Source organism: Nelumbo nucifera, chromosome 7, assembly GCF_055504915.1.
Source record: "Nelumbo nucifera cultivar China Antique chromosome 7, China Antique-T2T, whole genome shotgun sequence".
Taxonomy (NCBI): domain Eukaryota; kingdom Viridiplantae; phylum Streptophyta; class Magnoliopsida; order Proteales; family Nelumbonaceae; genus Nelumbo; species Nelumbo nucifera.
In genome coordinates this window covers 16,467,823-16,537,119 of record NC_142655.1, presented here as the reverse complement: position 1 = coordinate 16,537,119, position 69,297 = coordinate 16,467,823, and the positions used below count along the sequence as shown (strand labels likewise).

The following is a 69,297-nucleotide window of genomic DNA, read 5'->3' as shown; positions in this document are numbered from 1 at the left end:
TCTGTTGGATGCGTAAAAAAAGTAATGATTATCTGAGCAAAAATGCATTTTCCGACACTTTTATACTCTAAAAAGAGAACATTACTATACCTATTTTTTGGATACAATTTTGTGCTTTTTTGATAATTAACTTTTTGACCAAAGTGAAGGCATTAAAGCATATGATATTTAGAGCATTTAATGATGGGCCCACACTTTTAAACCGATTTCAAATAAACAAGATGAATGCAAAAACGGTTTAAAATATGAACTGTATTTACATTCATGGATCGAAAAATGGGTAAATATGTAGTATACATATATGCGTTTGCATTCCAACCAAACACAGCCTTACGTTCAAGTACCAATACATCCCTTCTGCCGATCAGACTATATCAATATTTTGAACCTTGAGTGTAGTCCCCACTTCAGATTTGTACATGCTTTGTTTATTAAGTTATTATTATAATTTATACCTTTATTTGATGCAAAGAATTGTCTTTAGTTGCAAATTTATATTTTAAAAAACTGATGTAAAATTTGCGCCACCTTCATTGCTTTTCTCTTATTCACAATCTTCATTCTCTTTCTTATAGAATGGAGATCTTATGATCATTTTACTCCATTCCCTTGACCATATCATTTTACTTCTAATCTTACTTTTTGAAAACAAACTAGGGAGAATGATAAATCAGCCCAGATCAGAATTTTATAGCCCCATAGCATAGGGGGAATGCATCTGACCGTGAATTAATGCCAAATTCACGGGTAGGATGTGGTTTATAAGAAGAGAGGGCTAATAGTAGGGGAGGAGCTGGAATTCAGAATTCTGCAACCGGTGTTTCCGTACTTCTCCAAACAAACTATTAGTAAATCATTATTTTTCCTCTGCAAAAATTGGTCAATGGAATTCTAAATCACCGTCAATAAATAAATCCTTGATATCACATTTTTTCTTTTTCTTTTTTGCACTTCTACATGACTTGGTCGAAAATGATTTCATGTCTGTCCAATGTCTAAATTCTTCACATCAATCCAACAACACATCCCAGTTGCACATCAGGAACATCTTATGTTGTTATTCATGAAAAGATGTTTATGAATACACAGTGGGATATGCTGTGAAGTCGGTGTGGGATGCGCTTTGTGAGGAGCAAATTCCCAACAGCAACCTCCTTCGCGAGTTGGTGCTTACTTTCATATGATTTCAGCAGCTCACTGATCATTCATATCTATAGCAGGTCAAGGCTAAGGCTATATTATACAAAACCTGTTTGTAAAAAGTGCTGAAACAAACAAGTCGGAACTTGTCATGGGCGTCATGGCTGGGTCTAAAGCAACATCTTAAAAAAAGCCAACCAACCATACTTGATAGCATTTTATTATAATTATACTCAGGCCCAATTATGTGCCCCAGCAAATAGTAAACACTTTGTCCGAATGGATCTCTCTAATGTTTGATGTTACAAAACCAGGAGCAGCCAGAAATCCTTGATACGTCTCCCAACTTCCAAACACGTTACCGTGTCTTTGGTATTGAATTTGTATTAAAAAAAAGAAGAATAAGAAGACTGTGGGAACGAACTCGACAGAACTAGTTTTCAGCTTCTCAAAATGAGTTGATTGGGCAGATGGACATGATTCTTGGTTTTGCTTGTCTTTCATATGGTTTAGTTTAGGATGAGAAACCCTACTCTTTACCTTATGTTGTTGGTGGTTGGGGAACAGCAATCTATGCTTCTAAAAGACTAAAAACAGTAAAATCCTCTTTTACAACATAATTAATTTGCTTCTGTATTCCATTCAACTTAGTTAATATATTTTATTAATTTTTTTTTTTAAATAAGTCGGATCCGAAGATCAGACTTACCGATTGGATTTGAATTCAAATCGAATACTTCTATATCCGATCAAATCATCAAATCAGATCGGATTCAACTATGTCATAAACCATACGGTTGGGGGCTAAGGGGATGGAGGATGAATTTACATTTACCCCATAAAACACGCCCCACAGGATCCCCACATGCACATCTCAGCGTGCATGAGAAACATTTTCCGTACTTATTCTCAATATATGGTTGAATTAGCGTTTCTAAAACTAAATTGGACCAGACGGTCAAACCGGAAAATCGAAAATTGATCATTTAACTGATTCCATTTTACCTTAAAACCATTTTTTACCCAAAAACAATTAATTTGATCAATAAACCGCTGATCCCAATAATTGAATTATCAATTCAGACAACAATTTTTTGGCCATTTTATGTTTTTTTTTTTTTAATTTTTATTAGAGCGGATCATCCATTCTAACCGGATGATAGGACCATTCGATCCAGGAATCGGACCCAAAACGGTTTCTATCCAATGGCGATTTTAAAGACCTTGATTGGGATGCGAATGTGATCTCATGGTGGATGGTGCAGACTGCAGGAAGAGAGAGAGAGTACCAACCTCCCAATTCACACCTTCCATGTTAGATTCCAGAGTTCATAACATAATACACTCGCATATCTTTGGGTAAAAGTAGTCTGAAAAAAAATAACCACCGACAGAAAACTATATTTTACACGATCCAAATAAAAAATGCATTATCCTTTTTTCTTGAAAAAAAAAGAAAAGAAAAAGCTGCTGATACATATATTCTAAATACCGCCTGCTGCTGATTTCTGAAATCTGAATCCGAAATGACGTCCTCCCGGTTCTTTTGCTGATGCCCGGAGTCCCCGGACCAGCTCTGACGAATGCCCTCCCAGATACAAGCGCAAAATCCAAGCATTTGGTTTGCATGGTGGGTCCCATCTAGATCTTCTGAATCTCAGCCATCCAATCCACACCCCCACACCTTCCCACAAAAAATTTTGGGTTCCCTATAATCTATAGGTTATATCCCCTACAATAGGCACTACGACGACTACGACAATTGGTATTTGGTACAGATCTGTTCGGATACAGTTATAATCCATGTGTTTTTGTTGAATGAGACTTATCGGTCGGTTGCGATTGTCTCACCAATTTGATCCCTTGGTAACAGGACCACCGGCACCAGCAACGCCTACTTGCCATCTAGATCTATCTAGCCTGGTTGGTAGGTGACAGTTGTACAGAACTCAAGTACGTACAAGGAGTGTTTTATACGTTGATTACAATGATAATTCATCACATTAATGATGAAATCTGACGTCTGAGAAGGCGCGAAACACGAAAGAAACATGAAGCCTTGTTTCACGGGATCATGCCGGGATTCTCCCTTCCAACTTGAGAACGACAAACCGAAGATCTCACTGAGTCACTCACCACAACCAAGTTCCCACTTCCCAGTGCCCCACGAATTGGGATATGCTCCTCACAACGATGTTACAGGCACATTCTACTGTGCATTAGAAACATCTCCCGTAAATGTTAATACATAAAGAAAGGAGATGTTCTCAATGTATGGTGAAATATAATTGTGACATCCGTGTGAGACGCCATTTGTGAGAAATAGATACGGTCTCGTGTCCCATCTCCACCCTTGCCCAAAATTCCTCCCCCAAGTCGTCGTACCTTAGAATCTATGCGCCTTCTAAATTTGACCCACCATCCTTCCTACCCACCCTCTATTAAGACCGGTACAGACCCGACGGTCAAAGCAATGGTTTCTGTTTTTTTTTTTTTTTGTCGTATGTTTTTATTTGTTTCTTCCTGATACAAGAAGATTGGCAAATGGACATGAGATAAGAACAGCAATATTGTCTTTACCTTTTTCAACTCTGCAAATAAGTCGCATTGGATCCGAATATTTGACCCGTTTAATTAATTGGTTGAATTCGAATATACCCTAATCCAATTTATTAGTTATAAAATATTATTATATTATATAAATCTTATGTTATATTATTTATATTATATCATTACTTTTTATTACAATTCTATGATAAGATGTTTGAATTAGAATTATACTTCTGAAAACTCAACGAATTCCTATATATGACTTAAAATGTCAATACACCCTTACAGAGAAATGTATCGATACTTTAAATCTTAGACAGGAACAAGTTTGCTTCCATGAAGGAAGAGGGAAATGTTTACATCCATAATATCAAATGAAATTTTCTTCATATTTCGAAATGTTTCTACCTAATGCCTGTAAAACCAAACCGAAATGCAATATAGCACTGACCCGGGGTTTACATCGCTAACAAAATCGGCCTCATGGGTTCAACGAAAATTTTACCGGCCAAACCACCAAAACATCAGTCAGAGTTTTCAGGCCATTCTTGGACAAAGGCCACAAAGGCTTCCATAGCCCACGGGCCAACTTTTTATGTGGCTTGTTTGCATGAAACTATATATTATTAATATTAAGAAAAAAAATAATAGTGCTATAAATCCAAATGACGATCTCAAATTTCGTCGGAACAAGAGCTGCAGAGATAATTCAATCCTGACTCAGAGTCCATTAATGGAATCTGTAGTTGTAGTCCAGGCTGTCGAGCCCAGCACAGCCCGTGGGTTAAGCCCAAGCATCACCCCCAGGCTCGCTCCAAATTCCAAACTTGTGAAAAAGAAGAAGAGACAGTATCTTCCGAATTTGCAACCCCAAGTCAATCAGGATAGCATTTCTTGACATATGGACTTTAGGCTGTGTTTGGTTTGAAGGAAAAAGTAGGGAAGGAATAAGGGAAAGATAAGAAAATTTTTAGACTCCGTTTGGTTTGTGGGATGGGAATGAGAAAAAGGGAATATTTCGAAAATATTTCTTTTTCTCATATTTACTTTGAGGAAAAGAAGGGGATGAGATGAAAAAAAAGTGGGATGTGAGATTTCAAAATCATCGATTCAGGGTCGCACTCGCACCCTGGTGGGAAAACCCGAGAAAATTCGAGTTTCGATCACCCTCCTCCCTCCTCCCATAAATGACCATGCCGAAGGTTTCGTGTGCATTAACAGCAAAGTTTCTGTTGTATTCTCTTTCTCTTTCTGATCTTGCCTTCTTCCATTTCACTCGGTCAATCCCACTCACTACCTCTTCTTCTTCTATCCGTGTCTCTATGTCATGGGGAACTACATCTCTTGCACGCTTGCCAACCCAGCAGGAAGACAGACAAAGGCGCAAGGTGATCCTACCAAGCGGTGAAATCTGGCAACTCAACGACCATGTCAAGGCAGCGGAACTCATGTTCAAGAACTGGGGTAGTGCGAACAGGACAGGACTGCCAACCAGGCTTCAAGTAATGGGGCAGTGCACATCATGTCCGAGGCCGACAACGGGAATGCGCAGGTCATGCCGGTGCTGGCTGCTGACGGTTTGAGGAAAGGCCAAACACCATTGCAAAGACTGAAGTTAGATGAGGTGGAAGAATTTTCGACCCCCAAGTTTAAGGATAGGTTGTCGATATGTAGGTCAAGGAAACAAAGAGGTTGAAACGAGAAGAAGAAGAAGAAGAAGAAGAAGAGAGGAGAAAGAGAGTGGGAGAGGTGAAAGCCTTCATCTCGGTCCCCTTTTACACTTTCCAATCCCACCCAAATCTTCCCACAAATCAAAGGGAGCCTTACAAATCTTGTATAGGTTCTCTTGCCTTTCCCTTCCTTTCCCTATCATTTCCTTCAAACCAAACATAGCTTAAATGCTTCTTTTGTTATGAATTAAGGAATGACCCGTACAAACCACAGGCTTAGTATTCTCTCTCTCCACATGGCCACCTTTGAACAGTAGCGCAAAGAAGATAATAAATCCATTCAATATGGTAATAAATCCATAACAATATAGATCTTAGGGTCCGTTTGGTTTACAGTCGAAATAGGAATCAGAATTGGAATGGTGTTCTCATAGTCTATTTGGTCCAGACATGAATTAAAATCAATTGAAATGTAATTTCATTCCCAAGGGAGGGGGAGGGAATGGCCATTCACACAAATGGGGGAATGTCATTCCATCAGAAATGGGAATAGGATTCCAATTCCGCCCAACAAAACAGTTGGAATTGGAATGGCCCATTCCAATTCCAATTCCAAACATTATTCCTATGAGCCAAACAAGCCCTCAGTTCCAAGTGATGAGGCAATCTGAAGCCATAACAAACAATATCCAACCTCTCAAAAATGGAAGACATATATCACGCTTCTCAAAGTCATATATTAGAGAAAATACCATTCTTTGAAGGTGACAACTATAGAAAGTCCATCCCCTCTCGACCAAGAGTCCATTATGAGAACCCAATTTCAAAAAAGAAGAAGAAGAAACCAAGCATTTGAAATGTTTAGGCCAAAAACATTCTTAAAACACGGTTAACATCAAATTCTGAAGTTGGGATAATTGTGAAGAAACTTGATGTATTGAATTGTTATAGTCCCTACTATACATAGCCTTGTTCCTTTTATATTCTTTGTTTTCTGCTTTTCAACCCCTGCAAGGGCTCTTTTGTATTTTCCTTTTTTATCTTTTAGTCCACCACTGCTCTATAATTATTAATATTATTTAACATTAACATATATGGCTCTTTGGAGGTGGGGGTCGAATAAGTGTTCAAATTCTTCCTTCTCTTTGAACTAGTTTGTGACATGGTATCTGATGGAGCGCGATCTGACTACTCCTAGCTGGAGGGCAATTTGGTTTCCAATCGAGCAGTGAGCTAGATCTATCTACAAAACAATCTATTAGAGAACCCGGGGTGGCTAACTTAGCGAGGTCGCTATGATGCTTAAGTTAGTATGCTTGTAAATGCGAGCAAAGTGCTTGAAAGCTTGAGAGCTTGAATGCTAGAGAGTAGAGTAATCATGCGTACCTTTGCCTTGAGGTTCCCGTTTTTATATACTGGAGTAGTCGTGGGTCTCACGAAAGCGCTCCGAGATCTCCAGGGTGTGGAGATAGGATTCACTCCGCATCCGAAAGAGCAGTATGTAGATAAGGCTTATCGTTTCACTTCTGAATCTACCGTAGCTGGGATGAGTTCTCATCGTGATCTCGGAAAAAGTCGGGATCTGTTACCTCATCAGGATCTTGAGAGATTCGGGATCTGTTAGCTCATCGTGATCTCGAGAGATTCGGGATCTGTTGGAGAGACCTCTGGAGTCGGTTACGTGGCGATTCGGGTTGTTAGGCCCAAGTTGATACTTCGATTCTTTAGTTCTGAACTAGATTGGATATCGAGGTGTCTTGACGCCAAGGTGAGTTTTGGGCCGAGGTGGCTGAATACCCGAGCTCAAATGTTGCGAACTAGGCTTGCCGGGCTGAGCTGTCATCCCTTAATTAGGTCGCATCTACGTGTACCCTTTTCACTTGGTTGGTCAAAATCACCCTTCATCAGTATCAGAGCAGGTCCATTTGACCTGCGTTTGATCCTTGGCATTCAAATGGAGATTTAAGGACTTTAAATCGACTACTATGTACTTCTTTGCGAGTCTTTTTGGAGTTGTATTGATTAGTACGAAGCTTCACCTTTTTTCTTTGAAAGTTGTAGGTCTAAATTGTTTTTTCTCTTTCTCACATTTGGATCGTTGGATATGGCTAGAAATCTAGATTTTATGTCGCCCTAGCCTTCTCTTTTTGACTATCAGATATGGTTTTGCTTTTAGTCAAATTTTGTAGGGTTTTGATCCCTCTCTTTTCTATTAATAGTGCAAAAAGTTGCCTTTTTTTTGGACTATTACTTATTATTTCTTAATTGCTCTAAGATTTCTATAGTATAAGACTTTTTCTTTGGTGAAAAGGCTACTTCAATTGACAATTTTGACTTTATCTGATTCTAGTTGGGTGAATTTCATTAGTTTCCTTCCCTTTAGCATTGATTCTAGTGCTGTGATATTTTTTTGGACTGTGGTTGTAATCTAGAATGGCTGTGAAGGCTAATATTATTCCTGTAAACTCTGACGAAACTAACTATACCATGTGGAAGTTCCACTTTGGTTACTCCATTGAGGGAAAAGGCCTAGAGGGATACTTGAATGAATAGGTCGCTATGTCGAATGAGACAGATGCGAAAGCCTATTCATAGTGGAAGCTTGATAATGGGAAAAATGTTTCTTGGATACTTAGTTCGAAAGTGTCTCGCATTGCAGTACCCATGAGGAGAATGCATATTGCCTATGAGATGCATGCATATTTGGAGAGGGTATATTATCAATCCAATATGTCAAGGCAATATCAGATTGAGGCTGAATTTTTTGCATATTGTCGGGGAGATAGGAAGATTTAAGAATATTATACTAGTCATATTGATTTGTGGGTTGAATACGAACTTGCCCACATAGAACCCATAGACATAGCAGAAAATGTCAAGTATCTCCAAAAACATTTTGAGAAGAGGGAGGTGAACCATTTCTTATGAGATTGAGACATGAATATGAAATAATTAGGTCTAACATATTGAGTAGAGAAACTCTTCCAGATTTAGATTCAATGAAGGGTGAATTGTTAAGTGAAGAGACTAGACTTCTTACTTCCGCAAGTATTGGTGGGAAATCAATGAACTCTGGAGTTGACACTACTTTTGTTGTTCAAGGGAGCAAGAAATATATTGTAAAAGACTTATTGAAGACTCAATGTTATGAATGTAAGGGATTTGGACACATTACCTCTCACTCCAAGAAGAGGATCGTGTGTACTTATTGTAAACAGCATAGACACATAATTCCAAATTGTCTAGTTAGGCCAGATAAGGATACTTAGAAAAAGAATCAACCATGTGCATATCAAATATCCGAGGGACAAACCACTGAATTTCTTCTACTAAGGGTGATTATTCTGCTGAGAGTGAACTGTCTGCTTCCATGGATGAGGAAAAAATTTGATAACTGGTATCTTTTGCTATTTCCTCTACCTTTTTTGCTATTGGCCTATCTAGTGAGTTTTCCGGTTATTGTTCTTCTTAGTTCCATATTTGGATCATTGATTGAAGGGCAACTAATCATATGATCGGTGTTTACCCCGAACCCCCAAAGAACACTTCTGAGACTAACCCTAAACATATCATTACGGTCAATGGTGAAAAACTGAATATCTTTTTATAATGACCAATTTATTAAGCTTTCACCTTATGCCTTTTTTCCCTTTCCAAAACCCTTTTTGTTCCAAACCTTATTGCTAATCTGATTTCTATTGGCCAACTTGTTGATGAAGGTCATATATTACATTTTCTCATGATGGTTGTTTGATCCAAGACCGATACACTGGGGTGGTGAAAGGGAAGGGTGTAGGTTGGGCTGCCTTTTTGCTTTGGAATTTGAGAATCCTTAAGCATCAACATCTTTTGCTTACCTTAGTTCATCTTCTTCTTGTTCTTTTGTTTGACAAAGAAATAATAGTTAGGATTTATGGCACAAACAATTGGAACACCTTGTTTCTGAAAAACTAAAGTTTTTATTTGATCATGATTCTATTAAAAATAATGTTCTCTTTTGCATACTTTTGATGTTTCTTGTTGTCTAAGAGTCACACTTTACCCATCTGACCATGCCACCTCACATTTTGATATCACATATAGTGATGTTTGGACTTCATTTGTAGTTTCTCAGCTTGGATATAAGTACTTTGTTTTTTTATTGATGATTGTACCAAATACACATGGATTTATTTTCTTTGACATAAATCTGAGGTCTACCCTACATTTTGACTTTTTCGTACAATGGTACGAGTCCGATTTCAGTCCCATGTTTACATTCTCCGCTCAGACTTAGGGGAAGAATACACTGATGGGACTTTCTATCTTATCTAAAGAATCATGGTATATAAGTTCAATAGAATTGCCTAGATACACCTCAGCAAAATGGAGTGACTGAATATAAGAATGTTCATGTGCTCAGTGTTGTGAGGACTATACTTCAAGAATCCCATGCCCCCTTTTTTCTTTTTGGGTAGAGGCTGCTAGTACGACTGTTTTCTTAAATAACTATGTTCCTTCCACTATCATTGCTAATATTTCTCTCTTCCATAAACTTTTTTGTCATCCTCCCAACTTATCTTCTCTCCTTGTTTTTGAGTGTCTTTGCTTTGTCCATTTTCCATCTCGTGAATGTTTCAAATTGTCTACACAATCTATCATAAGTGCCTTTATGGGTTATAGTCTAGACCACAAAGTGTTTCTTTGTTATGATCCTTCTACAACTCTGCTCGTCGGATTCGTATATCTCGGAATATTATTTCTTGAATATATTCCATTTTTTTGTTGTTGTTTCTAGATTATTTGAACCTTCCATCTCTATTTTGCAAAATTTTGATTCAAAATATGTCTCTCCTCAACCTGGTGTCGTCTTCTCTCACAAAAGGCTACATGCCCCAAATCCTATGCCCATGACCTCAACTCTAACCATTTCAGCTCACCACTCTTCTGATCCTTTTATAACTGATGTTCCTCCAGATTCTTTTCCATTCCTATTATACCTCCTTGTCATTCTTGTCATATTTCTAGACCTCCTCATAGCTATGGTTTTCCATCAAACCATAGCTCCTTGTATGATGTGTTATTTACCATAGAGGTTGGAGATTACTACTTCTCATTGGAAAGAAACTATGGATGCAAAAATTTATGCCTTGCATGAGAATGACACTTGGGATCTAGTGGTTTCCCTTTCAAATGCTTCTGTTGTTGGAGTTGTTGGGTCTACACTGTTGAACTAAAATCTGATGGTTCATTAGACTAGTACAAGGCTCGCCTTGTTGCTTAGGGTTTTATCCAGGAATATGGCATTTACTATGAAGAGGCATTCACTCTACTTTCCAAGATTATTATTGTCCATGTTCTCTTGGCTCTTTCTACTGTACATTCATGGTGGTCTATTTATTAGCTAGACATGAAGGATGCCTTTCTTCATCACGAAGTAAAGGAGATAGCGTACATGAAACCTCCACCTGGATACAACTGTGGTCCTTCCTTTGTCTGTCGGTTGAAGAAGTCCCTATATGGACTCAAATGGTCTCCTTAGGTATGGTTTGAGAAATTTTAGGATGTTATCATTGGTATAAGATATAAATAGAGTACTTCAGACCACTCTTTCTTTGTCTACCAAAGGCCTTAAGGAATCACAATTCTTTTGTTCTATGTCAATCATAAGTTATTGACTTGAAATGATGATGATGGAATTCAGGAACTCAAATCTCTTCTTCATAATTCCTTTCATATGAAAGACATGGGTTTCCTTACTTATTTCTTGGGATTGTAGGTGCGACATTGTGATCGAGGTTACTTTGTTTGTCAACAGAAATATGCTTCTGATCTTGTCAAACTTGCTGGTATTACGAACTCCAAACAAGTTGATGCTCCTCTAATGCTCAATATTAAGTTGTCTAAGACAGAGGATAACTTGCTTCCTAATGCTACTCAATTTCGACAACTTGTTGGTTCTCTCATTTATCTCACCATGACCCGTCCAGACATCTCTCATGCAGTTAAGGTTGTGAGCCAATTTGTCTCAGCTCCTCATTAACCCCACATGACTATTGTACATTGGATTATTCGTTATGTTTGTGTTACTTTATCTCAGGAACATTTATTTTCTTCCTCTTCACCTATTTGGTTGAGGGACTATGCTGACGCAGATTGGGCAGGTTGCCCTAACTCTAAGCGATCTACTTCGGGGTGGTGTGTTTTTATGGGAGACTTCGACATTTCTTGGAAAAGCAAGAAACAACAGGAAATTTCAAAGTCATCTATAGAGGCTGAATATATGGCTATGTATTCTATGTGCATGAGATAGTTTGGTTGTCGTCTCTCTTTACTGATCTTGGTGTTCATCTTTCCACTCATATTCCTCTCTATGTTGATAACACTAGTTCCATTAAGATTGCATCCAATCCAGTGTTCCATGAGAGGACTAAACATATTGAAGTGGACTGTCATGTCATTAGAGACTATGTAGCTTCAAACTTGCAAATCATGGATATATTTACGAAGCTCATGACAAGATCTAGACATGTGTCTTGTGGGCAAGCTGATGCTTATGTTCCATCATCAGTTTGAGTGGGAGTGTGAAGAAACTTGATGTATTGTATTGCTATAGTCCCTATTGTACTTAGTCTTGTTCTTTTTATATTCTTTGTTTTTTGCTTTTCAGCCCCTCCAAGGGCTCTTTTGTATTTTTCCTTTTTATCTTTTAATCCTCCAAGGACTGCTCTGTAATTACTAATATTATTTAATATATATGGCTCTTTGGGGATGGGGATCAGGTAAGTGTTCAAACACCCCTAAACCTCTTCCTCTTCTCTTTGAACAGGTTTGTGACAATAATGACCAATGAAATTCTAATCAAGGTTCAAAATATCGATATAGTCTGATGCGTTGGTAGGGGTGTATCGGGTTGTACCGACCCTTGCTACTCTTAGTTTTTTCTTTGTGAACTAGGTTCGGAGGGGTCGGTCTAAGTCCCTTCTATCCCTTAAACTAGGTTTAACCCTAAAACACCCCTTATAGGGGCATTTCGGGAGGCTTGCAATACGATACATATTGGCCGATATGATCTGACATATATCAAAATTTTGAACCTTGATTCTAATGTCTATGGATGTGGGCCCTCCAAAATTGAACATGTCTATAGCTTGGGCCATGAATGGATAGAAGAATGAACAATCCCAAAGATTCTAAGTACATATTATGTATTAGATGTTTCGTCCTCTCTCTCTTTCTCTCTCGTTCAATCAAGTAGGTAAACAATGTTTGAAGATGAAGCTTTTGCTTGAAAGTGGGAGTAACCATTCTTGAGACATTTTTTCTTGCAAAAAATAAGATGACACTTGTTTGTAAGGGTGTTCATAAAAATCCAAAAGAAAAACTTAAAAAACAAATTGAATGGATAAAATCAAATAAAAGAATCCGATTAACCAAGACTGATTACTTTGGTATCAGTTCATTGTTTTGAAAAACTGATGGTTAACTGAACCGACCAATATATATTCATATATTCTATATTCTATATATTTATAATATATAATATATTATTTTTTAATATAATATGCTACATATATTTATCGTATTTATACTATATAATTATGTATTCATCTTTAAAAAATCTAAGAAACAAATTGGTCAAAAATCGGACCAATCAATTGATTAATTGATTATTTTTTGTTCAATTTCAATTTTGAGTTTTTCAAAAAACAGAACAATCGATTTGATTGGGAAAAAAAGGCCCACGGTTTGATACTAAATTGTAAACACCCACACTTGTATGAGGGAGAAGTTCTCTTAAGGCTTCCCCACGCTAAGGTTGTATTTTGTACCATTTCAGTTTCTTAAGGAAATGTTTTGGGGTTGATCAATAGAAATTGATGAGAAAGATAGTTTCACTCACATAAGGGAGTCACTTTCAAATGAAAAAAAAAAACTGGAAAAGTACAAGCAGACCCAATGCAGATTTCTGAATTCCATTGCAGATCTATAAACATTCAAAATGTCAAATACTCCCACTCTATACACCAATACCCGTCTATGAATTGGCATCAATTCCGAGCTGGCACCTATCCCAACTGTACTTTGGGCCTAAAGATTTTGACCCTGGGCTGAACCGTCATTTTCCCAAAAATATGTATATGGAAACTTATCATTGATGTTTCAAGTAACAACCACAAATTATGTACGTGTTTGGTAGAGCTTTGTTTATTAACTAAGCGTTTGCACTTGATTTATCTTCAAAACCGAGAAAAGTAATAATGTTAACCTTTTTATGACAAATAGGCTCCATTAGGTGCCATAAGACTCCACATCAGCAGAATAATGAATAAACGGCTAAGTATTGGAGAAGCATTAAAATGAAGCTTCCCCCAACAATAGACAAGTATATAAATCAAAGCCAACTTTCATAAGTATCTATGTGTATGGATCATCATAATGAACTAAGTATTGATTTGTTGATCACATGACAATATTTTGATAAACACATATCATGAAATGCCCATGAAAAAAAGCACACTAAACGTTTCTCATATTTTAACACTAATTTATATTGATACCAAATACCACACACCAAATTACCGACAAAGAGAAAGAAAGGATGTATTTGGATAACTGTGTGAAAATGGAATCCAGTGACTACTGACAAAGGAGGAATTGATTTCAAAATTCTCAAAATATTACATTTGACCATGTATGTTGGATTGACCACTGACCCGTCAACCAATCTGGGTTCAGTTCACTCCCACCCAAAGTTGAAAGTGTCCACCAATTTGACCTGTAAAAACGAGTCACACCAAAACCCACTCCACTTAGGCACTTACCAAATAGATTTGGTGATGCTCTGCTTCCCAAGAGCATATATGGTCGGTTCGGTTGAGATAAAGATGGATTTGATATCTTAAAGCATTTGTTTGGCAACTAGGTATACATTCATTGTTCATAGTCACAGCAAGGTTTGAAAACCCATCAAACGGAATCCGTGGCATTTTTAAATTTAAAAATAATTAATTAAAAAATAACTCATAAAATCAAAATTCCGGTCGAACGGTTTAATGGATCAACTGTTCTGATTAACATTCAACCGTTTGTATTCAAAACTGTATATGTCACCGGTTTCTGGGTTGAATGGTTTTACCGGCATGTCAATGACTGTTTTAGAACCATAAGTTTCTAATGTGCCGAAACCGTTAAAAAGGCCCATTTTCGTCTGAACTCAGATTGCGATCTAATTAGCGGGACCAATCCCAATATGTAGGGATGTCAATGAATGGAGTTAAATGGTAAATTTCGCTTGACCAGAGTTAGGTTAGAATTTAGGTATATTAGACTTTAGGGTTGGGTTAGGGTTTTGATTCGTTGAGTCAAGTTGGGTTGAATTTTGACTGGCTATTCTGGCTGAATCATGATATCCTACATATTTATAAAGCATGATTTTTAAAAACAAACCGGAAACAGAACCGGTCAGGGGACCGGTTTCCGGTTAAGCGGTTCAATCATTTGGGTCGAATAGTACAATCTGTCATGCCATAAACAATTTAAAAATAAAAATAATATAATAATAATAAAAAATAGCATAAAATTAAATAAAAAACAGAAAATTATAGAAAATAAAACTATCTAAATAAAAAATAATACAGTACAAAATACATAGAAAATATAAAAATAAAATACAGAAAAAACACAAAGAAAATTCAAAAAATACAGAAAAAAAATTAGAATGTTAAATCCTAAAATGCAAAAATCCTTAACCTAAAATCAAGATTCATAGAGATAGATTCATTCCCCTGGCACCAAAATAAAAGGGGAGAAATAGGAGCATTCACTCTAGAATATTGGATTGCTATGCAACCAAGATTGATCTATAAAAACTTCAATATGCATTAATTTTACCTAATTGATCAAAAAAATTACATTAATTTGTACCAAAGCACCATGCCAAATGCTGCTCCCTAAGCTTCAACCAAGCAAAAACTTCAAAACTCTGTTTTTTCTTCAATTTCTTAGAATTTCTTTAAAACTTTTTCTAGGTGTCAAAAACACTCATAATCAATCTCCAAATCTTTAGAACTGCCCACTACTGCAAAGTCGCTTGTCGCAAAGCCTAGAAGTGTTACAAATTGCAAAAAACACTAGCCACCACTGTAAACTCACCGTCGCCGATCGCCATTAATCGCGATCGGTCCATGTGTGTCACCGTCGAACACCGAAGGTGTTGGCCGCCACAGGTGACTGGTTGGGTGTGAGGGATGGCCGCCACTACAAACTTACGTACCGCAAAGCCTGAAAGTATTGCAGATTGCGAAAAACGTTGGCCACCGCTACAAACCCGTCATCGCCAGTTGCCGTTAATCGCCGTCGAACGCTGGAGGTGCTGGCTAACACAGGTGGTCGGTTGGGTTTGAGGGCTGAGAGGAGGGAAGAACGAAAATGGGGTTCTAACCCTACATTCAATTAATTGATTTGGGATGGGGATATTAAAGTATTTTTATTTTTTGTTTTTTTATTTATTTAAAACAGTGAAAATTAAAAAGGGAGTTTGCAAACTGCTGCCCGGGTCAAACGGTTTAGCAGTTTGATCGCCCGAGTCAACGGTTTTTTACCTTTTCAATATTTTTTAGAGATTTCCGGTTTTTAGTATAACCATACCCCAGAGCCTGACCAGTTACCAGTTTCTCTAATCCGACCATCTAGTCCATTTCGATTTTGAAAACCATGATATAAAATATTCTTACAATTTTTTCAACTTTTAATTTTATATTTTAAAGTTTATGATTTATCTACATATTGATTTTTTTTTCTAAAGGAAAAAAAAAGTAATATGTTAGAATCTATAAAACAGTTTCCTAACTTAAAATAATGGATTGTAGGTTTTCAAAATGTGTTAATGTGAAATGCTATAGTTTGAATCGAATCAGACCCTATTGGGTCAGGTTGGGTTTGGAAAACATATGTTTTTAAGCGAGTCGGGTCAAGTTGGGAGAGTGGAGGGTCAAGTTAAGGTTGAGGCAAACATGTGTCAAACTCGACCCCATTGAATTCTTCAAACTAACATTTTCAATCCACTGCTGGCCTTAGCCACTTGAATTCATCAAACCATTACCCAGCTAAGATTCTATATTTGGTTTTGTTAAAATCTGGTAAATGTTGATTAGGTCATGAGTCGAAATTGAGTCTAATAAAGTTCAACTCGAATAGCTACATATATAATAATAGTAATAATAATAATAATAATATAGAATTATAGAAAATAATATATATAATAATAACTAATTATTATAATTTTTAAATTTTTAAATATTAAATAAAAATATTATATATATATATATATATATATATATATATTTATAAAACATTTTTTCTCAAATCAAGCTCAAACCAAGCTGAACTTGATCTCGAGACTTATACTACCTTGACAAGCCAAACTTGAAAAGCTAACTATTCGGCTCGGCTGTGCTCAAATACACCCTTATACTCTAGGTAATTGTACTGTTAATCTATTCATCCCGATCACCGGATCAAGGGTTGCATACTAAATATACATGCAAATTTCCATAGGCCATAATTTATACTCTGATAATTGATTGGAATGATATTTTTATTTTGGGTAATTTTTTAAAATTTATGCATCCCTATTATTTTTGTGAAAAAACTCCTTTTTTATCTCAACTTATAAATTTTAATATATTTTTATAAATAAAAATTAAAAATTAAATTCTAATTATATATTATATATTATATGTAGACACGGCGGCATGGCCACCGTCGGCAGCTCTCCACTAATTGGCCACAGTCCATTAGTTCAGCCCGGCCCATTAAGATCCATGATATGATGATAAATCGATAACATGAAACGCAAACATAATCTTATCGGAATAAAAGCATATTCGAGCACAAGATCTCAGCCCGTGGATGGATGGGTCCACAGTCCACAGACAATCAGATTCACCCTGATCGATTTCCATTTGATTTTTTTCTTTTTAAATAATTTAAAAACATATCGCGAGAATATTACGAGTTTCGAGTTATCACGAGTAATCTAGAAAAGGGAGGAGAAGGAGAAGAATAACCAGAAGCTTAGAAAAGATAAACAAAAATAAAAAATAAAAGGCGGACAAGGGAATTTGGAGGCGTGCCGAATTCCCGCAAACCATCTTCTAAGCATTTATGTGAAAGCGACTTGCGATGGAAACAATATTTCTTGATTTCTTTTTTACAGGCCCAAGGCCCAAGGCGCAAGAGAGATTTAATTAAGAAAGAAATCCTGGCAGGCTTCAGTTTCCGTGGCGCCGGACAAAATATTCTCAGACGTCACTTTGATGCAACGCGAATATGGACGCGATCGAAACCAAACGCCCCTACTTTTTCCCAAAAATTTACGGGTGCCACTCCCGAGCACCTTTACTGCCCAAATTACCCCTGTTTTGTTTTGTACGGGAGCGATATGTGTAAGGGCATTTATGTAATTGGGTTACAGAGACAAGTTTGTCATTTAAAATGCACTGTCTGTTGTTTTCTTATTAGTGGTAAAACTAGTATTGAAGGACGGTGTCACGGTGACCGTTTTTGATGAAAAAGTAAAAGCAATTTTGTTCTGCGGTGCCGAATGATGTGTTTCTGATTTTGCTTTTTTCGATTTTGACAAGAGAAAGCCGATTCCGTTTTAGCTTTTTTAAGGGATCGCACAGCACATCGGCCCTTTTGGAAGCGGCGCCGCCTGAAACGGTAGTACAAAAGAAAATTACTTAATAAATTAATTAAAAAGTAGAAACAGATAGTTCTATTTTTATACTGTTTTATAAAGAGTAATGGATTGGAAAATGGAAAGAGGGGGGAAAAGTGAGAAATTTAGGGCATGCGTGAGAGACATGGATTCCTGGACAAATGCCTCGTACTGGGGGGGGGGGGGTGTTCCAGTTTCCTTTCCCGGTTTTAGGGTTTCGGAGGTTTTGACATATAAATCAACCAAGAGATTGGGAACAAAATTGATTTTTTTCGTGATTTTTGAGGATTATTTATTGAGTATTAATCGATTAATTGAGTAACAGCTATCCAAACGGGTTCCCTCGAAATCTGCTAGGGCTATCCAAACAATCTGCTAGAGGAGGAGGTGAGCTAGGTGGCCGACGGCCATAGCCCTTTAGGGATAGTGGACCCTTGGATTAAGGACTGAATGTTCCTTGGCCGTCCAAGTTTTCAACTTTCGAGGGTCACCGGAGGCTGCACTTGTGAATCACTTTCCCACTAACACAGCATTTTGATATGGGATGTTCGGTGGTCAACTGGTCATTATGTGAAAAATTAATGCACTCTAGATTTCCAAAATCGAGATGGAGAATTAGAGTTGCCACGTGTCTAATGCTTTAGTGAATTTATCTCACACTTTGGTTAAAATTGCACGGCATGAAAGGAGTTCACATCTCCGTGAGGCCGCCCCACAGCACATTCCCACGGTGCATTGGGAACTTCTAGTGAATAGTATCACTTTTAATGATGTCATTATCGGGAGATGTTTCCAATATATGGCGGGGATGTGCTGTGGAGTGATCTTTGCAGGGCGGAGATGTGATGTCGCATGAAACTGTAAATAAAAAAAATGGAAAATCTAGTTTAATTTTATTTTTGGTTTTACTGATTGGGGTCTTATTTTATTTTATTTTATTTGTATTATAACCAAACAAAATAAGATAAAATTTGAAACTAAAATAAATCAACATTTGCACTTATATCATTTTTACTATCATAAGTTATGGTGCTTGGTTGCAATGCAAATAAATTTGTACTGATACAAAATTTTGATGGTGCAAATTATTTTCGTGTAAATTCTTACTTATTTTTGTGTCACATTTTAGCATATTTTATTTGATTGTAATATAAATGAAGTAAATTAAGACATAAAGCAGAATAAAATGGAACCCAAAACAAAATGAAATGAGAATTTGTATTTTTTTCATTTGCACTTCAGTGCATTTATACTAGTGCAAATAAAATGGTGCTGCAACGAAAGATAACTTACAAAAAAATGAAAGTTTGAACTTAATTAACCAAGTAAGATAGAAAATATGGGCCCGCTTGGTGCATCTTTTCGTGCGGTCTTTCGGCTATTTATAAGCCAGGCAGACCGATTTTCGGTTTATTCTCATTTGGTTTGTGGAAGATCTAGCCACCAAAAGCCGGAATGCCGAAAAGATGTGAAAAGCCCATTTTGAACTGATTTCGGGGAGGTTTCAAATGAAATTTTTTGGTCTTCTGCATTATATTCTTGCACGAAAAGACACAGAAAGACGTGAAAAGACATGCATCTCCCAAACTAGTTTCAGACTGTCCAGATTTTCATGCAAAAACTCAATACATCTTTTACTTGTCAAACTATCACAAGATCCAAAAAGACTTTCCAAACGGGCCCTAATTTGTTATTAGCTAAAGCTTTTAGTTTTTCGGATATGGACTGGCGAGCATAATTATTCGTGACACGTTAACCCTTTCTTACGCTGTGCGATTTGCAGGATTTTTCTGATTAAAAACCTGTCAATAAATACCTGAATAATCAGTATTTTATAACAGAAACAAACGCATGCCAAAGGAAACTAAAATGACAAAAAGCTCCCTATACCTCCCACTGAGATCTATATTTGAATCAAACCGCATTGGGCATTGGATGGGTATCAATATCATCCTTTACGGGGCTGATACGTGGGCCGTGGGGACCCAAGAAGTATGACAGTGGACTCTGTCAGGAGAGGACAAAGTAAGGGTATTATATTAATAGAAGAAGCAGCCAAGAAACAAACAGAGACAGTGGAGGAAAAGCTCAGAATGCTGGAATGATAGCGGCATCGAAGGGAATCAGAAACACTCATGCGTATGTCTGATACGTGTCATGCGTTACACTAATCATTTCCCTAACAGTGGAAGCTGGAAAAGAGGAATTCGTTTTCAACCCAACATCATAACAGAGTGGGATGTAAATATAATAATAATAATTTAATTAGTTAATAATCAATAAAATAAAAGTAGGGGAAAATACTAACATCTACGATTGCACTATGACCCATGGGCTTGGTCCAAAACAGGCCAGAGATGGACTTAATTTATAACCAAAATCACGACAGAGTTAAGGGTCCGTTTTGTTCACATTCGAATCGGATTGGAATCGAAATAGAAATCTGTTGGAATCGGAATAGGAATGGTCTATTCTTATATTTTGTTTGGTTTAGACACAAATCAGAATGAGAATTGAAATTAGTTGGAATGGAATTTCCTTTTTAAGAGAGGGGATGGAATGGTCATCTATACTACCTTAAAAAGCACTAATAGCCTGAAGAATATTTCTGTAATTTTATGAGAACAAAATTTATCCCTTCATATTTAATTTTATTGATAAAAAATGAGGATAATAGGGTAATTGGTTATTGATATTAAATGAGTTGAAAAGAGATAATTTTAAAAAATATATTTTAAATATTTAAAAATATTATTTTGTTGATAAAAACATTAAAAATTTAAAAATTAAGTAAAATAATTAATATTTTATTGAAAAAATATAAAAGTGTGAAATAGACAATAGGGTTTCAGCTATGGGTGAATTCGAGCCAAGCCAAGCCGAATAGTATGAGGCTCGAGCTCGGTTCGAGCAAGAACCTAGAGCTCAAGCTCGATTTTGAGAAAAAAAATATTTTATAAAAATAAAAATTTATATATATAAATATTTTTTATTTGATTTTAACAAATTAAGAATTATAATAATTAATCATTATAATATTTTTACTATATACATATTATATATATATATATATAGAGAGAGAGAAAGAGAGAGCTCGTGAGCCTCATGAGCCGAACTCTAGTAGGCTCAAGCTTGGTTCGTTTCATAATTGAGCAACTCATGAAAAGCTTGGCTCGTTGCCACCCCTAGTTTCAACCTTTTCAGAGAGAGTGTGAAGCAGGGGATCAAAAATAGAGTGTGGACGGGCAATAACCACGAGTTTTTGTCGTGGATGAGAAATTGGGATGTGGACGAGATGAACATAGTGTTGAACACCGCCTAAATCCAACATTTAAGGTATTAACTTGAATTCATCTTCATTGAATCATATATTTAAGACATTCTTGTTTCTTCTCATCATTAAATTATTTTAATTAAATACATGCATAATAAATTAATAATTCCAATAATATAAAAAAAAACTTTTAAAATATACCTAGAAAAAAATACTGTTTTCATCTAGGTGGTGGTAAGAAATTAAACCATTTGGGTCAATCCATTTTGCCACAATTAAATAATAAAATTCAAAAATAGATAAAATACAAAAAAAATATAGAAATTAAAAAAGTGAGAGCATTTGTTACATCATATATTCTACATATAAAACAATGATGAGTATGATAAATATGAAATGTTTTTATTAATGATGGAAAATGAATGTAAAATTTAAATCCTATGTTTAAGATATATATTTTATCATTAAATTCTACTAATTAAATCCACAACATTAATTTTAATAGTATAAAAATAAAAATTTTGAAAAGTTATTTGAAAACAAAACCATTTTATCCCTCCTAGTAGAGTAAGCAATTCAATCATTTGGGGTCAAGTGGGTCAATAAATAATGCCATAATTAAATAATAAAAAAATAAATTTAATAAAACATATAATACAAAAAATAAAAATAATTGGGCAGATCTCCAATACTTTATATTCATTATACTAAACAAAAAAAATTATGAAATGTAATAAGTATTTTTATTAATGATGGAAAATGCATGTAAAATTTGAATCCTATATTTAAGATATATTTTTTATCATTAAATTCTACTAATTAAATCCACAACATTAATTTTAATAGTACAAAAATAAATATTTTGAAAAGTAATTAGAAAACAAAACCATCTTCTCCCTCCTGGTGGTAAGTAAGAAATTCAACCATTTTGAGTCAAATGGGTTAATAAATAATGTTATAATTAAATAATAAAAAGTTAATTTAATAAAATATATAGTACAAAAAATAAAAATAATTAGGCATATCTCTAATATTTTATATTCATTATAGTAAACAAAGTAATTATGAAATGTAAGAATTATTTTATTAATGATGAAAATGGAATGTCAAATTTAAAATCTACCTAGAAATGAAATGATGTAATAGTCAAATAATAAAGTTTTTAAAAATATAAAATACAAACAATGACAAAAAAAAAATAAATGGAGAAAATTTTGGGCACTTATCTAACGTTGTATATTTATAAAAAATAAAATATTGGGTACATCGCATAAATTATGCATTCATTATATTGAACAAAAATAAGTATTATACATAAGAAATAACTTTATAAATGATGGAAATGTAATACAGATTTTAATGTCAATCTAAAAATCCAACTAATTTTCTATTTGGGTGGTGGGTTAGTGGTTTGAGTCAAATGGATTAATCGATTATACGATAATTAAATAATAAATTAAAAAAAGTACAAGTAATCAAAGGAATACATAAAATTATATATTAATTATGTCAAACAAAATTAAGTGTGATAAGTAAAAATTATTTATACTATATAGATGAAATATATAATTTAATTGATTTGAAAGCTAAGCTATTTTCTTATCTAGATGGTGGGTCAATGATCCAACTTTTCAAAGAGACCCATGATGTCATAATTGAATAATAAATACTTAAAAAGAGATAGAACACAAAAAATGAAAAAGTTTAGGATTTTGTTGAAAACATTTAGGAACATTTTTAATGTTCTAAATTTATTATATTAAATAAAAATAATTGTCAAAATAAAAATTCATGTTGTCAGAATTTAATAATAAAATTCAAAAATAGATAAAATGCAAAAAAATATAAAAATTAAAAAAAATTGGGAACATTTTTAACTTCATACATTCGACATATTAAACAATAATAAGTATGTTAAATAAAAAATATTTTATTAATGATGGAAATGGAATGTAAATTTTAAAATCAATTGAATAAAACTATTTTCCTATTCTCTCTTATTAAATTTTATATTTAAGATATATTTTTTTCATCATTAAATTCACAACATTAATTTTAATAATATAAAAATAGATATTTTAAATGTAATTTGAAATCAAAATCATTTTCTTTCCTCCTAGTGGTGGGTAAGCAATTCAACCATTTGGAGTCAAATGGGTTATAATAAAAAATTAAAAAAAGTAAAATATATAATACAAAATAAATAAAAAATAGGGGCATATCTCTAATATTGTATATTCATTAAACTAAACAAAAATAAGTATCAAATGTAAGAAGTATTCTTAAAAATGATGAAAATGAAATGCCAAATTTAAAATCTACCTATAAATGAAATGATGTTATAGTCAAATAATAATAGTAATTGTTATTGCAATTTAAATCTTTCACGTGCAAAGCATGTGCACGTTTATTAGAAGCATTTAAGTTTATTTTTAATCATATTGTTACTTTTATTAATTTTTAAATTTTATTTAACTATGATATGTCTTAAATTTAAGTAATTAATATAAAGAAAAAAATTATCACGTGCGTAATTCCAATTTTAGATCCCTATTCCTACAAACCAAACGGGCCCTCGAAATATAATTGTTTGATAGGTCAGGTTTGTCGTAGTTAACTGATAGTTATTTCAGCCTGGTTTGCTTGCAATGCGATTTCATTTGCATTGGTACAAAAAGGTATGAGAGTGCAAATGAGTGGAATGCAAATTCAGGCTTATTTTGTTTAAAATTTACTTGATTTTATTTGTTTATGGTATAAAAGAAGTAAAATAAAATATAAAGAAAAGTAAAATCCAAGCAAAAAAACCAAAAATTTTTACATTCTTTTGAGTTGTATTCCCATGCATGCATTTGTATTAGTGCCAATGAAAATATTTGCATTTTAAAGTAATAGGCTAGCTGAAATTTAATAATACCCATTGCACGCTCAGAGAAGCAAAATTTGTATTTAAATGGGTTAACCTTTGGACAATAACTTAAAATAGATACAGAGATGGAAGTAAATTTCTGTTTCTACCGCATAGATTTGTATGATTGGAGGTCATTTAAATGATACTTTGTTCCCCTTCCCGTTTTTTACCTTCTTTTTTGGGGGAGGGAATGCTACTTTCTTTTGTGAGACAATTGTGGGTTCCAGTGCATTGAATACATAACATGTAATGAGTTAAATTGGCCTTTGCAGGAACTATAGATACTGGCATACTGCAACCCTGCTTTCATAGTGTTATTGGTCTTGTAGCTCCATTCCCATGAAACCCTTGAATTGTAATTTTGTGATAATATGGGACATTGTAGTACAACTTTGTTAATGGCTACATATTGTGATATTGGGAGATAAGGAAGAGAGAGTAATAAAAGATCTAATAATGAAAAAGGTTTAATGCATGGATGGGGAAGTTAAGTAGTTAATTAACAATTAAGGGTCCGTTTGGTTTATACTTTAAATGGGAAACAGAGCGGAATTGAAATTCTTTTTTTTTTGGTAAACTCCCCTTGACTCCTTTTTCCCCAAAGTGCTGGTTGTAGGATTTGATTATGTGTCAATACTGGAATAAACCAGCTAATACACTAACAAGCCAGCCCTTAATTGGTTCTGGAATTGGAATTGGAATCGCCTATTTTGCCCACCCGTTTGGTTCATATGGGATTAGATACATGGTTCTTATTGTTGTTGTTGTTGAAATAGATACATAGTTTGTACATAATTTCACATGCAATTCACATAAAAAATCAATAAAACAAGAAAAAAAAAAAGGAAAAAGAGGCATATAATAAGATAAATGACATAAAATCCATTTATACTACCATTGGTGATTCACGGTGACCATGGTTTTTGAACTACTGTTGACCCAGACGATTAGATTGTTCAGCTCGGGGACTCATGACTGGTCAGGGTTGCAATTCTGTTTTGACTCCACACTGCTATTTTCCCCAAAATCGTTGAATCGATCACTGATCCTTGACTTGGGCGATCAGACCATTGACTTGTACGATGCCAAACAGACACAAGGTGTATCACCATTTTCTTGAGCAACAGCATCGATGCCAAACAGACACAAGGTGTATTTACCATCAGGACTTCAACAAATGTTAAAAGATTGATGTCAACTATGACATGCCACCTTCTCACTGATTCAGTTCCTGCTTTTTCATCTTAACGACCATTACCAATAGAATAAGAGTCCAAATCTGCTCCTCACATAGCGCTCCATTTTTCATATTCTTATATTATTATTCATAGGAAATGTTCCCAATACACGGTAGGATGTGTATATGAGATCAGTGTGAGGTGCGCTTTGTGAAAGGCAACAGAGCATATCCCATTTCATATAATATACTTATCTTACTTTGATCTTGAGATAATTCCAACAGTCAAGTAAGCTTGACCAAATAGCAGTATAGCTGTTAAACTTAACAATTAATCCTCCAAAAAGAAATGTCCGAATGAAGATATTTCACTGATTTAACTCCAGATTCTCACAATACTATAGGCATTGAATTTCTTCCTTAAAGTAGATCCTTCAATTTGATACGTTAAATACCAATGCTTTGTTTTCAGAGCCAAGTTTAAGCAACTTTGTTTTCTTATTTTAATTATAGAGCTAATTCCTCATGTCTTATTCAAAATATTTGGACCAAAACCCTAAAAAATGCATTTAAGAAGGGGTAGTGTTTGCAGAAATCAAAATTAGGCACACTGTTTAATAGTAATCTGGAAGTGTTTTTATCGAAAACTACATACGGTTTTCGGGAAGATGAAATATAAAAAACAGTTCTGACCTCTCTCTCTCGTTAAGGACGTTTTTGCTGGTTTATAAAAAATGTTCTTCCCATATCAGCATTCTTAAATTTGAAAAGATCCAAAACGTTAGATTTTCATTCTATAGTCGTGAAATACATCCCACTTTTTACGACTCTATTTTCCTTAGGAATCCTGAATGAATCAGTAATAGTTAAACTGAAAATGTCACTAAATTAGCTGATATCTACAAAATAGAGATGTTGAAATCAAACTGCCCCACTATAAAGTTTTGAATTTCTTCCTGTCAAAACCTTATATTTTAATACAAAAAAAAAAAGAGGAAGAAAAAACTGATTTCATTATGAGGCCTCATCTTAGGTGGCAACCTTGCAGCAGTATAAAAAATAGGCTGCCTGTCAATTCTGCATTACTTTGGCTTCATGTTTTTTATGCAAAATAATAAATGTGGGTAAAAGCAAAGGTCCCACCGAGATTTGAACTCGGGTTACTGGATTCAGAGTCCAATGTCCTGACCACTAGACCATGGGACCTGTTTGTCCTTTTTTTTCAGATTTAACTCTCTTTTATCTGCGATAAGTAAAAGAGAAAGTAAAATGATGCATGTCTTCAGCTTATATGACAGAGAATGGGGATAGGAGTAAGGGTGTCAATGGACCGGTTTTGGATTGGATGGACCAATAAGATGTATTGGATTGGACTAATCTGGTCCAAATATTTATTAGATTGGATTGGACCTGATCGTAACATATTTATATTGGATTGGGTTGGATTAAGCCAATATCTGAGCCATCGATACAAGATAAAAATATATGTGTAAATGAATCAGATTTGAGTTGAAACCAATCTAAATCAAAATGATTTTGAACAGATTGGACGGTCCAGACATTGAATTGGACCAATCCAAATTGATCCAAAACATTTATTTGATTGGATTGAACTGATCCATTTATAATGGACTCACATTGGCACCCCTAGATAGGAGGAGGATTATTTGTTACAGAATGTGGGGTAACTCACCGGGAATTGATGTACGAGGGAGGTGCAAATTTTTAACCTGTTATTGGAAATCAAAATTTGCATTGCCAATAAATACAAATAAGATAAAAAGTATTATGATTTTTTATTATTTTAAAATACAAATCATAATTACAAACAAACTGATATTTTTTTTGAAAAAACAAACCAACAGATATAAAACTAAAACAAGTGCAAAATTTATATTCAATTCATATTTATTTGCTCTGCATTCAAACAGAGTCTCACTAATTTACTTTGAGTTCTTAAAAATAAGTGCTTATTTTGGGCCTGTACCACACCAATAAACACTTATTTGCGTTTGAGAAATAAACCCGAATTTTAAACTTATTCTTAAGTACTTGTTTTTTTTTTGGTATGTCTTGGCCCACCATATTATTTTTAAAATACTCATATTACCGCTGTTTAAAAATAAATGCTTTTTTACCAAACACTCGTAAGTGTTTATTAAAATAAATAACTTTTTTAAGCATTTATTAAATAATCAATTATTTTTCAAATAAACACTCTCAAAATTAACATAGTTGCTGAAAAAAACAAAACAAATGGAGAATACTTGTGGCCACCCTGTAACGGGGATAAGTCGTTTAACCCTATTCTCCCCTTCATGTGAGAGAGCTCCCTCACTGAATCATTACCCTTTGGCTTTATAGCCAATTAGCCATGGCTTTGAGCTCCATTATTACGAGCTTAGGGCCAATTTGTCTCCAATAATTAAGGCCTTAAGGACCGTTAGTTCTAAAATATGAACAGAAGTTGCAAGCTTACAACGTCGCTGCATGGTTTTTTGGGATTCGTCCATGTATGAGTCCAAGAACCCATCCAGTGCTGTGCTAGCTGTGGACCCAAATCCTGAAGGACTACTACGTACTGCAACGCCAAGAGGATGTAAACACGAGTCAGCTCCCTCCATTAATCCATTAAACAATAGCAATAGAAAACAATTTTTGTATAATAATAATATCAGAAATTTGAGAATCTTGGAACTCTGTTTTCCTTTCTTCTTTTTCTCTGTGTTGGGTCTTTTCTTCTGAGAGAGTTGCTTTTTATTGTTCCTGAGATCTCTCCGTCCCGCAGTGAAGTGTGAAGGGTTTTTATTTTTTCTCCGTCTAGAAAAAGCATTTCAAAAGACCTCAACTTTTACCTCTTGTCTGCCATTATAGAGCCATAAATATAACACTTCCCCCACCCCCCACCCCTTGTTCCTAGCTCACCCACCTCTCTCTGGGTTTTTACTAAGCTAGCCGGAAAGTCAGTCTCCCGGCTGTTTTTCCGGCGCTTGGGTGTCCTTCTTTTATTACTCTTCGTCTTTTTGAGCATTTAAAGCTCATATCTCTGTCTCCCTATTTGAACTCTGAAAAGAATGGGTTGATATGTGATTTTCTTTACTGGTTTCTGGCTTTGAAACTCCTGTTCTCTCTTGGGTTCTCGTAAGATACTGTTTCTTTGCAGCAGTGTCTGAGAAAGCTCGTTATTTGGAACTTAGTTTGTTCTGTTATAGTGTCATTACTTTCTGGCTTTGCTGAAACCATTTACTGGTTCTTTAACTCGATTCCGGTCCTTGTCATAGCAGAGCAGAGATTACAATATTTTCACTCTCTCTCTTTCTCTCTCTAAATTTCCAAGTTTCTATCTGGGTTCTTCGTTTAGCTGATTTTCCCTCTGGATTTTCTTTTTATTGTTTTTTTTCGGTGGAACCCTCTCTCTCTCTCTAAATCCAGTTGATTTACTCCGAAAGAAAAGAAAAAGAAAATGATCACCGGAACCGATCTGTATCACGTTCTCACGGCCGTTGTGCCTCTATATGTTGCTATGATCCTTGCTTACGGTTCAGTGAAATGGTGGAAGATTTTCAGTCCCGATCAATGTTCGGGTATAAATCGCTTTGTTGCTCTATTCGCTGTTCCTCTGCTTTCCTTTCACTTCATCTCAACCAACAACCCGTACACCATGAACCTAAGATTCATTGCTGCTGATACACTTCAGAAGATCATGGCATTAACAGTCCTGGCAATCTGGTCCAGAGTCAGCTCGAGAGGTTCTCTCGAGTGGTCAATAACACTCTTTTCCCTTTCTACTCTGCCCAACACTCTTGTTATGGGTATTCCCCTTCTGAAGGGTATGTATGGAGATTTCTCAGGGAGTTTAATGGTTCAGATCGTTGTTCTCCAATGCATAATATGGTACACTTTGATGCTCTTCTTGTTCGAGTACAGAGGAGCTAGGCTTCTCATTGTAGAACAGTTCCCCGACACGGCTGGTTCGATCATTTCCTTCAGAGTGGACTCCGATATTATTTCCTTAGATGGAAAAGAACCTCTCCAGACCGAAGCCGAGGTCGGTGAGGATGGGAAGCTTCATGTTACAGTGAGGAAATCAACCAGTTCCCGTTCAGAGATTTTCTCTCGACGGTCACATGGGCCTAACTCCGGTGTTTCGTTGACTCCCAGACCGTCGAACTTGACGAATGCAGAGATTTACTCGCTGCAGTCATCCAGAAATCCAACACCGAGGGGCTCGAGCTTCAACCACACTGATTTTTATTCCATGGTGAATGGAAGGAATGCCAACAGCATAAGTCCCAGACAGTCGAATTTCGGGAACCTGGCTTTCGACGAGGAGAACGGGATGGGTGGATTCACGAATCCTCCCAGAGCAAATGGGATCTTTTCACAGGGGAATCCGGTGCAGGGTGCAGGGTATCCTGCCCCGCCAAGTGCGGGAATATTTTCGCCAGCTGCCGGACCTGGGGCGAAGAAGAAGGCAAATGGGACCGATGGGGGGAAAGATCTCCACATGTTTGTTTGGAGCTCCAGTGCTTCCCCCGTCTCTGAAGGGGGAATTCATGTCTTCAGAGGAGGGGATTTTGGGAATGAACATGGTGTAGGTCATCCTGCAGAAAATCATACTAAAGGTTAGAGCATTTCCTCTTTTTTCTGTAGATGGTATGTTTAATAATATCTAAAGTTCTTGGAGTTTTGTGTTGATGATGCCACCTTCTTTGTCTTGTTGGGTCTGTTTCGAGGAAATAGGCTTCCTTTTTTCTTGATTCTTCTCTGTAATTTTTTGTTGGTTTAGTGGGTTTTGGTGGATGCATTCTGTTTCTTTTTGATCATTTAGGGTAACAGATATCGCTGTGATTTTGGTGGGACTTGTTATTGATTGATGACAGTTTTGTTTGTTTATGTCTCTCATCAGATTACGAAGAATTTGGCCGGGATGAGTTCAGCTTCGGGAACAGGCCGGGCTCCCAAGTGGCTGAGCGAGATGGACCGACCTTGTCAAAGCTGGGTTCAAGCTCTACGACCGAGCTCCACCCTAAGGCTGCGATGCAAGGCGACGCCAAGTCCTCATCCATGCCGCCTGCCAGTGTTATGACCCGGCTCATCCTGATCATGGTTTGGCGTAAACTCATTAGGAATCCCAACACTTACTCCAGCCTCATTGGCCTCACCTGGTCCCTGGTTTCTTTTAGGTATTTATCTTTCAGCCTTATTAAATGATCTCAGCTTTGTTGATTCTTTCTACCAGTCGGTCCCTTACAGTAGTCTTACTTCTGTAGGTGGGGGATTGAGATGCCAGCCATTATAGATGGTTCGATTAAAATCCTTTCTAACGCCGGTCTCGGAATGGCCATGTTCAGTCTTGGTATGTTCTGATTTCTGAGGTTGTTTCAGATTTTGTTTCCTTCATTTTCTCTGTTAACCGAGGGATGATCGGTTTTAAAACCAAAACTATGGCAATCCAGGGTTGTTTATGGCATTACAGCCAAGAATCATTGCTTGTGGGAACTCAGTTGCTTCCTTCGCTATGGCTGTCCGGTTCCTCACGGGTCCTGCAGTCATGGCTGCAGCCTCCATTGCCGTTGGTCTGCGAGGAGTTCTCTTACATGTCGCCATCGTACAGGTAAAAGGGGTCAGAGCTCTGAAGATGCTTTCTCAATTGTGTCTGATAGTCTCTCCTTCAACCTGCTTTCCTAGCTTTCATTTTGCTCTCGAGTGTTGGTAGTAAGTAGTAAATGTTCATTTTTCTGTTTGTCTTTGAATTTTCAGGCAGCTCTTCCCCAGGGAATTGTACCCTTTGTGTTTGCCAAGGAATATAATGTGCATCCGGACATACTGAGCACTGGGTTTGTATTCAACAATGTATCTATGCATGCATGCATGAATGCATATATGTATGTTAATGGGTCATCTTCTGGCCTTTCTACTTGTCTCTGTACATGCAATGTTATGTGGGATTGGGAATGCATTCATGCATGCATGCATGACATAGACAATGGCATGTTATATTGTTAATATTTCTCATCTTTTTTGAATTGTGTCATCTTTCAGGGTTATCTTTGGAATGTTGATAGCTCTGCCCATAACCCTAGTCTACTACATCTTACTGGGTCTTTGAGAGGGGGGTATGGGAGAGGGATGCTGTGACCTGTGACTGGGAGGAGTCTCTTCATACTGTAAAGATAACCCTTTGTTGGGTTTTTCGTTTTTTTTGCTTGTCCAAGTGTCTAACAAAACAGCTGAGGAGAGGGAGAGAGAAAAGAGGTGTAACGAAGGACCATTTGACTGAAGAATGAAAAAAAGAAAAAAAAGCTGAGAGGGAGGAACAAGGGCGTGACCGTTGGACTAGATTTTTGAATATTTTCTCTGTTCTTTTCTAATCTTTTTTTCCTTGTTCTTTTGGAATTGGAAAAAGCTAAGCATGTCTGTAGTTGAGATGCCTTCTACTTTAAATGTGAAAATGGTTATCTGGAAGCTGTGACAGAGGCCTTCTTTTGACGATTACTTTAGAGCATCTGTCGCTTGTCATTCACTGCCCAGGTCACAAATATGTGCTTCTTGGGGTTTCCTTTTTACTTTGCTTCCTCCCTGTATTTTAGTATGCAAAAGTTTCAAGCTCAACTGACCTACTCCACTGAATTGTTTCCAGATTTGTAGGCAAAAGCTTATTTTTTTAGTTATTTGAGCCACTTCCGATTCACCGGGTCATGTCATTTTGTGGTGGAATTGGTTCTCTATTTAAAAGCAACAGACAAATTCAGCTTCACACATTTCAACCGGGAAAGCTGAGTTGAACGGTTGAGCCGGTTGCTGGTGTTATGATCCGATCATGAACATCCAAACCCTAGGACCAAGTCGATTGTTCTGGTTCGACCATCCGGGTCGACCCACTAAAGATGTGTCTAATTTCAAGGGATGTCAATATGGGACCCAAACAAACATTATTCGTTTGGGACTTTGTTGGACACGACGTTTCCATAGAAATAACGAATCGGAAGTGCACTGAAACGGTCCTCTGTATCTCGAAGCACTTTTGTCTCCCATGGCTTGAGGCTCAGAGCAGAACCAATCCTGTCACCTGGAGATGTTGGCCCAGAGAGGGGACCGAGTGTGGGGACCAAATCAAAGATTGACAGGCCCATTGGTAGTGGGGTCTGACAAATTATGCGGCTTACTTTCAGGCCTAGATTGGAGCCCAACGCAGGTTGAAAATCCATGTGAAAAGATTGCATTGTTGGGAGCATTAACTTGGAAGAAATTTGAGTTCCTACGTGGAACCCACGAACCCATGGTTCCTATTTTCTTAAATATTCTCAAGTCATATGTAGGCATGAGAAGGGACATCCTCTCTCTGGATGTTGGCCCAAGATTGGTTTAGTTTGTACCTTAGTTCTCTCTTAGTTCGATTCTACCCAATCAACCGGACCGACTGAAGAATTGATTAACTTGGGTCTGGTTCGATGGTTTGTCCTGTTTAATAATTGGGTTGGGACTGTTTGAGAAGAGTATAAATGCAAATATGTATTTGTACTCTTCTCAAACTGAGCCCAACTGATTATATAGTTCTGATGTACAGAGGTCCCTGTTTTTTTGGTAACCTTTTGTCATATTTTGTCTAACCGGGTAAATTTCATAACAGTAGATGAGATAATTTTGGTTGGAAAGACTTGTATTAAAAACATAAAACATTTTACTATTTACTGTCATTTTTATTAAGACTATATTATCAAAAATAAAATTTCAAAGTTGTTAATTGTTATAATTATAGATGTCAAGTATAATTAGGTCTAATCAAGTCAGACTCATTTATACTTGTTAACATTTTTTGATAATTTTTACTATATTTTATGTTTAGAAGGGTAAAATTAAGAATTATAATGACAGCTCAACTCATTGCCACCCCTATAATGACAGCTCTATCCTCTCCACTATTCCATGTACGATTTACTATGTACCGAAGTTAAGAATGCCAAAGTAAAAATTACAAGGCAAGTTCCTATTGCAAAGTTGATTATATCCCCTTGAATGTAAGATTTTCAATTCCAAATGGGTTTTCATTCAGTTCCCTTTGAAGTCATTGGATCCTTTACCGATTTGGAGTTATCCCCTTCTAACAATTCCAATAATGACCAATCTAATAATATATAGTTTTTCTAACAAGGAATGAATGCCAAACTAGCATTATTAGTTCTTTTATCTTTTTCGAGGTAAAGACTACTGAAACGTTTTATCACTTTAGTATTTCAATGTTGGTAAGTCTTGAATGTCATCATTTTTATCCTTTGAACCAGTAAAATCTTGGCATTTTACCTTCAAAGCATTCATGAAAAGTAGTTGTACATGAAAAACTGAAAAATCTAGTTAACCGATTGTTTTAGTTTGATTTTTGGTTTAATTTTTTTTAAACCCATTGGTTTGATTTCAAAAATGTGCTCATAGCTAGGTCACCTTTTTTTTCTTTTCTTTTATATATATATATATATATATATATATTTTTTTTTTTTTTAATTTTAAGTTTTGAAGGCTCTAGGCCAGGAACCCTGAGCACTCCTATTGAAAAGACAATCTCATGGTGTAAATGACATGACTATGCAGATGGTTGAGATGATGAAACAATCCTTTGAACCGAAAACAGTTGTTTAAAGTCATGAATGTGTAAATGAAATAGTCACTAAGTGACAATGAATGCATATCAAGTGTTTTTGGGTGTTTAATCAGCTTCAACTGGTTCTACCTCTATGTTTTGCGTCTTTGAAAGCTCATTATTATAGTACATATATGAACTAGAAAAATGAATGAGTGAGCTTCCACTCATCCTAGTGACTGAAATGATGAAACACTTCTTTTCTATCATCATTCTTTGTGTGCATTCCATGTGCCAGTCTTGCTTTTGATTTCCCAAAGTTCTTTTCTTTAAACAAAGCAAGAATATTTAGGTTGTTATCCATGCTTCAAACTTATTCCCCTTTTTGTTTTATATTCTTTGTTAATGGTTGGAAAGTCTCAAATGAAGGGTAGTTTGTCCTCCATATGCAGTGTTTTGTTAGGAGCTAGACATAACATTAGTCAATAGACAACATTACAGCTAAGACTTCTTTATGTAAGTCAGGGCAACCCTAGAAAGTGTGTTGAAAAAACAATTATTAAATAACCCAAAAGTAAGGGTGTCAATGGACCGGTTTTGGATCGGACCCTGTTCAGTCCAAAATCAATTTGAACGGATTGGAGGGACCCACAAGATATATTGGATTGGATCAATCCGGTACAAAATATTTATTAGATTGGATTGGATCTGATCCATCCATAATAAATTGGATTGGGTTGGATTGAGCTAATATCTATTCCATTGATATAAGATAAGAATATAGGTGTCAATGGACAAGGTTTGGGGTTGAAACCAATCTAAATCAAAACGAAATTGAACAGATTGGACAGTTCAGACATTGAATTGGACCGGTCCAAAATAATCCTTAATATTCTTTGGATTGAATTGGACCTGGTCCATTTATAAAGGACTCACACTGGACTGGATTGGATTGGACAAAATACAGTCCAATTGACACCCCTACCCAAAAGTAGAAAAACCCCTTAAAATCCAGAATTGATTTACTTACAAAAATTGTTTGTTCACAGTGACTAGATGACTAACTTATTTGAGGAAAACCTTTTTCTGGCTCAAATCTAAACACACTAAATCTTTCTCTCACACACACAAACACACGTACACCCACCTCACAAAATTAGTCTAGAGTTGCTTCTATGGAAAGTCATTTGCAATCTCATGGTATCAAACAAGTGATGTTATTTAACTCTTAGCATGGAAGAAAATTACCATCATCTGATAATATCACTGATGGTGCATGCTTTTATCTTGGTTTAATAGAGGAATTAGTACCACTTTCAAAGGCATCAGAACTTTGTACTCAAATTTCACCAACTATAACAAACTTTAACTGCTTTATTCTTTTTCTCAATTGTTCAGTTTTTTAGTCTTTCCAGGTAAAATGTATTGTTACTTAAATATACCTAAATACTTGCTTTGTGAAACATAACTCATGCAGAGAAAGCTTTTTTCCATATGGTTGCATTTATTTATTTGAAAAATGGGTCGAAGATTTTCTAGACAAAATTATTTTAACTACTATTTCTGACAGAGTCTATTTTATGTTGAAATAAAGTGAATCTATATGCAAATTATGAGTATTCTCACTTTTCAGTTTATTATGTTTGCATGGCATGAATAATGCATCTATCAAAAAAAAAAATGCAGAAAAAAAGTTTGGGCTTGGTATTCTGGATGGAGTCTGGATTTCCTGCCCACAAGAATTCTGCTCACGTCTACCCACATAACATCGCAGCTACACATGAAGAATATATCACCCCCTACATAGTATTATGCTTGGAGAGATGTTCCCAGTGCCCGGGGATAGTGTGTTGTGGGTAGACGTGGGCAGAGTTCTTGTGGGCAGGAGATCCAGAGTCTCCTGGATGGACCACATATGGGCCTAAAGAATTTATAATTCCTAAAAGTCCCAAACATGAAGATGGGATTTTGATGGTTGGATTGAATTTGTTGAAAAACAAGAAGGGATATATTTTGAGTAAGTCCCAACTTGATGAAATATAAGTGCCTCCTCCTTATAAAGGTTCTCTCATTGATTCAATCAAAGTCCATTATTTTCCTAGAGGAGGATTAGAATTTTCCAGTACCCTTGGTTTGATTTATATTTTAAGGCAAGACACTGTGTATCTGTACTAGCAATGCATGTGAATTGTGGCATGCATGGGTATATGTATATATTGCCTGAGTCACTGAGACACCTAATTTATGCTTTTCATGTTGATGTGGTCTTCCTTCATGTTTTGTCAATTGTTCTTTAGTTTCCATCTTTCAATGTCTGTTTGCTGTGTTATCTTTGGAATTTAACAAAAAATGCTGTCAAAAGCTGAGATGTTCTTCAGTGAAGAGAAAGCAAGAAGTAAAAGTTGAGATGGAGAGGGAGAGATGGGGACATAACTGTTGGAGTACAGATTTTGGAACATTTGTCCCCCACTTTTCCCTCCTTTAAGTTGTTTTTGTTGTCTTGGTAAAAGTTAACTTGTTTTTAGTTGAACAGTCGAGATGCTGTTGTAGTGAAGACGTAAATGGATTAACTCAAAGCTAATAGTGACCCTTCTTCATTTAATTGTTACTGTTGAGCATCTGTGATTTATACTACACGTCTACACCAAGCTGAGGAGATTTTTGATTTTTGATTTTTTTTGTTACTAAGGCTCAGTTTGGAAGGAGTACAAATATAAATTTGTAGAGTACAAAACCTTGTATTTTGTATTATTTTATATGTATTTATACTCTTCCCAAACTGAACCTAAGTGCTCCAATAAACTGATTTGGTTCACTGGATCCCCCACTTAAACTGAATCAAACTTCTTGTTAATGCGAGCTGTGAATGATTAATTAAGGTGGAGCTTGCCTATGTTGGGTGGAATTGCTAAGAGGTGATAAGGGGAAAAACTTAGGGTCCATTTGCTTTGCGCTCAGAATTGGAATCCAAAATGATCTATTCCTTTTGCTTATTTGGTTTATATGGGAATTGGAATTGGATTTCATAAGATTTGCACAGTTCCAGGGAGGGTTGGCATTGGGCAAAAGAGAAATAGGATTTGGAGGGGAGGGTCCAAGTCACTTGTTATTTTGGTCTGGCTGGAATGAGATTTTCCTTCTCAAAGGGGAGGTTGCAATGGCCCTTTCCTCAAATGGGAGAATGTCATTTCGCCCAAACAAACGATTGGAATTAAAATGGACCATTTCAATTCTGATTCCAGACCCCTATTCCCGTAAATCAAACGGACCATCAATATTTTTACCCCAAAACCCAAGCTGTATTTGGGCAAGATTTACTCAAAAGTGCAAGAGGGAGAGGATGAGCTGTGTATGATAGTGGAGAAACCCTTTTCAAAAGTTCAAATGTTATTGTAAATGTGCCCTTCTTCATATGAAAAACATTTTACTATAAGGTTGCCCTTGGATTCGTGAATCTCTGTGTGCTTTCCTTTGCAGCATGGAATTTGAAGAAATGCAGAAAAGAAGCCCATGAATTCTGCATTTTTCGGAATTTGAACATTGAGAGGAGTAGTCATTTCATTTCCATGGAATCGAGGCAGTAAACTTACCCCTGACCCCAAAAGGCCCAGCCCATCCCAGCCCATCAAAGAAGGTGCACCTTGAGAAAGGATCCAATTCCAAACCATTACAATCACACCTGACAACCCACCCAAAAAGTGTTTGTCCAAAAGTAAAAATAGACCCAAACAGAATGATTTGCCTAGGCAGCAGCTTCCTTGGGCATAAAACAAGGCCAAAAAAGGCGCGCTCTAACGGCCCCCCATATATCTTGAAAAGGGAAAGTACTTTGTGTCACCTTTGTCTAAGGTTACCTGCCATTTTGGGCTAAGACATCATGCCCTCATTGTGGGGCCCAAAGCAAGATTCTCAGGCCCATCCAATCATACACAGGGGGACCATCCATGGCTGTGGGTGAGAAAACATAGTGGGGTCTGACAAATGATGCAGCTCACAGTCAGCCCCAATTTTGGGCCTAGCCCAACTAGGATAGCTGGAGCTTGTAGGTCCATTTGTTCTTCTTTTCATTAGAAGGAGCTTTAGAAAGTTGCTTTTGGGCCCATGTTCGGTAACTTGTCAACCCCTAGGCTCTTCCCCTTGGACACAGTTTGTCTGTCCTTTAACACAAAAGGCACATTATGAACCTACACGAGAAGTTGGCCCATGGACCATGCCTAGGCACGAGAAGGAACTTAGGGTCCATTTGGTTTGTGGTTAGAATTGGAATTGACTATCCTCTCCCCTCTTGTTTGGTTCATATGGGAATTAGAATCAGATTCCATAAGATATGCACAATTCCTAAGGATAGTTTGTATCGGATAAAGAGAAATAGGATTTGGGGTACTTGTTTTTTATTTCTGGCCAGCTAGAATGAGATTCTCATTTCCAAGGGAGAAGACCGAAATGGCTATTCCCTCGAATAGGGAGTGCCATTCCACTAGGGATAGGAATTAAAATCTCATTCCACCCAACCAAATGACTGGAACCAGAAATGGCCATTCCGATTTCAATTCTAGACCCCTATTCGTACGAACCAAATGAACCCTTAGTCTCTTGGGTAATTGATGTGGGCCTGATATTGCTACAATTATGTTTTTTCAAGTTAACATACTTCCTAGAGCAAACTTGATGGATAAACAGAATGATTGCTCCTTTAATTATGTGAGATTCCCAGTTATCTTTTCCATTCAGCACTTTTGAATTCATTGGATTCTTTGCCCGGTTTCAAATATACCTCTGTGTAATAATTGAAAAAATTATCAGAAATGAAGTAATCCATTTCATGTAAAGAGTAATGAAGAATTTCATCATTTATAGTATTTGAATGTAGGTAAAGTATAGTCTTTTGATCAATATTCTTTCATGTAGATGATTGAAAATGATGAAACAACCCTATTAAGTGGAATCATTTTGTGAAGACATGAATGAAACATCTGAAAACACAGAACGCATGCAAATAATTGCTTTTTGGTGCTTGATCAATTTGAACTGATTCTACATTTTTCATCTTTGAAATCTCATTATTGCATTGCACATAATTTCAACTATCAAAGTGACTGAACTCTCATTCATCTTTGTGATTGAAATGACGACACAGACCTTTTCAGTGATCTTTCTTTGCGTGCATCCCATGTGCCACTCTTGCATTTAATTTCTTAGGTTCTGTTTGTTGGTAGTGAAAGTGCAATTTCTGATTTACCTTTTTTTACTTTGGGTTTTATCTATTTCTGTTTCATTTTTTTTGCACTTCATTGGTAATGCAAACAAATAAGATGAGGCAAGAGCTGAAACAGAAGTGAACCAGAGTTTGCACTCAAATCATTTGTATTCCCACATTTTTGCATCAGTGCAAATGAAATTGCACTGAAAACAAACTAGGCCTTAGGTTCTTGAGAAAAAAAAAAAAGGATTTTTAACTCATGACAACCAAAAGGGAAGATCAAACAGAATAGCCATCAAAATTCCAAACTCTGACTGAATTTTCATTTAATATTTCTTTCTTAAAAACGATTAAATGACCGTTGCATGATGATTAATCAACTTTGATCTGTTTGCTTTATGTGGGAGAAGTTTTGGCCTAAAGACTCAACTTGGGCCTCAAGGACCATGTTCATATTTTGCATTTTCATGATGAATGCAAGCAAAAAAAAAAAAAAAAAAAGTGCATGACCCAAAAATTTATTCTTAGAAAGAGATAAAGCCCATATCCAGCCCAATCACAAGAACACTAAAATGGACCTGAAATGAAGCCCATTTTGTCTGTTCGTCACACTAAGGAGGGCATTTGTTGGTAAAAACCATAGTGTAAAGTTTACTTTTTTGTTGGTTTACTATTACATATCCTGTTGTTGGGTCTGTTTTTTTTTTTTTTTTTTTTTTTGTTTTTACCACTCTAGCATAACAGCCTTAGATTTCCTGTGGAAAGGGAAAATGTCCTATCTAAGAGGGAGAAGAGATAGGGACATGAAACTTGGGCAGGTTTTGGAATATTTTCTTTTTTCATTCTTCTTTTTCTTTGTCTACTTGTTATTTGGGAAATGGTTAAAGCTTGTCTGTGGTAGACATGTTATTACTTCGAATTTTGGACAATTTTGGAAGGATTATCTGAAAGCCATTGTGAACTTTTTCTTTTCTAATTGTGACTTTTGAACATCTTTCACTTGTTTGTTTAGAAAAGGAGTGATTCGGGCACCTACCTTTTTGATAAGTGGTCACATCCCTAATTCTAATAAAAATATGCAATGCCTTTAGAGGCAATTAAGCAATGTTTTTTAACAGCCATTGATTTGGAGGGTCGGACCGTTCGTCCTGGAAACCATCCAGGCAACTGGTTCCGTTTTACCCCAAACCCGGAATCTGGTAAAAAACCATTGATTATTTGTATTTATTTTTAATTATTTTTAATTTTGTTGTCAGAACGGGCATTCAGTCCGGACGATCGGACCATCGACCCAGAAACCGGTGACCAAAACGGTTCCATTTCTGGGTCATTTTTTAAAACGTTGCAATTAAGTGAACCTCATGTATTAACTTTGTGATAATAAACAAACAGTTTTTTTTTTTTTTTTCTCTTCTGGATTTTAATTGGGATGTATTGGGTTGATAAAAAGTGGGATGTGTCCTAATCACCCAAACACCAATCGGTTTTTCATCTTAGGCTCTGTTCGATTTTCAGTAAATGAGAGGGGTTGGTTAATGAGAAAATTGTTTTATATATATAAATGCAATTAAACCCACTTAAATAAATGTTTCTTAAAACACACTTATTCGAAATAAATTACCAAAAACGAGGCCCTCCCTTCAATCAATTTTATTAGAACTTAGAACTGGATCCGAAATAAAATTGAAAAGCTGATTGGGTCACAGTTTAGAAGTTAGAACTGGATCCGAAATAAAATTGAAAAGCTGAATGGGTCACAGTTTTACCCATTTACTGGCGGTTCAATCGTCCACACTGAAACGAGCTTAACAAGAAGACCGATGATGAAAGCAGACAGAGACAGTCCACTGAAATGACTCCAAAAACAAAGACCCAATCTCAGTATTTGTGTGGACTTACATCTCCAGGATAATTAAACAAAAAAGTACTGCAACGGCATGCGGAAAGCAGTATCTTGAAAAGCACTTTGTGTCCCAGTTCAACCGGACCATCACCTGACAATGTGGGCTGAAACATCTTGGTCAAGGTGGGGCCCAATAAAAGATTTGCAACCCATTTCACTCTAGACTAGAGTCCGGGACCATCAAGGGCTTTGGGGTAAAAATATTGTAACGGGGTCTGACAAAGTGAAGCAGCTAACAAGGTCCACATAAGGGACCGGCCCGACTGTGGTGTGGCCCAATCAAGATAGTTTGAAAACCCATTTGAAAAGAGCTTTTAGCTCACTGAGGGAAGGTTAGAAAGTTATTTTGACACCATACATTAAGTAATCCTTGATATGAAGTTTGAATATTGTGTTTTTACTAAATTGTTATAGGTCCAAGTTTTATACAATTAATTTTCAATTCGTTTTATTCATGAGATTGGATATCAAAAGTCATTTTTAGTTCATTTTGTTAATAATAAATAATATTTTTATCATTATTGGTTTAATTTACTTAGGCTATTCAATATCTGCTTATAATCCGAATCTGATGGACAAGATCCGATTCAAATTCAAATATATAAATATCAAATTTGGATCTAACTATATCCGGTTCAAGTCAATCCAATTGCAGCCCTACATAGGACCATGAGAAGGCACAAAAGGGGCACTTTCTATGGCCAAGTTGTTCTAATTGTACTTCTTTACCACAAGTGATGTATATTGTATCTCTCCCTCTTTGTCATGTCCTAAAAAATAATATTTTGAAAGGAGTTGCCATTTGAGAAACTTGTATAGAAAAATCTTCAGATAAGCAGGATTGTTATCCCTTCAATTATCTTTTTAGGTTCTGTTTGTTCATTTGCACTGGTGTAAATGCATGGAGTACAAATGGATTGAGCGTAAAATTCTAATTTACCTTAGCTTTAGATTTGACTTTGACCCCTTTTGGTGCATCTTTTCTCATGGGTTGTTGGTTTTTTAGAAGTCTAGAAGCCTGCGCTTTTATCTTTTATCATTTGGTTGGGAAAAGGTATAGCCGCCAAAAGATACAACTCCGAAAAAATGCGAAAAGCCTGTTTTGGGTTATTTTTAGAAAGCTCCAAATGGAGCTTTTGCACTTATTCCGTCTTGTCTTCATATGAAAAGGCGTACAGAAAGACGCACCTCTCCAACCAAACAGGCTGTGGGCTGCCAAGATCTTTATGTAAAAGTCCATTGTGTCTTTTGGCTGTCAGATATTTAGAAGATCTTTCAAGAAAAACTTGCTAGATAACATCTTTGTTTAATTTGTTTGTTGGGAGTAAAAAGGATTTAGATTGATGTGATTTCGACTTTATATGAAAGAGAAAGGAGGTAGGAAGAAGGTTGTTTGTTTGGAAGGAGTAAAATAACATGGTTCCCACTTCATATGAGAGAGAGAAAAGGAAAATTTTATATCAGATGTAAAATTTGCACTGCTAATGATTGCAAATGAGTTCGCATCACACAGGAGTGCAAATCATGTGTTAAAAACAATTGTCTTCGGTTCAGATTTGCGCTGCAAATATTAGATTTCCAAATGACTTTCTAATAAGTATTTTTGAAGTCATTGGTTCCTTTCATTGGTGTAAAATCTCTCTCCTCTGATAACTGAAATAATAACCAATTTAATCAGAAAGCTTAAAAAGAAAAGTTGAAAACCAAATTAGGTCGGTCAATCCATTTTCTTTTAACCTTGCCAAGAAAAGAAAAGGCTATCATAGCCCTAACATCATTCATGAAAAGACAATTTCATTTTGCAAAAAAATATATATAACTTTTTGATCAAACACTTTTACAGGGACTCCACATATGATTGAAATGATGAAAAAAAAAAAATCCTTTTAAAGTCAAAGCATCTCTGTAACATCATGAACCCTACGTGCAAAAGATAATAATGATGATAAACAATCCTTTTGGGTGTTTAATCATCTTCAACTGGTTTTACTTTTTAACTTTTTAAATTTCTAAGAGCAAAATAGCACATTCCCTCAACAAGTAAATGGATGAGCTCCAAGTTCATCCTAGTGATTGGAATGATGAAGTAACCGTATCTGCATCCTATGTGCCAGTCAGGCATTAATGCTACAATCCTTTAAAGCTCTTACTGCTGCTTTCAATATCTCAACCCAAGTTCTTTGGTAAAGTCTTATTTTAGGGTAAATCATCAAACCTCCCTTGGGTTTTCTGAAAAAGGCCTTAAACCTTCTCTAACTTTGATTTGTCCTTAAACTTTCCCCGACATAAAAAAAATTATACATCTCTTTGGTTGCTTTTAAGTGGATAGAGACTTTAAATGTCTATTATGCCTTAAATCTCCCCTCAACTTTGACATCTCCTGCAAGGTGTCAATTGGCTGGTTGGTAAGGTCTCCTGCTGGTTGTGGCGGAGACTTAGAATCCAATCCTGCTTGCACAGTTTGGGGATGGTCTACCCCAAGTTGTGTGGCCCCTTGCAGCAAAAAAAAAAAAGTAAATATGTTTTAGTATTTCATTTTTTTATGGCATAAACAAATGCATTTTTGGGTAAAAAGAGAGTTAAAGATATTTTATTTTATTTTTTGGTTAAAGATTTAAGGATATTTTTTATTAAACGTTTAAGGGTATTTCAGTCATCAAACATTTGATAACTTTATATAAAGAAAAAGTTGACAATATAATATGTTTAAATCCAGGGCATCAGCAGTTTAAGGGATTTACCCTAAAAATCAGGGGAGGTGTAAGGCCCGGTTAAAGTTGATTAGTTGAGGGGAGGTTTAAGGGATTTACCCTAATTTTTTTTTCTAGGAATCTAGAGGATTTTCTGCTTGTATTTTATACTCTTGTTAGTGGTTGGAAAATCTCAGTGAGGGTTAGTTTGTCATCCATTATACAGTAAACTTGTTTACTTGATAGGGAAGCTCTTAAACAAAGATTGCAATCCCAAAAACTGATTAATTCACAAAAATTGTTTCTTAACAATGATCATCAGATTGATCAGTTGAGATTGCATGACTGAGTTTTAATCTTCTTTGGAGAAAATGATCAATTCTTTTAGTTTTTTAGAAAGAAATCACTATTTTTATTTCGATAAAACCCAATGACAATCAGGAGTATGAAGAGATTGGTTCTAGTCTTCTAGACATCTTTTTTTTGGGTCGGTGTTAATGCTAGAGTTCCACATTTGGCCCACCATTAAAATCTAAAGTTTATTGGATGCCCATTCCATGATGCCAGTTTGGGAGTGCTTTCATTCAGCTGTTTTCGGTTTTCCACGGTGGGCTTCTCAATAAAGCCTATAAGTTATGTTTGGTGAAAAGCCCCTAAAGCCATAATATGTTATCATTCAGACTATAAGCAATATTTGGTGAAAATCCCGAAAGCCCAAATATGCTATCATTCAGCCAAATTATTGGCTTTTCTAGTGAAGCTTATTTCAGCAGTTTCTTTAAAACAGCTCAGTGAAAGCAGTTCTCTTCACTACTCCCAAATGAGAGTAAAAGGAGAAAAGTAGTTTTACTTTCTTTTATATGATTTTCAGGAAAGAAAATATTTATGATAACGGAATCCGTAAAGCATTCCCCACTAGTTCAAGCCTCAAGGATCTATTTGGGCATGGCCAAGCCCAAAAGATTTATATAACCAAACTCCTGGGCCTCGACCAAATACAAGACATACTAGTTAAGAGGATATCCTCATATCCATCTTCTCCATTGAAATTGATTTTGATTGAGCCCTCTTAAGGGCTTTGCCATAATTGGGTGGGTTGAATTTGGTTGAATTTCAACCCAATTCATCTGACCCGCTAACCCGTAAATGATCCATTTAAATAAAATTAAATGGATTAAATTCAATTCAAATTTGTCTAGATTCAACCATCCTGTACAATCCATTAGTCTTATAATAACTTGAGTTTTATAAGAATTACTTGAAAGTCAAATGGCTCTAAGTGATTAATTGCTCTTAAGTTCTCTATGTAAAAATAATGTTTACATAATGTGATTTGAACCTTGAGTACTTGCGTGAAAGGCAACCACTTTTACTACTAAGCCATGTTAGGCATGTAAAATTATTGAAGGCTCTTTGGTAAGTTATTTACCTATCTAAGTATTTTTAGAAACGCTTACCTGGTTAAGTACATTTATCCATATTCTTTCATTTTTCAAATAAATAAGATAATGACTGTTTTTAACCATAACTATTTATTATTAAAAGGGAAAAATTTTGTCCCATCCAAGTGTTGGTGAATCAGATCTGAACTGACCATATTTGGGTTGCTTTACGACAACTGCAGTTGAACTGTTCGGATCTGAACTCAATCGGGTTGGTTCGAACGATAATAGCTCATTTGACTTTGTTTGGGTCAAGCACAATTAGGCCATCTAGACCTGCATCAGCTCAAACCGGATCAAGTTGGATGGATACTAGTTGATTTGGATCAGGTTGTTTGGGTCATGTGATCTCAAATTGTGTCAGGTTGACCCAAATTGGGTTGGCCGGGTTATGTTTGGGTTGATTCGGACCAACTAGTTGGGTTCGAGTTAATTTTGGCTAGGTATGGGTGAACTGCACTGACCCAAACTGGATTCTTTGTTGTAGGGCTTACTGGGAAAGATGGAACTAAAGTTCCTGTGGCCATAAACAAGGAGCCCAGTAACGAAGACTCATTAAGTGTCGAAGATGATAATGATGGCGATTTTGCAGAAGATCAGAGAGCAAAAAACAATCTACTTATGCCCCTTGTGATGTAATATTTTTTGATGAGAAGATGTTGAGTAAGAATTTAGTCATTCCATAATACAAAGTCTTTTGGTTGATGTGTCTTCCATAGTTTTCAAAATTGGATTGGATCGGACGATTGGACCAAAAAAATTGGGAATCGGTCATTTGACTGGTTCTATTTTACCCCAAAACCATTTTTTGGTAAAAGATTGTTGATTTGGTTAGTAAACTCTTGATTCGGATGGTCAAACCGTCGATTCTAACAATGGTTTTGACCGTTTTTTGCTTTTCTTTTTTCCTATCAGAGCAGGCCATTCATTTGGATTGGACGATCGGACCGTTGAACCTAGGAACAGGACCCCAGAAGGGTCAAAACGGTTTCCTGTCTAGTCCAGTTTTAAAAACTTTGGTGTCTTCTTCATCTCATTGGTAAAATCTTGTTCAAACCTAAACCTCATGGGCACTAATGACGCTTTCCAGATGATAGAGGCAGGGTGGGTGATTTTATATACCAACTTGTTGAGACCTGTTTGGATCCCCTGCCCACAAAAACTTTGCCCACATCTAACCACAATACACTATTCCCATGAATCGGTAACATTCCCCCCTACATAATACTGTGCAGGAGGATGAGATATTCTCCATGTATAGCTGTGATATTGTGTGGCTAAACGTGAACAGAATTTGTATGGACAGGAGATCCGGACTCAATCGGGATTCACCTGATTCATGGCCAGGGGAGATTTGATCCTTACACTATCCTCATAGTCTTTTGCAGGCGGTAAGATCTCTGTACTTGTATGCTTTTGTTGATGAAAAGATGTTTTTAATGCGGAAATATTTTCAATGCATATTGCTGCAAGGGGCTGTGAGGATCAAATTAGATTTCAGAGGATTGGCCATTGGTTGCTCCAACCTTCTCATACCATTTGATTCGGTGATATAACTGGATTAATTAATTGGTGTGCTGGCAAAATGGCCCGATGGGGAAATTTAATTTGTTCGTGGAGTTATTGGCTCAACCTACTAGTTGGTTTTAAGAAAACATCAAACTAAAGAGACAGGCTTTAAGATTTCTGGCTCTACCAATCAACATCTTCCAACGTACTATCAACATGATTTGACATCACACCTTTCATTATAAAATCGGGACCATCACAAAATGGGATCCACCATATATAAGATGTATAGTATCAAATTATGTTGGTGGAGTATTGCAACATATTTTATTCACTGAAGATCCAAATGATGAAATTTAAGTAGTAGAACTATAAAAAGTGGAACAGCACACATCCTAGTCATCTACTAGACTAATACCCTTTTGGGATTTATTTTCAGGTAGAAGTTTGGGGAGTTTGGGAAGGCTCACATTTATTCTTTTGTAAGAAGCACCCAACGCAAATCCCTCTACACTTGTGAGCATATAATAAAAATTTGAGATTCCAAACTGTTATTAACACATGTAATTATAGGGATAAGTATAATTGGGTGTAATCGGGTCAGATCCAATTATCCTGGTTAATAATTAGTTCGATTCTGGGTCTATTTTATAGAACAGATCAAATTATCGGTTCAGTATTGATCCACTCTATCCGAACCAGACCCAACCCATTGACAAAATTATATGACTGACAAATTCCTATAACAATAAGGTTGATTATTACCCCTTGAATCATGGTTTTTAAAAACGAACTGGTGATCGAACCGGTCAGGGGTCTGGTTACCGGTATGAACGATCCGATCATTCAACCTGAATGGCCGGCCTGTTCTGACAAAAAAATAAAAAAATAAAAAATTGGAAAACGGTCAAAATTGTTCGAATGGTTCAAATGTTAACCGACCGGTTCAGCGGTTTGCTGATCAAAATCAACGGTTTTGAGGGAAAAAATGGTTTTGGAGGAAAACAAAACCGGTCAGGTGACCGGTTCCCGATTTTTCTGGTCTGACCGTCCGATTTGATCCAGTTTTGAAAACAGTGCCTTAAATTATCTTAATATATGATTTCCAATTCCAAAGGGCTTCTCATTAAGTTCGCTTTGAAGTCTTTGGAGATAACTAATGTAATAATATATAGTTTTTCCAATAAAGAATGAAAGCCAAGCTAGCATTCTTAGTTCATTTTTCTTTTGAGCTTTTGGAGGCAAAGAATACTGAAAGTTTCACCATTTGAGTCTCAGTTTTGAAGGAGTATAAATACAAATATATACAGTGTAAATACATACAAAATATAAGGTTTTGCACTCTACATATTTATATTTATATTTTTACTCCTTCCAATGTTAGAAATTCTTGTGAATGGCATCATTTTTTTCCTTTTAGACCAATAAACTAATGACATCTGGCCTTCAAAACATTCACAAGAGACAACCTCACAGCGTAAATGCCAAAATAAAAGTTTAGCTTTCAGACCAAACATTTTTGTGTATGGCTCTCCAAATGGTATGAGATGATGAAACAATCCTTTAACCGAAAACAGTTCTATCCAGTCATGTTATATATATCTATTAAAGGGATGGGGGTGGTCTCCCCTTTCGCCAAATGGCAGCCCTTTATATATATTTGCCACCGGTTTTGGGTTAATATTTCGATCATCCGGTTTGAATGAATGGCCCATTCTGACAACAAACATTACAAGTAAAAACTTATAGAACCATTATAGCCACTGGTTTTTAGATTAACGGTTCAATCATCCGGTTCGAACGAATGGCCCGTTCTGACAACAAAAATTACTGGGAAAAAATCGAGTGTGTGAGGTTCATTAAGTAGTATCATACATGTTATATCATTTGAGTGCATGACTCATACGACCCAAAAACGGAACCATTATGGCCATCAATTTTTGGGTCTACGGTTCGAATGGACGGCCCCGTTCTGACAACAAAAATAAAAAAAAAAACAGCCAAAAACCATTGAACGAGTCAATGGGTTGATGGTTCGATTGCTCGAGTCAATGGGTCATTGACCGATTCAACGGTTTTTGGCCAGAGACTAGGATTGGGGTAAAACAGAACCGGTTGCCTAGATGGTTCCCAATTAAAAAAAATAAAAAAAATGGTAGTTCGATCTTCTAGTTCGAATGAACAACCCGTTTTGACAGCAAAAATTATAGGCAAAAAATTGAGTGTGTGAGGTCCATTAAGCAATATCATACGTGTTATGTCATTCGAGCGTGTGACCCATACAACCTAAAAAAAGAACCGTTCTGGCCACCAGTTTTTGGGTCGACGGTTCGACCATCTGGTTCGAACGGATGGCCCATTCTGACAACAAAAATTAAAAAAAATGGAAAAAAAACCATTCAATGGATTAACGGTTCGACTGCCTAGGTCAATGGGTCGTTGACCACTTCAATGGTTTTTGGCTAGGGATTGAGATTGGGATAAAATGGAACTGGTCATTTGGATGGCTCCCAATTAAATAATAAAAAATGGTAAAAAACCATTGAATGGGTCAACAGTTTGACTGCCCGGGTTAATGGGTCGTTGATTGATTCAACGGTTTTTGACTAGGGACGGGGATTGGGGTAAAACAGAACTAGTTGCTTGGGTGGTTTCCAGGCCAAAATGTCCATTCATTCGGGTTAATAATGGTTCGAAAAGACGAAAACCATGGCTTTTTATGCTTTTGGATTTTCACTATTCAAAGGTTCTTCTAGTGCTGGCTTTATTCGAGCATGTGCGGTATGCTCATTTTTTTTTCTGTTTTTTTCTTTTGTGTTTGGTCTTCTTCTTTAAGATCCTCCAAAAGAGTCTAGGGTTTACCATCATTTTATTTCTTTCCTTTTGTTTTTTCTTTGGGTTTTCTTGTGCAATGTTTTTTTTTTTAATTTTCTTACAAGACGATATGCTTTGTCTCTTTCTTTGATTGCATGTATGTTTATCTCCGTCTAAAAGCAGAACTTTGGATTCAATTATCTGATTTTTTTCCTTGGTTTTTCTAGTTTGGTGGATTTACCACCATTTTTTTTTGTGTGTTTATGCTCACTTTGGATCTATTTTTCAAAGTTTTGGAATCCCTTGCAATGTCCACCCTTCCCATGACTATGACTACAAAGTTATTTCGTTTAGTTATTGACATCTAAAAAAAATGACATGAAAATAGAACCATTCTGGCCACCGGTTTCTAGGTCGAATGTTCGATCGTCCGGTTTGAACGGATGGCTTGTTCTGACGAAAAAATAAAAAAAATAATTAAAAAATAAAAAATGGCCAAAAACCGTTGAACGGGTTGACGGTTCGACCACCCAGGTCAACATATCATTGACTGATTCAACGATTTTTGGCCAGGGACCGGGTTTGGGATAAACAGAACCGGTTGCCTGAACGGTTCTCAAGCCGAAGAGTCCTATTGTTCGAATCAATTGGTAGTTCTCAATGTGAAACAAAAGACAACTGTGAAGTAGAACTCAGAAATATCATTGTATGATTGTATTTTTTTATATGAGATGCTTTGCTGAAACAATATTTAAAAAATGAGCACATAGTGATCTCTTTTAAGTGTTTATATAAGTTTCAAGACTTGAGTACTTGTAATTATAAGTTTATTATTAAGAAACCATTGCCTTTTTTAATCTAGCAAATAGCAATATTACAATTCCATTTCAACCCTTGCGAAGCAAGGCCCCTCCGCTAGTGAATGTGTAAATGAAAAATCCACTAATTGGCAATGAATGCATATAAGCATTTTTTAGTGTTTAATCAACTTCAACTCGTTCTACACTTTTCCGTTTTTGAAGGCTCATTATGTAGTACATATATTATGAAATTAAAACTAGCAATATGAATGAGTGAGCTTCCAGTCATCTTAATGACTGAAATGAGGAAACACTTTTTTTTTTTTATTATTTATGATTATACTCTGTGTGCTCCCATGTGTGAGTCTTGCTTTTGATTTTCCAAATTCTTTAAATAAATTAGTAAGAATGCTTAGGGTGTTCCATGCTCCAGAGTCATGGGAACGATAGAGGGTTTGTACCCTTTCTCAAAATCCAACAACCATCTGAAAAATTGTAATAGAAATTCCTTCGTTCTGATGATCCACTCCCTCAGGAATTCCTGTTTTGATTCAAATATTATGCACCGGGTCGAAAGATCTGATCAGGAACTCTTTGATCTCAGGCATATAGGAAGACACCCATAAGGGCACTTACCTACTAATGCTAAATGGAGGTAAACAAAAATGGATCCAATTCAAACTTAATCAGGCAATATTTGAATTTGAATTCGATTAAATATTTGAACATTCGATCAATTAATTATTTTAGATAATTAATAAATATATAAAATAAATATTTTATTTATATAAAGCATATAAATATATAAGTTATTTATATAATTTAATTATTATATATATATATATATATATATATATATATATATATAAATTATATAAAATATTTAAATATTTTATATATTAGATATATGAATTAAATAATTGATTGAATTTGGATAATTATCAAATTGAATCACGTCATATCCAAATTCGAATCGAATTACCTAATCAGTATGAATAGGATATTCAAATATAACCGATTAGATATTCAAATTAGTTGAATTTGATTATGTTAAATCTCGAATTCAAAATTGGATTTTTGAATACCGTTGATACCCCTACTTTCAATGACAACACTTTTTTTTTTATAATTTAAATACACTCTAAAGGAATGGATTGAATTGGGATTTACTCCTCACAGAATGCACTACACACAACTCCATCCCACTATATATGGGAAACATCTCCCCATAAATAATAACATAAAACATGGGAGACTAGAAGGCATTGTGAAGTTGGTGTTAGGAGCAGATCCGGACTCTAATGGGTTTCAACACCGATGATGATAGTAGAAGATTAACAAAGGATCTATAAGGATCCCAAGGGGGATCCGTCGTAGCAACCGAGGCTCCCCCATCCCTCACATCCCTCTAGACCTTGTATACAAAAATTAAGACAAATTAACTCCAAGAAAAGACAAAATTATAATTCTAGTGTTTAAGTTTGAAATAAACAGTCCATTTTATGTTGCAACATAGGGAGAATATATGTAAATTATGAGAATGATCACTTCTCACTTTCTTAGGCCCTGTTTGATTTGCAGGAATAGGGGTTTAGAATTGGAATGAGCTATTTTGATTCTGACTGTTTGGTTAGGTAATTGGAATACCTGCTGGAATGGTATTCCCTCATTTGAGGGAATGGCCATTCTTCGCCCCTCCCTTGGGAATGAAATCCCATTCCTGCTTATTCTAATTCGTATTCCTATTCCTATTAATGTCTGAATCAAACAGATTATGGGAATGTGCCATTCCAATTCTGATTCCGATTCTGACTGTGAACCAAACGGACCCTCAGTTTATTATATTTGCATGGCATGAGTAATTAATGCTAATGCAGCGAAATAAAGACTCCGGATCTCCTATCCATGATAATTCTGCCCACGTCTACCCAAAACACACTATCCCGTGAATTGGGAACATCTCTCCCTACATAATACTATGTAGGAGGATGAGATGTTCTCCATGTGTGACTGCAATGTTACGTGGGTAAATGTGGGCAGAGTTTGTATGAACGGGAGATCCGGATTCCGAAATAAAAATATGCCATAGCCCTAACCATGCCACATATGGAGGAATTTGGGACGGTTCTTTACGAGCTTTTCCTCAACTTTCTATTTTTCTCTTATTTCTACCAAATTAAACACAGCCTAAAGATATCTAATATGAAGGGGAGATAAATGGGGTTTTGGCGGTTGGATTGGTTAGATAAGATTTGTTCTAAATAAGAATTCAATGAAATTGAAGTGCCTTCTCCTTTTAAGGGTTCCTTTAGGCTGTATTTGGTTTGAAGGAAAAAGTAGAAAAACCTTTACAAATCTTGTATAGGTTTTTCTATATTCTCTTTCCTTTCCCTATCTTTTCCTTCAAACCAAACATAGCCTTATTGAATTGATTAATCAATGCCCATTTTTTCTGGAGAAGGGTTGGTATTATCCAGTTCCCTTGGTTTATCCATAAGATCTTTAAGGTGGTTCTCATTTGTAGCAACGCATGTGATGATGTGAACTGTGGCATGCATGGGTATATGTGTATTGCCTGATTCACTGAGACGGCTAGTTTATGCTTTTCTTGTTGATGTGGTCTTCCTTCATGTCATGTCAATTGTTCTTTAATTTTGTTTTTTCAATGTCTGTTTGTTTGCAGTGTTATCTGGAATTTAACAGCAAATGCTGTGAAAAGCCAAGATGTTCTTCAGTGGAGAAAAAGTAAGAATTAAAAGCTGAGATGGAGAGGGAGAGATAGGGACATGACTGTTGGAGTACACATTTTGGACCCCCCCTTCCCCACCATTTCTGCTTCTTGAAGTTGTTCTTTTCTTTGTTGTTGTCCGGGTAAAAGCTAAAATTGTTTTTAGTTGAATAATTGAGATTCTGTTATAGTGAAGAAGCAAAAGCATTAACTGGAAGCTAATAGTAGTGACCTTTCTTCTTTTAATTGTTAATGTTGAGCATCTATCTCATGCTGCACCAAGCTGAAGAGATTCTTGGTACTAAATACCCCCCAACAAACTGATTTGGTTCACTAGATTCCCTACTTAATTGCTAAGACGAAAGGAATAAGGGGAGAAACTGAATGATTAACTAAGATGCTTGCTAAGAGGAGAGGAATAAGGGGAGAAGCTGAATGTTTTGTCCCTAAAGCCCAAGCTGCATTTGGGAAGCCTTATTTGATAGAGAAGCCTTCTACCCCACCTTAGAGAAGGCTAAATTTTGCTGTATAACTATATGCAGAGGAAGCCATGTCAAGAGGGAGATTGAGCAGTGTATGAGAAGAGAAACCTTCTTCATGTTATTGAACATTTGCCGTTCTTCAGATACAACTTTATTGGTTTAAGTTTGAAAACCCATTTAAAAAGACTGATTCAGAAAATCCTTTAACTATTAAGGCTGCATTTGGCATTCATTATTTTAAGGACTTATCTCCTTTTATAACTGCAAAAAGGAGATAAGTCCTTAAAATAAGGAATGCCAAATGCAGCCTAAGAGAATTCCAGAAAGTTACTTTGACACCACGTTAGTAATTTTTTTAGCCATTACTCTATCCTTGAGGGGAAAAAAGGAATATGTAGAGTGCAAATTGAGCCTTACATTTAGGCTCAGTATGAAAGGAGTACAAATGCAAACATGTAGAGTGCAAAGTCTTGTATTTTGTAAGTATTTGTACTGTACATATTTGTATTTCTACCTACTCCTTCCAAACTGAGCCTTACATTCAATAGTTTATTAAGGCTCAGTTTGGAAATAGTACAAATACAACTATGAAGAGTGCCTAACCTTGTATTTTGTATTAGGGTAAATTGCTGAAACCTTCCCTGAATTTTCTGACTATTGTTGAAACCTCTCCTAAAATTTGGTAATTTCAATCACCTCTCTGAACTTTCTGACACAATTGCAAGAAGATTGTTAAAATCCCATAATAAGAGGCATAAAAATGTCCAAAATACCCATGCAATTACTATTGAGGACGATTTCTACAGAAAAACAATACAAACTTTATGAACAATAAAAGAAGAGAGTTGAAAGTTGCAATTTGATCCTTGAGCATTTGATATGAAGGGAGGGCAAATGTGAAAAATAAATCAATTACGAAAAAGAAATTGGATGGGCTTGTGGGGCAGTGATATTTTGATCAAAAGAAGAGAAAATTTAGAAAATAAATATTTTGATAAAAAGTAACTGTATGGGCACCTTAGACATTTTCTTGCCTCTTAGTAGAGGATTCTTAGGGAGGGGATCTACTTGCAACTATATCAGAAAATTCAGGAGAAGTATTGCAATTACTAAACTTCAGGAAAGATTTCAGCAACCGTAAAAAGCTTCAGTGGAGGTTTCAGCATTTTACCCTTTGCATTATTTTGTATTCATTTTCTTATATTCCTCATAGTTGGACCATGAGAACCAAGGTTCAAAACATCTCAATGCATTGACACATTTTGACTGATAGGTATCAGTTTTTAAGGGTCACTGATAAGCTGGAAATTGATAAGCATTTACCAAAGAAAAAGCCATTCTCATGAGGTACTAATGTGGGTCCAATTGTTGTTCTAATTAATATTGTATTTCTTTACTATAACTGATATATTAATATATTTATCTTTTCCATGTCTTAGTTAAAAATATACAAGTATAGATAAAAAATTAAAGGAAATTGCATTTTGAGAAACTTCAATTATCTCTTTAGGCCTTACACCAAAAACAATACCTTTAGGTTCTATTTGTACATTTGCACCGGTGTAAATTCATGCGAGAACAAATGAATTGAGTGTAAATTCTGATTGATCTTTGCTTCATCTTTGACTTTATTTAGGTCGTATGAGGAGTAAGATGATGCGATTTGCAATTTTTGTCAACTAGAAAAAAGAGAAAAGAAATAGAAAGAAGGTTGCTTGTTTGGGAGGAGTGAAGAAAAGAGAAAGTAAGTACAAAGAAGTTTGCTTGTTTGGGGGGAGTGAAATGAGAGGTAAACTAACATGATCTCCACTTCATATGAAGAGAATTAAAGTAAGATGAAGGTGGTGCAAAGTGGTGCAAAATTTTGCATTAGTTTTTGGATATAAAATTTGCATCACTTAAAAACAAATGGATGCAAATCTGAACCGGCTGCAGAATTTATCTTCGATTCAGATTTGCACTACAAACAAATAAAATTCCCTTTGACCAGCACTTTTCTAGTGACTCCAAATATGATTGAAGTTTGAAATAACGAAACAATCGTTTTAAGTCAATAATTTATGTAAGGTCATGAAGCATCTCTAGGTGCAAGAGATAATAATTACTACTTACTAATGAATGAAGACAAGTCCTTTTCGGTGTTAAATCAACTTCCACTGGTGCTTGAATACAAATTGTTTAATTTTGTACTGCTAACTTTTGTATTTCAATCGAACGGCTTTTGATTGTAATGGATACAAATTACTCTCTTGATCACTTTGAGAGTGTAGATATTTGGTACCCATAGTGAACACACAGATATCTAGATCGTATCTGTGACCAAGGTCAAGGTGGTGTCCTATTGCCCCATGTCAATCGCCACTTCTTGTACTTAAGAGTGCAAGTAGATCGAATCTGATCTTATTTGGTCGAATTCGGATCACCCCAGTTTGGATATTTGGATCAGATCAAATCAGATAATAAGATTTGGTCGGAAATCGGCAAGGTTCAAAGTATTAATACGTATCAATCCATATCAGCCGATACATATCGTGTCGATGGCTTTCCGATACACCCTTTCAGGGGTTGTATTGGGTTAGACACTGGTTCAAAGGGTAGCCAGGCCTTAAACCAACTCTTTTGAACCAGTTTCGAAAAAAATAAATAAAACCTAAAAAGAAAAGTACCAACATAGGCCGATACGCCCGATACTTTGAAACTTGGAAATCGGATCGGATTTGGAACACACCTACCAGATCCAAGAAGATTCGATCCGATATATACACTATATATTTATTTATATAAATTTATAATATATATATGTGTGTGTGTGTGTGTGTGTGTGTGTTATTTATTTATTTATAAATATATTATTTATATTGTATTTTTATAAATTTGTTATATTATTTATTTTTGTATAAAAACATGTATATATATATATATATGATGAAAATAATTAAAAAATACTTGTATTTTTTATTTTTCTTTATTTAAATTGGTATATTTTATTTTTTAATAATTTATTATTTTTTGAAGAAAACAAATCGGATCAGATCAGATCCGAATATCCAACTTCCCGATTGCGATTGGATTTGAATTCAGATCCATGTCTATTGGATCCAATCAGATCGAATATGCAATTAACATTGTTGGATCATATTTGAGTATAGGCTGATTCAAATATGATCCGATCTGTTTGCATCCCCACGTGAGGAGAGAGAGAGAGAGAGAATTGATGCTCTATCTATTATAAGGTAAAAGGGAAATGCTTGTATGTTGAATATGTATCAATGATGCTTAAAATGATGGGTATTTCTTGAAAACTTATTTTTCTCGCTGTGAGTTCTATAAACAAATTAATCAAAATCATATCATTTGAAAATAAACAAACTCATTCTTAATTCCTATTAATCAAACAGTCCTTACTACGGTTAATTGGGTTGGTTTTGGTTTTAGCTTGTTCTAAACCATTTTTGACCCGAACTGGTTAATTTATTAATAACGTGTAGTTTTTTTTTTGTAATTTTTGTTATATTTTACATGTAAATGTGTAAATTTGATAAATAACATATAGGATAATTTTGATTTAAAACACTTGATTTATTAATATATAAATGATTTATTATTTTATTGTCATTTTTATCATGACTATCGGATCAGATTCAAATCCGATCACTGTTTATGTCGGATCCGATCCGATCGGATCTTATAGGACTCGATTTGAATTAGAATCCTACCGGTAAGTTGGATCTTCAGTTTTGATCCGATCTGACTAGTATTCATTAAAAATTAATAAATTATTAAAAGAAAAATAAAATATACTGATTTAAATAAAGTAAAAACAAAAGATACAAGTATTTTTGTTAATTATTTTCATCATATATGTCATGTTTTTTATAAAAAAATAAATATATAACATATTTATAAAAATATTATACAAAAAATACATTTATAAATAAATAAATAAATAACATATATATGTATTATATTTATAAATATATAATATATATAGGATCGGATAGGGGCAATCCGAATTCGATCCGATTTTTGATCAAATCCTATTATCCGATCCAAAGATCCAATAAGAGGTGACTTGAATTCGACCAAATAGGATCGAATCAGATCATGATCCATTTTCACCCCTAAGTTTTAGTCTACTTTTATTAATTAATTATAGGTGTTAGTATAATTTGGTCAGACATGATTATCGCTATTAGTAATAAAGGCTAGGGGTGGATTTGAGTTGAGCCGAGCTGAATACTTGGCTATTCGAGCTTGGCTCGCAGGAATAGTATCTCGAGCTCGAGCTCGAGCTTGGCTCAGTTCATAGCTCACAAGTTTGTGCTCAGCTCAGCTTGAACTTGACTATAAGCCAAGTTTTTTTCGAAAAGAAAAATTATATGGATAAAATTATTTTTTAGACAAAAAGTTGAGAATTATAAAAATTATTTACTATTATATATAAAAAATAAAAATATTATTATATATATATGTATGTATATATAACAAAAATTACTTATTTAATACTAGACTCACAAATTTCATGAGCTAAGTTTCACTGGGCTCAAGCTCCACTTGATTAGCAAATGAGCCTATATATCATATTCAAATTCAACTTAGAGCTCAATTTAAACAAGCCGAACTGAGTTTGAGTTCGAATAGCTCGTAGCCACCCCCAATCAAGACGGTCCTTTGTCTTTGTTTTTTACCAATTAATAAATTGGGATGGAATCTGAACCTAATCCAAACACTTGACAGTCCTACTCAGAGGGGTGTATTTGGCTATATGCAGTAAACTTTATGTTGCAATCAATGCATTATAGATTTTGCCTCAATTAATATGAACTAGAAAAGTTTTGGGTTGTAGTAAAACCTGACCCGGGTGGTGAACCATTCTACCCATCTCGGAGCCAATCGCTAAATTATTTGACCTAAACAATGGTTTCTAGGTCTTATTTTTTAATTAATTTTTATTGTTAAATATATAATAGTGTTATAAGTTGATCCATTTGGACCAGACGGTCTGACTATTGACATAGAAACCGGAGGCAAAACTGGTTTCATTTTCGAGTCAATTTTTAAAATATTGATTTTATTAAGGATTAATCTACATTGAGCGTACACAAACAGGGGAAAACACACTCAATGAAAGCAATGGGATTTCCTACCAACAAAATCCATTCCAACACCCTTCTAACATGATCTAACACCCCATATTAGGACTTCATCATGTATATGTGCGGTGTCAGATCATGTTAGAAGGAATTGGTATTTGTTCCTCACAAAATGTACCTGACACCGACCTCACAGCACATCCCACAAGCATGTATTAGAAGCATCACTCAATGAATAATAATATACAAGTAATGGAGATGTTCATGATGTGCAGTGGGACATGTTATGTGATTGGTGTGAGGAGTATTGTGTGAAGAGTAGATCAGGGATCATTAAGAGGGTGTTATAAGTATTTTATTGGTTGGAGATCTGGGAGATCGGCTTCAATCAGTGCAAAACCCGTTCAAACAACCTTTATAGCTTTGCATTAGGAATATCTCCGTACTTATATACTTTATTTCATGAGGAGATATTCCCAATACAAGGCTATAAAGGTTGTTATTAGAATGGGGCCTTACACTGACTGAATCCAGTTTTGAGATTCAAACTCCCATTCAAGTATAATTGTACAAAAACATCAACTTGCATTTTGTAAAATAGAAAAAAAAAAAGACTTTTGGACTGCAATACCCCTCAGAAATCTGATTTGCACTCCCCTCCTAGTCTACTAGTAGACCTCCCCCTAAACCGTATCCTGCTCAATAAAAAAGGGAGAATGATGGCTCAGCCTAGGGTCAGAATTTATAGGCTCAAAGTAACTTTGGGGTAGGTGCCAGTTCGAAATTGATGCCAATTCATGGGCGGGTATGGGTGCATAGAGTGTGGGTTTTTGACATTTTGAATGTTTATAGCTCTGTAATGGAAATCAGAAATCTGCATTGGGCTTGTCTGTACTTCTCCGAATAAAAAATGAGTTGTTGTAATGTCTTGAATTTAGTGTAGTTGCTAAGGTTTTGGTATTTTATTTGAGTGTGGATGGGTTCCCTACATGGGCGTGCTCTTTGGGGAGCCCATCCGGATTCCATTTAATGAGAGGTTGGAAGGGAGTGCTGTCTCCATGAAATGTCATAAGTGTTAAATTGAACATGAGTAAATGCTCATAGTAGGGGTGAGCATGGGTTGGTTCGGTTCTACGGCAGAACCTAGAACCTACCCTATAGGGGTTGGTTCTAGGCATTTGGAATTGGAACCTACCTTGTGAAGGTCAATTCTAGTGTTGGTTATAGTCTTGATGGTTCCAAGGTCTGTTCTAGGGTCTATTTATGGAACCTATTCTTTGTTAACTCTCCCCCTTGAAAAAATAAACATGTTCTTTAAAAACTTGATTTTCAATAAATATGATATATATAGTTTAAAACTTAGGATCCATTTGGTTTGTAGGAATAGGGGTCTAGAATCGGAATCGGAATGGGCTATTCCGATTCCAACTGTTTGGTTGGACGTAATCGGAATCCAAATCCCATTCCTGCTAGAATGGCATTCCCCCATTTGAGGGAATGGTAATTCCCTGCCCCTTCCTTGGGAATGAAATCACATTCTTACTGATTTTAATTTTCATTCCCATTCATGTCTGAACGAAACAGACTATGGGAATAGACCATTCCGATTCCAGAGGATTTCGATTCTAATTCCGATTCCGATTCTAACTAAGAACCAAATGGACCCTTATATTATCTTTACTCATTAAATTGAGTAAGTTAATATGTTGACTATCATTATATGGTTCAAAACTTATAATTTAAATTTAAATTTTGTAAATGTTACCTTTTACATTACTTATTATATACATCATTAAAGTAGCTCAATGGTCAAGTGAGACCATGGCTTTTGTAACTATGAGTGCTTGGATTTAAATCTTCACAACTTCAAAAGTATTATGTGGTTTATTTCAAGACAAATTTGGTTCCACGGCAAATTCCACCAATGCTAGTTCATTGGGTCAGTTTAGGTAGGGTAAACCACTAGATCCTAGAACCAGCCTTGGTAGGGTTTAGTTCCAAGAATTTGGAACCAAACTCTATCTTGTAACAGATCGATTCAGATCAAGGCCAATTCAAGGTAGATTCCATTCAGTTTCAGGTAGAACCTACACATTTTCTCACCCCTAACTCATAGTCAAATAACCTTTTATAAAATAAATGAAAGTGTAGTAAGAGATGTTTTATTATACTTCTTCCATTGTCTAGAGTTAAACTTTTTCCCTACACTTTAAATTGACCCATCATTGGATGACAAGTGTTCAATTATATACATGCAAATTCTCACACATATGAGAGTTTAGATCTACTCCCAACAAATGCTCCCAAAATCTGTCCTAACAAGTCATTACAGTAGCATATTGGGAGGACAAGGGAGATTATGTTATAATGTGCGTCTATAGACCTCCGGTGGCTTGTTAGAAAGTGTTGAGAGTGTTTTGTTGGTAGCAGATCCCAACCTTAAATAAGTTTGCACATAATTAGGGGTGTAAACGGTATCCGATTATCTGATTCCGAATTCGATATCCGACATAATCGAATCAAATTCGAATGGTTTGATAAATTTAATGGTCGAATTTGAATTTGTATATCGTATCGATTAGTTTATCGAATTCAAATTCAAATTTATATTGATCTGATTCGATTAAAATTCAAATTCGATTATTATATAAATTTAATATATTAATAATAAATATAATAAATTATATATCAATTTAAACTTAAGTCTTCTCGATAATCCTCCCCCCTTTCTCTTTCTCTAGTCCTTTCCTCTCCCTCTCTTTTAATTTCATTATTCTTGCTTTTTCCTCCTCCTCTCTTCCTCTCTCCCTCCGTCTTCTCTATTTTCAAGCTACGAGCACTGAGAAACCACCAGTCATGATCAATATCCTCTACAGATTTTTTCCTCCTTCCCTCTTCCTCTCTCCCTTCGTCTTTTCTATTTGCAAGCTACGAGCATTGAGCAACCGCCATTCATGATCAATATCCTCTACAGATTTTTCAAGAATAACAAGTGATGTGTGCATGCTTTGAAGAACAGCAAATGATCCACCTTAGCGCCTTTGTTCACTCTGTTTTAGGTTTTTTTAGTTTACTTTGTTTTCTTCTTTTTCTTTTTGTTCAATGTCTTGCCATTAGCGTTTCTCTTGTTCAATGTTTCATTGCAGATGCCGCATATCACTTGTTAGTTTTATTTTTAAAATATGGTCTCTTCTTCCTCTTTTCTCAATGCTTCTAACTTTGTTAGGGTTTACTAGGAGAGTGAAAATGCATCTAGCTTTGTTAGGATTTACAAGGAACATGAAAGTAATTGGTCGAATTTGAATCCAATTGAATATTTGATATTTTAATTGATTTCGAATTTGGTTATTGGTTTTATATATCCTATGGATATAATTCGCCCCATTTACAAGCTTACACATAATAGGTTACTTGTTACAGAACAAATGTAAGTGCAGTTACAAGTGTTTTAGTATATTGCAGAATTTTCAAGAGTCTAGACTTCCAATTTCTTTTCTACACTTTTAAACCAATTTGTAAGTAGATGACAAGTATTCCATTATAAGTATGTAAATGCTTGTACATCTCCAAATAATCAAGTTTTACACAAGTCATGGACACCTCAGGGTCTGCACTTTCAATCCTACAAATAAAGGACACTACAGTTGGATCTGCTACCCATAAAGACCATACAGCTGTCCAAAGGACACTATAGCTGCACATTTCCAATGTCTTGGTATGAATTATAAGGTGTGGGTAGCATATCAAAAAGTGTAACCTACAAGGTTGCCCCCAACACTTACCATAGGGATGGGAATGAGAAGCTTTTTGTAAATTTTAGATCTTCCTTGTATCACCAAACCTCCCAACCTGTACCTCCCCAAAAGATTGGATTTTCAGAATTTAAAATTCCCTAAACACCAAAATGCAAAACCCACCCCAACCTGACTCTATCCTCCCTTCATTTGAGGGTGGGATGGTTCAGGTATAGAACCCACATTTAGTTCTTTGTTTATTTCCTATTATATAAAATAAATAAATAAATAAAGTAGTATGAACAAACATCTAAATTTTTAATTAATTGATTAAAACATGTAGAAAACATATAGTCTATCAGTTATTATCAATATAAGATTCAAAAGATTATTAAATTTATCACATAATGCATAAGTTCATATGACTTTAATGAGAGGTAATTTGGTCCTCCAAATAATACCATGACATGTGGTATCCAGATGAAACCTTGCCATTGAATAAGCAGATCACTCCAGCAAGGCGGTTAGTAGCACCTCGCCTAAGGTCAACCTAAAGTACCTCGGTCTGGCCGACCTAAAGGACCTCCGTATTAGAAGCGACCTCCTTCGGGGATCGGCCGAGCTAAGCAGGGTACAAGTGGCGACCTACAAGGCATGCTTGTCGACCTATTACATAGACCCATTATCAAGACTGGGTTCTCTGAAGTAATAACGTTCGACTGTTAAGCCGACCTACTCGCATCACATGCATAAGAGTTGATCGGATGGACCGTAGTCCCCTACACAGATTACATAACCAATGGAGATATTCTCTCCCAACTTAGCAGAAGCAGATCCTCGAGAATCTTGGACCCGCTACAAAGGGTCTCTAATCCCTTACACATGTATAAAGGCATCATTATCTTGAGAGAAGGTACACGCGATTCAACTCTTGTATTCTCTAAGCTTTTAGTATTCCAATACTCTCTAAAACTCCCAAATCGCTGACTTAAGCATCGGAGTGCCCTCCCGAGTAAAACAACCTAGGCATTCTAATATTGCTATTTTGCAGGACAATTTAACTTGTTGCTACCTAGCTCGGCATCCGAGCTACCTCCAGCTTGGCCATACTTAGCCCGACTTCCGACAAGGAAATCTCTAGCTCGGCATCTGAGTCATCCACCAAGTAAGAGCTACCAGATTGTGCATCATCAATTGGCGACGTTTGTAGGAACCACTACTTAAAAGTCAGGTTCTCAATTCTCATTTTAAATTCACACTCAACTGTAATTAGCTCGGACGGGCTTCATCAGCCTTGTTCATGAGGTCGCCTCTATAGATCGAGCCCTTCGCAGCTCCTACGGGAGTTGGTAGCCAATAGATTATGTAGTCGCCCATGCGGGTTGAGCCTTCCAAGGCTCCCATGCGAGTTGGTGACCTATAATTAGTAGAGCTGCCCCCGTAGGTTCAACTCCCTGTGGCTTATCGTAGGAGTAGATGACCAGCATCTTCGAGGGTTGACACAGTGTATCCGTGGCATCGACCCACCGTTTAACGCCAACAATAATGCACATATCAACGATGCTATCACAAGGGGGCAGAATCAGAATGATCATCCCAAACAAATTCTAGTAGTCTTGCCCAGATAGAATCTCCCAGCCTTGACTGTGAGACCGCCCCTGTAGGTTAAGTCCTCCATGGTTCCTGTGGGAATTGACGGCCTGTAGAATGTGAGCCCACCCTACAGGTCATGCCCTCCATGTTCCCTGTGGGAGTTGATGGCCAACAGACTATGGTGCCAACCTCGCAGGTAAGCCTTGCCGAGGTGACGAGGTATTTGTAGGCTGAGGTGTTAAGAGCAAATTATCTTGTTAAAAATTTGGCAATCTACTTCTAGAGACCTGGTGACCTACCTCCGCCAACCTACTAGAGACCTGACGACCTACCTCTGGAGACCTGGCGACCTACCTCCGCCGACCTACTAGAGACCTAGCGACCTACCTCCAGAGACCTGGTGACCTACCTTTGCTGACTTGGCAACCTACCTCCATCGACCTACTAGAGACTTGGTGACCTACCTCCGAAAACCTGGCGACCTACCTTCGGAAATGTGGCGACCTAATGGAGACCCAACTGGCAACCTCATACACAACTCGGAAAACTCGGCAAAGCGGCTAGTAGCACCTCGTCCAGGGTTGACTTGTAGTACCTCATCGTTACCTGTCCAAGGGACTTCGATGTGAGGAGCGACCTCCTCGAGAACTTGTTGACCTAACTGAGGTCCAGGTGGCGACCTGCGAGACATGCTCGTTGACCTCTTCCTTTAAACAAGTTAATGTTTCTGATTTCTCCAGGCACTCTAACACTATATCCTTGTTGGTCGCCCTAGTAGACTATATAGCTCGTCATTATTCAGCTCGGCACTTGAGTCACCTTTTAGCTCGACATTATTCAAATAGCCATCCAAGTCACCTTCCAGATAGGAATTGTCCAGCTCGACATTCGAATCACCTGCTAGCAGGGAGTTGCCAAATCGCACATCATCAGACTTCAACAACAAAGCCAACATCCCCTAGTATATTGCTAATTAAATTAGAAGTACAAGGGGTATATTAATAAAATCAATATATGGGTTGAGATGGATCGGGTTTAGAATGACATTGTATTCTACATATACACATAAAATCACAAAACCCATTCTTACCCCAAAAACCAGTTTTTTCAAATAAAAAAAAAACCCACCCTACCGAGGCAAGTAAAGTAAGGTACCCACCATGTATGATGGAAATTGCCACTCTTACCTACCCACAAGATACTACAGCTGTGTAGACAACCAGAACATCTTACTCCTATCCCTCCGACAAAAGGCATCTTATTTTATAAAGAAAAAACATCTCAAAAGTTGCTATTCTCACTCTCAAACAAAAGTTTCATTTTTCATACATATGTCTACCCACTCAAATGATAGTTACCATTACTCTCAAAAAAGTTAGATCTAATTAACTGTAGTAAAAAGGAAAAGAAAAACAAAATTCATTTCAAATATGTGAGATCCATAAAGTGAATTATTATTTAGAAGTAAAACTTATTTAATCTCTTAAATTAGATAACAAATCAATACATTATAAATCAAATTAAATAGCAACCTAAACTTACAACCTAAACAAAATTTATTAGAATACATAAATAAAAAAAAATCAGAATACTAGCCCCATTTTTCATATGTGGGGTCACTCTAGTATATGAATTACTATTGAGAAATCTTCCCAATGTATAGCTGTAGTGTATAGCGTTCTTTGGGCAGCATATCACTCATATGCCTTTTATCACAAATTAATGGCTCCACATTTTACCGACTAGGCAAATCCTCACCGTTTTGGTCCTTACCAGGGCTATACTTGGCTGAGGAAATACGTCCAACCACATGCATTTTCAGCGTTTATTTTAGGGTTTAGAGTTTTACTTTCAGCATTAATATTTTAAGGTTTAGAGTTTTTCTGCATTTGGCATTCCTTTTTTTCTTAGTTTACCATCCATTTATAGGGAGCATTTTAACTGTAAAAAGGAAATAAGTTCTTAAAATAAGGAATGATAAATACATTCTAAATAGAAAATTTATGTGGATTTAGACTGGATTTGGAAACAGTCATTTTTTTATTTTTTTGGCTAAAACTTTGGATTTTGAGATGGGGGAAATTTGGCAAATAGGATTTTGATTCCTATTGATCAAGAAACCCATGTTATTTGTTTTAAGATTTATGTGAGGACTAGGGAAAATTAATTTTTATGGTATCACTTTCCATCTCCGAGGTGGGTAAATAAAGTCCAGATGATCTGCTCCTTACCCAATACACCTCACACCGACCTCACAGGCACATCTCACCATGTATTGAGAATGTCTCCCATAATTATGTGCTATTATTCGTGGGAAATGTTCCCGATACACAGTGAGGTGTGCCTGTGAGGTCAGTATGAGGTGCATTGTATGAGTAACAGACCTCAATTCAGATGAATAACCTTCCTACCTTGAGAAAAATTGTCAATGAATTTTAATAATAAATTTTTATGACTAAAACCGTCATTTTCTTAACAAAAAGGAGAAACCAGTCATAAATACGGGCATTTTCTCCTAATTTAATTTCTTTCGCAAGAGTAGACTTCAGTAGTTGTGATCATTAATTGTTCTTCAACAAATTAGATGCTTTCCCTGTAAGTAGTTCATTGCAGTCTCAATCCCATATACCCGTCGTTCCACCATTTGTATGTTTCATCCAATTATTTCTCGTCACCTCATCACATCATACTTTATTTCAGAACAGGAGAGATTTAACACAGTTAACAATTTCCATTTCAAACCTTTTCGAAAACCCTTCCCGCTTGAGCCGGAACTTTTACCACTGAACAGATCTACTGCTCACCATGCCACTTCCATCAGCACATTGTCTCCATTATTAGCTTATTACTTATTACAGTTCTACTTTGAATTGATGGCCGCAAAAATTACTAGTTTGGTCTGGTGCGGATCATAGGGGTGGAGACAGAGTGGACATAGAACTTGGTTTGAGTTGGTGGGGTGGCCGGAGCTGGAGTTGTGGAGTGATTCATGATTATAGTTGAGAGACAGAGTGGACATAGTTGACAGAGTGGACATAGAACTTGTTTGCGGTATAAATGTCAAATCGGGGTATTTAGTACTCTGAAAAGAGAGCAGTATTGTACTTATTTTCTGGATAGATAATTAATTTTTTGACCAAAGTTAAGGCATTAAAGCATATGATATTTGAAGCATTTAATGATGGATCCACACTTTTTGCATCAATTCCAAACAAACGCGGTTCATGAATGTAAACGCATGAACTGAAAAATGGGTAAATATGTAGTGTACATATTTGCATTTGCATTGCAACCAAATGTAGCCCAAAGGGAATAGTGCCCCAAATTCAATCAACCGCATGTTTAGATCGAACTTTTAAATTCAACTATCGGACCATCGTTCCGAACAACCGTTTTTACTTTTTTTTTTGTCAAAGAGGTCATCTGTTCCAACCAGATGGTCGGACCGTTTGACCCGAGAACTAGTCCCCATAATGGTTCCCTATCCGATCCGGTTTTAAAAACCTTGCATATAGTATCATTTTCTTCCTATAGTTTCTCACACATGTTCGTTCCTTCAGTTCTTTGATTCTTTCTATTCCACAACATCTTGGTGTCAATGACTTGCTCGGAGAATAAAGGTAGCTCTTTTATATAGGTATGGGTAGTTGTGGGTCTCACTTAACACGTTTGAGATCTTTGGAAGGACGTGGCTTATCGGCCCATCACCCTTGGAGGTGGTTTCCACGGATAACAATAAGGTTTATTCGATTTCTTCGAAGTGGGTTGCGTGTAAGTAAGCTCTATCAATTAAGCAACAAGATCCCAGAGGACTCAAAGACGATGAGTCACACGTAGCGGGAGTTGGTCGCCACCTCAACCTCGATCAGACCAATAAGCCCTCAAAAGGAGGTCACCCCTTGTACCGAGGTCCTTGGTATGATCCTGTTGATGTCATCGGTCTGCTCTGTCGAGGTGTGTACGTCATATAAGGCTATGCCTTCCTTGGTCCCTAGCTAAAGTGCCGAGGTGATGCTGCGTCCGAAGTGATTTGGAGATGAATCCAATTAACTTGGTAAATACACGTTGCTACCTATATAGCGCTGAAGTATTATGCAACGGTTCTAAGATGCCACGTGGGGTAATGTCATTGGAGGGTCAAATTATCTCTCATAAAAAAGGCTTGTTGGATCAAATTTGAACTCTTTTTCCTCTTGCATTTCTAGTGATTGTAAATATTGTTAATTCAACGCCTGTTGTAGGGGCTTCTGGAACGTAACAGTGAATAATAGGACTAAACAACAACAGAAAGGTCATAGACCAAGAATGCAAGTAGGGAAAACATGAGTTTCAGAAGCTTTAAGGGGCACTCGTTTTCTTGACTCCATTTTTGGTTTTTGGTGGAGATTTATTGAACATGTTCTTTTTCTTCTAGCTGTTTGATCCTTTGGTGTCTATTTACTCAAGTGTTGTAATTGAAAGTTTAAAACTTCAAGGTACCTATCCATAATTTACCCTAATTTTGTTTTATTTTTGAAGAATAGACTACAGTACTTGTGATCATTAATGGTTCTTACAAGCTTGCACAAGTAGTTAAATGCTTTCCCTGTAAACATTCTATTGTGGTCTAGGCTGCATTTGGCATTCCTTAGGACTTATCTCCTTTGTGAGAAAAGATGGGTGTCCATAGAGGCATTTTAACTGCAAAAAGGAAATAAGTTGGCACTCTAAAGCCTCATAAATTTTCTAGTTCGGATGGTTGGACATGCTATTATTAACTGGCCTGCTGGGAACAATGTAGAGCCATTGATTTGTGACAAAAAGGAGTATTTAATTTGCAGTTCCATTGCAGTGCTGTATGTTGTTGGAAGGCCATGGACTTGATTCACAAGGTTATGAACTGGGTGATGCCTCCTTTAACTCTCATCCTATTATGTCTCATTCTACCACCCTTGTTCATCTTCAGGTTCATTCGTGCCATAGTTGCATCTTTCACAATGGAGAATATGGCCGGAAAAGTCGTTCTCATCACCGGCGCTTCATCGGCAATCGGGGAGGTTTATGCAAATACAGATTACTTTGGACTCTGTCATTCATAGTTTATTCTATTCTTTCCATTGTTGCTGCTTAGTCTGACCTGAGCTTTCTCATGACAGCACATAGCTTACGAGTATGCAAAGAGAGGAGCTTACTTGGTTCTTGTTGCAACAAGAGAAGATTGCCTTGGAAAAGTTGCTGGAAGGGCTCGTCAACTTGGGTCCCCTGATGTTGTGCTCATTTGTGCAGATGTCTCCCAAATTAAGGAATGCAAACGTTTTGTTGAAGAA

General features: G+C 36.1%; 2 protein-coding genes and 1 non-coding gene across 6 annotated transcripts in view; 2 read left to right on the top strand and 1 right to left on the bottom strand.

Moving 5' to 3' along the window:
- Window positions 1–26,559: 26,559 nt before the first annotated feature.
- Window positions 26,560–26,631, bottom strand: TRNAQ-CUG (transfer RNA glutamine (anticodon CUG)). The gene has a single exon. It is a non-coding gene; the product is annotated as a tRNA-Gln (tRNA).
- Window positions 26,632–28,337: 1,706 nt separating this feature from the next.
- LOC104607816 (putative auxin efflux carrier component 1b) lies at window positions 28,338–31,893 on the top strand. The gene is made up of 6 exons (XM_010273541.3): window positions 28,338–30,050; window positions 30,335–30,611; window positions 30,699–30,784; window positions 30,885–31,042; window positions 31,189–31,265; window positions 31,471–31,893. Exons 1-6 carry the CDS (start codon window positions 28,889–28,891, stop codon window positions 31,535–31,537), a joined length of 1,827 nt encoding a protein of 608 aa, XP_010271843.1. The 5' UTR covers window positions 28,338–28,888; the 3' UTR covers window positions 31,538–31,893.
- A 36,363-nt stretch (window positions 31,894–68,256) lies between these two features.
- The window catches only part of LOC104607815 (11-beta-hydroxysteroid dehydrogenase 1A-like), an 8,683-nt gene continuing 7,642 nt past the window's right edge, over window positions 68,257–69,297 (top strand). Inside the window, exons 1-3 of one of the 4 annotated variants that reach the window (XM_010273540.2) lie at window positions 68,257–68,466; window positions 68,937–69,027; window positions 69,127–69,297. The exon at window positions 69,127–69,297 is cut by the window's right edge and continues 25 nt beyond it. In XM_010273540.2, coding sequence (XP_010271842.1) covers window positions 68,968–69,027; window positions 69,127–69,297 — 231 coding nt within the window. In that variant the 5' untranslated portion in view covers window positions 68,257–68,466; window positions 68,937–68,967. Of the gene's footprint in view, window positions 68,467–68,589; window positions 69,028–69,126 lie in introns of those variants that run through there. The other 3 variants (XM_088891068.1, XM_088891067.1, XM_010273539.3) reach the window with 3 other exon arrangements.

Excerpts from the sequence above, each read along its gene's own strand:
- LOC104607816 (XM_010273541.3), top strand. The coding sequence starts at position 28,889 with ATGATCACCGGAACCGATCTGTATCACGTTCTCACGGCCGTTGTGCCT. Across the intron at positions 30,051-30,334 it reads TGCAGAAAATCATACTAAAG|ATTACGAAGAATTTGGCCGG; the intron begins GTTAGAGCATTT and ends GTCTCTCATCAG. Across the intron at positions 31,266-31,470 it reads CCGGACATACTGAGCACTGG|GGTTATCTTTGGAATGTTGA; the intron begins GTTTGTATTCAA and ends GTCATCTTTCAG.